At 47.2% G+C, this 71,137-nt stretch overlaps 4 protein-coding genes and 1 long non-coding RNA gene across 5 annotated transcripts; 3 read left to right on the top strand and 2 right to left on the bottom strand.

Moving 5' to 3' along the window:
• Positions 1-6,597: 6,597 nt before the first annotated feature.
• LOC123151121 (beta-1,2-xylosyltransferase RCN11) lies at positions 6,598-12,244 on the bottom strand. The gene is made up of 3 exons (XM_044570889.1): positions 11,438-12,244; positions 9,024-9,173; positions 6,598-7,741 (listed from the first exon to the last, which is right to left on the bottom strand). Exons 1-3 carry the CDS (start codon positions 12,095-12,097, stop codon positions 7,019-7,021), a joined length of 1,533 nt encoding a protein of 510 aa, XP_044426824.1. The 5' UTR covers positions 12,098-12,244; the 3' UTR covers positions 6,598-7,018.
• Positions 11,909-13,203, top strand: LOC123151124 (uncharacterized). The gene is made up of 3 exons (XR_006475508.1): positions 11,909-12,198; positions 12,302-12,552; positions 12,783-13,203. It is a non-coding gene; the product is annotated as an uncharacterized lncRNA (long non-coding RNA).
• Positions 13,204-14,932: 1,729 nt separating this feature from the next.
• Positions 14,933-16,346, top strand: LOC123151122 (uncharacterized). The gene is made up of 3 exons (XM_044570890.1): positions 14,933-15,585; positions 15,668-15,741; positions 15,835-16,346. Exons 1-3 carry the CDS (start codon positions 15,239-15,241, stop codon positions 16,254-16,256), a joined length of 843 nt encoding a protein of 280 aa, XP_044426825.1. The 5' UTR covers positions 14,933-15,238; the 3' UTR covers positions 16,257-16,346.
• Positions 16,347-17,085: 739 nt separating this feature from the next.
• On the top strand, positions 17,086-17,954 carry LOC123151123 (uncharacterized). Its single transcript, XM_044570891.1, has 2 exons — positions 17,086-17,216; positions 17,296-17,954. Exons 1-2 carry the CDS (start codon positions 17,135-17,137, stop codon positions 17,625-17,627), a joined length of 414 nt encoding a protein of 137 aa, XP_044426826.1. The 5' UTR covers positions 17,086-17,134; the 3' UTR covers positions 17,628-17,954.
• Positions 17,955-65,559: 47,605 nt separating this feature from the next.
• On the bottom strand, positions 65,560-68,287 carry LOC123151129 (tonoplast dicarboxylate transporter). Its single transcript, XM_044570896.1, has 6 exons — positions 67,589-68,287; positions 67,009-67,507; positions 66,768-66,811; positions 66,534-66,629; positions 65,927-66,437; positions 65,560-65,821 (listed from the first exon to the last, which is right to left on the bottom strand). Exons 1-6 carry the CDS (start codon positions 68,036-68,038, stop codon positions 65,784-65,786), a joined length of 1,638 nt encoding a protein of 545 aa, XP_044426831.1. The 5' UTR covers positions 68,039-68,287; the 3' UTR covers positions 65,560-65,783.
• Positions 68,288-71,137: the final 2,850 nt, after the last annotated feature.

Below are 71,137 nucleotides of genomic sequence, written 5' to 3' on the forward strand. Positions count from 1 at the left end.
AGGAGGGAGTCTAGCTACTACTACGATGGACCCATAGGTCCTGATGGAACTGCTCACACATCATCATGGAGGAACCAAGGTTGATTAAGAAGACTCTGACAATGGCTTCCCCTCCGGCGGAGCTCCGGAAAATGCTTTCAGATGGAATCTTCTCAAAACAGAAACTTGCGTCTGCGATAAAATTCTTCTTAAAATACGTTGGAGGGTTTTGGTATTTATAGGAAATTATGGCGGTGAAATCAGGTCAAGGCGATGCGGGGGGCCCACACGGCCAGGTGGCACCCCCTAGGCCGCTTAGGGTGCCCGTGTGGGCCCCTAGAAGCTCCTCTTGATGTCTGAGATTTGTGTGTTTCTTTTTGCCCAAAAAACATTAAATTCGCAAGTTATTTTGACCTCCCTAGATACTGATTTCTTGCGAAACAAAAACAAGCAGAAAACTGGAAGTGACATTAATCGGATAATCCATAAAAACAATATAAATAGCTATAATATATATATGTGATAGTATAATAGTTTGAAACAATAAAAAAATATAAATATGTTTGAGATGAATCACTAACCCGGAATTATTGGAGAAATAATTCTCTGGTCTATTGAACACTTCCAAACTTTGAACTGTCAAAACATGTCTCAAAAGTCTTATTAAAAACACAACACATGGAAATGCAGAGATAAATACAAGCGGAGTTTCTGGACGACAAAGGGTGGCTCTTTCTACAGGAATGGAACTTACTCGAAAGTACCATTACCAAGGTATCCTGACACTAGGAAATGATTGGAATTCTTACATTGAGAAAACTGGGTTTCCTACTTAGAGTTAGCTCACTCTATATGGGCTCGGTAGTACCGGGTAGGAAAACACGATGGTACCATGGCTTACAAAAATCATAAGGGTGGAGTTAATAAAGTGGATTCCTTTGAGGACTTGACTTGGAAGTCAAACCAAACTACCTTTGTTTGTGCCCCTCTTGATAGTATGGTTATCCAACCTATAAATTTAGGGAAATGATAATTGACCGCTAGCTCAGTGGTAGGGGCACGATCTTGTGTTCCAGGCCAGTCGGGTTCAATCCCCACGGGGAGCAAATATTTCAATCATGTTTCTCGCCACTTCTATAAAAATATGCCGAGGGGTACTTGCTCCTTCGTCTTTAAAAAAATAGGGAAGTGTATTTAGATGGAGTCAATATTTTTGTCGTCCTAGCAAACATGTTGGTTGTCGTTTGATCTCCTGGCATGAATCGCGGGGCAAGGTTGTTATCATGTCAGTTTGCTGAATCGTTCGCTCTAACCAACTGCCAGGGTGAACATACCCTCCTTGATTCTCCCCTATCACCCTCTCTCGGCCTCACCCACTCGTTCAAGTTTATAGAAAGAAATTTGGCAGAGGTGCATGAGGGGTGGCTCAAACTCACGACCTTCTGAAGGAAGGACGGGCGGACGGACCACTTGAACTGGAAGCGAGTTGTGAATATATGTGGTTAAACTTGCTATATTTTTTAAAGCTAAAATGTTTTGAATTCATTGAAAATTTCAGGAGAAAAGGTCTAGAAATTCCAAAAAAAATCCATCTTTGAAAGAACAAAAATCCCTAATTTTTGCTATGTGCCCATTACAAATCCCAAAAGTCACCATGTTTTTTAGAGAACACAATTTTTTAACCTTGCCATGTGCGATTTTATAATTTTTGCCATGTGCCCGTTACAAATCCCAAAGTTGCCATGTTTTTATAGGAGAAATTTTATAAACTTGCCATGTTAAAGTTTATTATATGTAGCTTGGCAATTATATTATTTATACCATTGCAATTTTATTAATTAGACAATGGTAGTTTTTGTAGGTAGCATGATAATTTCATTATTTAGACCATGTCATTTTTTTAATTAGTCCATGGGCAAATTTACTAATTATACCATGGTAGTTCTATTTGTAGGTACCATGGCAATTTAATTATTTATACCATGGTAGTTTTTTGTAGCTAGCATGTCAGTTTCATTATTTAGACCATGACAATTTTTCAGTTAGACCATGGCATTTTATTAATTAGACCATGGCATTTTACTGTAGGTAACATGTCAATTTAACTTTTTAGATCATGACATTTTTATTCTATAGACCGTGGGATTTCTCTTTGTCTTGCAACTTCTTTGATTTTTTTTAAATTTAAAACATAGCGGGGCTTTTAACTATAGCATGGCAACTTTTAGAAAGTAGAGCATGGCAAATGTAAATATACATTTCTCTGCCTTTTCTGTATAATTTTTTAATGGTGATTTGTTTTGCAAAAACCAATTAACTAGAACTTTTGTTTGACATAATGATTAAAGCAGGGAGGCCCATCAAGTAGCTTGTCAGGCCATTGGGATCGTGCTGGGTGGTTTGTTCTAGCGAACTAAATCTTTCTTTAGAATGATCCTTCGTATCGAACAAACCGTTCGTCCCAGGCATCCCTAGATCTGACAATACATGGATATCAGCGCCCTAAATTTACAATCTAAAAGCTTGAGGTAGAAGCCATCTTGAAAAGTAGGACATGCGGTCAACTGATATCCACACTAAACATAAGAACTAGTTTCGTGAAATAAACTTAATAAAGTGACAGTCCTTTCAATTGGTTTGCCATTAATCACCAAAACCAAATAGGGATACATGAGAGATGAACTTTCAGCCGGTTACACCTTGCCGCTGCCACACCCCCTATATATTTTCTGTTATACTCTATGTAAGGGACATGGAGTATCTGCTCCTGAGCTCATATGCTCTCGGATGAACAGAAAAATCAAAAAAAATAGTAAATACTTTTTTGTAAAATTCTGATTTTTTGGCAAACTTTGACAAATGTTTTATATGGTTGCAAACTTTTATCATGAAATAACATTCGTGGAAGTCTTGGCAAAAAAAACAAAATCGATACTCCTAAAATACTAGTTTTAAAAACATTTGGGACTGGTGACTTTTTTTATTTGCCACGACTTCCACAAATGTTATTTAAGTATACAAAAAAAATTCAATGTTTACCAAAAAAATCAGAATTCTTTGAATTAGTTTATTATTTTTTTATTTTGCTGTTCATCTGGGTGCATGTGAGCTCCAGATCAGAATAGCACTTTCTAGTAAGCTCCTTTTGCCAATACTATATGTAAGATCCTTTTGCCAATGGAAGGGGAAATTTACCAATTAATACTCTGCGGCATGCACGGTGCTCACTGTTCATTACCATATTGCTCAAGGGAGGACGAATGCATCACCCATTACTCATGGCTGCTTCCGGAGGGCAATGAAAGCCGCCGGCCGGCCTTTTGTAATCTAGGGAACACACACACATCGATCACAGTGTATTCGTGCGTCGATTCTTTTGGGGAGATTCGAAGTTGCGTGTATTAGGCAAGGCACATGGATGCAACACGTAACTATAGCAGCTAGCACACGTACGTAAGCCTTTGCACTGCTGCGCGTTTAGGAAAACTACTGCATGCATGCATGCATGCAATATGCCGGCCGTCGATCGCATGCATGACTCGCAGTGCATTATTACCGGTGGTACGTACTGCTACTAGTTGCCTTCTCTCCAGAGGTGCCCCGGCCAAACCAAACTCGAACCAAATACTACACGCATGGATGGATGCATGCCTCACATATGCAGCCACGCAGGATACAAATGCTCTCCAGTGCAGCCTTTGGTTTTACATGTCTCTCCCCCTCTCTCTCTCTCTCCCTCGACATGATCATAACTTGGCTTTCAGTGTCATATATGCATGCACATGCGGCGCGACGCGATGTGCATTCACTCGATCATGGACACATACATACCTGAAGAAAGAAACACAATGAAGCTAGGAATTGTTCATCAAACAGAGTAGCTTTCAGCAGCTAGCTAGCTAGCTAGTAAGCCGCATTCAAGGCGGGGACTATGCGTGTACATGCGGTGTCCATTTCGGCACAGGAGGAGGCCGGCGTCGATGAGGGTCGGCATGTTCAGATTAAGCAGCGGGGCGACCGAGCTGTTCGCTTGTACAGTAGAGAATGGTGGTCTTGACCAACCGCCCACTGTTCCAATTCATTAGCCAGTCGGGGCGGTGCTACTGTTCCGGTAGTACAAAAACTGGAGTAATAATCAATCGGCATAGATCCTAATACGCCGCCCCAGACTGCATACGTGGTAGTACCACTCAGTCCTTGTAACTTAATTTGTAGTCATCGGCGTCATGCATGCAACTTTTTCTTTCTGAAAAACCCCATATGATATACCACATAGATGAATCTTTTATACCTTTTTATTATTTTTAATATACTTCATTAATAATTATTAGATACCCCAAAATGAGTTTCATGAAAAAATTTATGTGTATATTAAGAATAATAAAGAGGTATAATTAATACGTATATGAGGTATATTGAGGATGGAAGTACATACTTTCAAGAGTACAGAAGAGGAGTCCTATATATTGACCCAATAGTAATAGAGTTGCGAATTGAGCATAACTCGGATGGTTAGATTCCTTCTGGTGGAACCAGCCCATCGGGGTTCAAGTTTTTCGTTCAGTGGGAGGACATGTTCTCCTCGACTAAGAGGAGACGCCTGTGATGAGTTAATCAATCTCAACATATTATGTCGGCTCAGTATCTTGAAGATGCTTATAGGGTAGGATGTGCGTATCTATGTTCATAGGGATGAATGTATGCTTGTGTATGTGAGCATTTGTGATTGTAATGTGTTTACAAAAACTAGATTGTTAATAGTAAGACTTAATAATATTGTATTCGTGAGATCTAGCCACACCCTTACAAAAATCCTAGAGTTGCCCCCGTAATTTGCATATTTTGTCTTTCTTCTCCGCAAAGGAAAGATTAACCTGCACATTTTGTAGGACAGATAAATATGGTAATTCCATTCTCATAGTACGTACTCCGAAAACGTTGCAAGCTAAAAGGGATATGCACTGACACTCACTGTTGGTAGAGTGGGCACGGGACATAAGCTGGGCCGTGGTGGCGCGATCAACAGAGGATCCGGCCGGAGGGCAGACAGAGCGGGTTCAAGGTATAATCATAAACTGCGCACAGTGAGCCCATTTAATTGGAATAGTAGCCAGAGAACAAGGGGCTGGTGGCGTGATGCACACATAGTGTTGTGGTTGCACGGAAGGGGCAGACTGGATCGACGGCATTCAAGTCCGGCCACGGCCATCCATCAGAGACGCCGAAAAGTAGTATTAGTAGGGGCACTATACACTATACACTGTAGTACGACCTGCACAAACGATTAAAGCCACGCATCCAAAACATTCCTCTCGTCGAGTCTTTATATCTTTCAAGAACTTCTCAGCCAACACCCCACGCATTGTTGCTCTCCCTCTCGTTGATTACTTCGGAATCGGTTCGTCGATCGTTTAATCAAGCGAGTGATTGCATTTCCATTTGAATTCATGCATGTACGTATGTAACCGTATTTCATTTCTAGATAGACTTGGCAGGGCCGGCATAGTTGACTGTCCCCATCGATCGATCTCACGGTCGGGTGTACCACATAAGCCTGTTGTGATGTGAGCTTTCTGCCGTGTTTCACCCAGTGCGGGAGTTAATGGCCGTCGATCACTTGATGGCCATGTCGTTCGACCCGACGACGATATCGCGCGGCTAGTGGTTATATATGTATGTCTTCGAGGTAGGTAAATATTGTGATGTCCATGATGAGATCGACCACCCGTTCACGCGAGCACATAGGATCGCGTGGGCAAGCAGCAAGCAAACTCGCGTATCTGGACCCGTATGACCAGCCATACACTGTTTGCTCACCACATGCGCTAGTAATCATCGCCGTGCACATGTTCATGCATGTTCCTCAAGAGATAAATATACTGAGAATGATATATTTCAAACAGGTTGCTTGTAGGGATAAGGTGTGCGTGTGTGCGTTCATATGAATGAGTGTATGCGCATGTATATGAGCGCTTGCTTCTGTACTGTGTTCCAAAAAAAAAAAAACAGGGTCACTGATTTTATAGCTGGCCATATAGTTCCACACGGCTTTTTCCTCAAGACGCCGGGTCCAGACGGAAAACAGGAAGAAACCCAATGCGACCCCTCCCAGACCCAAGCCCAATAGACGTGGGAGCAGAGCCATGATTCCGGCCAGGGTTTCGAGCTAATCTCGGCCGGCAACACGGCACGGCATGTGCCCCCTTCTCACTCATACGAGACACATGCCCACGGTGCCCACAGCCCAAACGCACAGCAACGCAGGCCCTTCTTCCAACCTTCCCTCCGGAAAATTCAAGACGCCGCTAGCTCCGCCAGTAGGTGAGGGCGATAAATGCCGGAGCACAGATGCTTCGATTTAACACGTCGAAGCAGCGCCTACGCCGGGCAGGCAGCAATGATACCGTCCAGGAAGACAATGGCTACTAGTATCATCAACAGTGCGGGCTGCAGCAGCAGCAGCAGACAAAAGGAACAAGGTACGCAAGTACACGGGCGAGCGCGTTATGACTGAGCCGGCACCGTCGATCCCACCTTCCAAAATGATACACCGCCGCTGCCAACGCGTCCGTTGGCAGAAATAATGGGCACATCATACACCGTGCACAAGAATAAATGTTCATCAGGAACTGGGCAGCGGGAGGCGGCACTCGACACTCGCATTGCAACACAAAAACTTTCCAAGCCCAAACGATAAAATTACAATTACAGTTCGATCCATCCCCAGGACCGCGGCGAACACGTCGAGAACGGAATGGACAGTGTCAATTGGGTTTCTTCGTGTCATCAGTAGCTTGTCAGCGGAAAATCGGTTTACATCTGGCAGCCGAAAATTCCTCTGCGAAGAACTGGGGCTGTGTGGCTCCTAGACCACGGGCGTGACTGAATGAATGACCAGTAGAGTGCGCTCTCCAACTGTAACTGCAAGCATGGGCGTGGCTAGTGCGACCAGTGTATATGAACTAAACAGAATTATCCACTCAACAATGCTCGTGGCGGTTTTCACGGCGAATACCTCAACGCCAAGAATCACTCTGTTTCAGCATCCGAGACCTTTCAGTATATTCCCCAACTCACTGGTAACATCTGGGATACTTGCATATGATCCAGGGAGATTTATGGCATGATATTCTAACGACTTCCAGCGTGAGATCAAGCCAAAATGTGGGCGTCTATAGAAGCTGCTGATTATCTCAAGAACTTTTGTGTCTGGCGTGGCTGAAACCAGGTGTGTCAGACCAGCCCCATGAGCCCCTATTATGACTGAAGCTTCCAGGATAGCCTGGAGTTGCTCCTTCATGCTCATGTGCGCAAAAAGACCATTCACGACAGTTATTTTGCACTTCTGACCTTTTGCCCACTTCTCAACTGCATCGAATGCCTCCTGCTCATTGCTTAGCCTAGATTCAACCTTTCCACTGTGACGTGGGTGGGCCAAGTAGTCTTCTCTCCGAACAAAGAGAATCTTGAGTCCGTTTGATGTTTTTTTAGGCGGCACGATCCCATCCTCCAGAAGATCAAAAGAAGCTATAATCATCTCCCCAAATTCAGACAACCGTGCAGTTTTCTGGTGGTCTGGTTTATTTCTAAGGGACTGAGCAGAGGCTCCTTCACAGCTGAAGCTTTCACTAAGCCCCTTAAATAGAGCAGTCTCATAGCCCAATGGTGAAAGAACTGCATGCCGGAAACAAACAGGGCCAGAGAAGCTCTTGGCATAGGTCACATTCGAAAAAAGTGATTCCCATGTTTGCTCCAGTGGTGCCTGCGGGATATCAGGTCATATCTGTTACAAACAAGAATATACATGGGGAAATCAACTGAATCATTTTGGACAAGAATGATTTCACTCCTTAATTAGCAGATAAATACACTAGAAACTCACAAAGTATGCAAGCAGTTGATATCTCGATATCAATACTGTTGACGTATAAATGCATAGCCCACCTTTCCCCATCAGTTGGAGCTTTTGGGTGAACTGGCTGGTGCGTGCAGTTCTACATGATATCAGAGCCAAGCGGTCTTGAGTTCAAGACCCGGCTGGTGCAATTTAAAAATAAAAAATTGCGGCCCACTTTCGGTCCACGTTTAGGCCTGAGGGGGCCACACGTGAGGGGGAGTGTTCACGTATAAATGCATAGCCCACTGGCTGGTGCGTGCAGTTCTACAAATACAATGGCATAATTGAGCAGATGGCTGCTCATGTTCTTGTGTTGAATGGGAAACATAAGTTAGTTTTGGTAGGAAGGAAATGATACTGTAAATATAATGACAACACTGCTGCACATCTTATAAACAGAACTACCATCATTCTTCACCATCCCACCCTATCTTCAAATGTTCTGATAAGGAGTTACAAACAGCACACACCCACATCGACTATCAAAAGTATGACACTGTTCTAACTATTCCATGAACAGGTGGTGACATGGTGAGATGATTGATGAGACATGCCACAGAATGGTTAGCCCTGGTTGACTGATTTTGGTAAGCTTAACTCATTAGAGTCAAAAAACTCAAACTCTGCCAAGTGTTCCATTCTTTCTTCAAATTTTACTGCATGCAGTGCTTAATTTTAGTAGTTACCATAAACCGCACTTTAAGCTGCATATAATAATTCTGAACAAAGAGAATAACATGATAGAGCAATTGAAAATGCAAGCTCAGGCAGACATGGAAGCATAGAGCTGTATGAATGGCATAACTTTGGATCAGGTGTCAGGACAGAGTTCTCAGGAAATTTGTATCTATAGGAGATGTAGAACAGAAATACTAAGAGAAAGGGAAAGGATTTGGAAGAGTTTTAGATTGCAATGATCTCGTAACAGGGGCAGCAGATACGGTCCCAGATACCAAACGAGCAAAGATATCTATGTGAAGAATATGAACACACTAACAAACTACAGATCAGGCACATAACTCTCAAGTTGATATTTTACCACCCAAACTACTGTCCAAACATACTAATTAATCATGACGAATGCAACATATCTCATGTAATGTACCAAGAGTCATAAGCATAGAATGTTTCTAAGTACAGTACATACCTTGCAATGCCCATCCACGAAAACAACATTAGGACGATCAGGTAAATTCGTGACTCTGGAACTAACATATGCACTGTACCAGTCTGTGATTGTGTGGAAAAGGTTTGCATACTCAAATCGTGTGACCAGAAGTGTCGGTTCTTCAATCCACTGCACCAAGTGTTACAACACAGTCACTAAGCAACTAGAGAAATTAGGAAGAATTCAAGAATTTATTCAAAATAATACAATCGAATAAGTACTGCCATATAATAGTCACAATCATGAAATAAGTTAAATATCTGCTTGTCAAGAAGTCCATGTGCTTCTTCATGAAGAGTATAACACAAAGAGAGACACTACATTGGTACAGTTTAATACCATGGAAATTGGCACCACTAGTTTTTTTAACCATTCCTTGATATTAAAGTGCGCCGACATGCATCACTGGTATATTAGCATAACTGAAGCACAAATTGTGCTGCACCCAGTTTTACACCAAGAAAATTGCAATAAACTGAAACTGAACCAAATAGCGAAGAGAATAACCACGATATTTATATATGCTAATAGTAGAACTAGGCTCTTACGAAGTACCCATTCAACCTGAGAATAGAAAGGAAAAGGTAAACTCCACACACTGATTAGAAATACTAACACATGTAACAGTTTGATTGCTCAGTGATAACATCTCGGATTACTCCCTCCAATTTACTTTTTGGCACATAGGCTTACAACTCCATGAAAGATAGGAATTTGAAACTGCTGATTGCAGCTTCCCAGACTATATGTTTGTTATGTTTGTATAACCCCAAGGTTCAACCTCTTACTTACCATGACAAAAATAAATGGCATTTTAAAGACAAAATGCAATAACTGAAAATTTGTTAGCTGCAACTGTAATGTGTCATTATTTGTTTAAATGTGAATGAGTGTAAGTCCATATACAGCCTGCTATGATTCACTACTTTCATATCGTCATTCATTCCTATCTAATATGTGGCATGTACAGAGAGACACAGATGGCAGGCTGGAGCCAGGATGATCCTGCGTGATCATAAAGGTACGGTCATCTTTGCTGCCATACGCATGTTGTTTAACTGTGTTGATGCCCTGGAAGCGGAGGCGGCAGCGATGGATGAAGGGCTCCGGCTTGCTCTCCACTGGACAAACTCACCTCTGGTAGTGGAGATGGACTGCGCTGAGTTGTTGCAAATGATTCAATCAAGAGACGTTGATAGATCACGGTACGTGCACCATATAAGAGAGATCAGAAGGATTCTGACTCAAGAAAGGAACATTAGTCTAGCTAAGATCAGCCGACATGCAAATGAAGCGAGTCACACCCTCGCTTGTATGGGTCGTTCGCAGCAGCGAACTGCATGTTGGCTTCGAAACTTCCCTGATGAGATAGCTAGCATAGTCAATTCTGAATGTAATCATCTTGCTTGATTAATGAAAGTTCCTTTCCCGCAAAAAAATTTGCTTGAGGAAGTAAACTTTGGCATCCATGCACATGTGTAAGCCAAATAATCCAAATTTGCTGAAGACTAGTTTGTATGCAGTTACCAAATAGGGGCACTACACGCATCACGAAATATCGCAATTCAATATGAGTGACCTATTTGAACTACCACACAACATAGTCGCTTTAACCCAATTGGTGGTTTCTTGAATTATCTTTAATTCATGTAAAGTCCTTTTTGAGCTTCCCACAAATTATTCGTTCTATTTCACACACAGTCTGCATCTAGCACAGATAGCAATTTCCTTTATTTGTATGTTTCTTCTTATTACTGGCATGTATGCAGTAATTATGGGATTACCTTTTTTATTTCATATCTAGTACTAATTATTCTTACCATTTAAGGGATCTGATTTACATTTAATGTAAAAATGAGTTCGCATCATACAGGGGAGAGAATACTCACCACTCGTGATATTTGATACTCCTACTGAATTTGCAGCATTTAAGATTTAGGATTCCAAATAAGATTTGTTGTCAGAGGTTGTTTTAGAAAAGTTGCTGGCAGTTACTGTGGAGGGACTATGGCTTAGATCCTTTTCTTTTATGCACAATTTAGCCACCATCCACCACTCACCCCATAAGCACGAGTGGAGTGAAAAGGGGTGGATATTATGTGAGCCAGAGTAAGATTGCAAAGCCTTTTTTGCAGATAGGAATATCCAGCTATCCTCTAATTCCTCACAATTTACCCTTTGTTTAGGAAACTGATAAATAAAGGAAATTAATACTAGTAGCAAAGAGAGCTAATCCAGCAGATTCAATTAATGACGTACTCTTCAATTTTGTGAGATTACTTTCTATATAGGAAGATAGATTGTGCAATAATTCACTTCCAATCAATCACCAAACACACCTTATATCAGTTATAGGTTGCTGAAACAAAGTCAGTTATCACGGCAAGGAATACCTGGGAGCAGTGGAGCTCACCGGGCGGCACGACACGCGCGGAGTCGAGCAGCGCTCTCATGGTGTGCGTCCCGATCCCGTTGGTGGGCACGTGGGCGTCGAGGAACCCCGGCTCGACCAAGGGCCCCCTCCTCCCCGCCGCCGCCCCCTCCACCACCAGCGCGCCGGATTCGTACCTGGGCAGCTCCTCCTCCTCCTTGCGGCCCATCACCTGGTCGATCGGCTCGCCGCCGCGCGACATCGCGATGAGCGCCGGGTCGAGCCGCACCCGCGCGCCCTCGCAGATCGAGCTGCCCAGCGTCTCGCTGTGGTGGCACCGGAACCACCCGCCGCCCCCACGCCCCTCCGGGAGGACTTCCACGAGATGGGAGAAGCCGTTCCCGAAGTAGGCCTCGCAGGAGCGCGGCGGCAGCGATGGGTCGGCGGTCCAGGGGAGGAAAGACGGGAGGCGCGGCCACGGCTTCTGGTAAGACGGCTCTCGGACTCTCTCATGGGTCTGAGCTTCGGGCTTGGCGGGGTTCGGGGGAGGATGGTTGGACTGGAGGAGGAGGTAGAGCGCGAAGGAGACGGCGTGGACGGCGAACACGACGACGAGGATGCACGGGACGAGGCGGCGGAGCCTCTGGCCGTGGCTTTGGTGGTGATTGCGCCCGGCCATCATCGCCGGCCGCCGGAGTGTCCTCCGCGCCGTCGGGGTTCCGTAGATCCGGGGCCTGTGTGTACTCGGAGACGATGGGGGGGAAGAGGAAGCCGTTACGCGTGGTGGGTAGCATCAGACGGTTGCTCGCGTGGTTGGTCATTCTCTGGACGGCCTCGATCCGCTGACACATTCTGCTTTTGCCTTTTGGGTCTATGCCTTTACCAGTCGCAGGTGAGCTGTCGCCGGAGACATCGCATCGCCATAGCGGTGGGCTGACCGGCGACGGCGTGCCTTCTTGCCAATCGAGGCTGCGCGACCAGCCGGTCTTGGATACTGCGGAGTGCCGTCGGTGCACGGCGTACCTGGCCAGTGTGCGAGTTGGGTCGCCTGCTGTGGATGCCGCCTAGCCGTCGCCATGTGATCAATCAAGCCCAGCGTCGCTGGACAAGTATGCAAGTGTCAATTCCACTGCTCCGGTACGTTCCTCCAAGAATTTTCATTGGGAAAATAATTTTCATTTGAAGTTCAGTTGTGCAAGAATATAGAGATGAGATCTCAGATTAGTACAGTTAGAATTACGACTTAAATGGAAGAGCTAACTTAAATCTTTGCATGTGTCAGCCAAATACCAGTAATTTTAAGCCACTATTCTTAAAGAGTTTGCATTATTTACGATAATTTATAACTAGGCTAATGATTCCAGCAGGGCGACAAGCCATAGCATATGTCGGTCTGGCGTGTATCATCGGATTCGTGTTGATCCGTCGCTTCGCACTGCGCCATGTCGCTCCCGTCGTCGGGGCCCACCACACCGCCCGCTCTCCTCAGTCTACCTTATCCCTCAATGTGTTTCCATGGCTCCTCTGCCTCGCTCTGCGCCACACACCACAACCCTCCAACCCCTCCCCCCAACGTCTCATCGGAGTTGGCCTCCGACAACCCGGAGTCAATCTCCCCTGCGCGTGCTGTTGTGGTTCTAAGTCTGACAGTAGTGTAGGGGGGTAAGTATGAAGAGGCAAGATCTTAGCTATGGAGAAGTTGTAAGCACGCAAGGTTTACGAGTTCAGGCCCTTCTCGGAGGAAGTAATAGCCCTACGTCTCAGAGCCCGGAGGCGGTCGACTGGATTATGCGTGTATGAATTACAAGGGTGTGAACCCTTGTCTCGGAGGAGGGGGGTGGCTTATATAGAGTGCGCCAGGACCCCAGCCATCCCACGTTACAAAGGGTTCAACGTACATTAAGGCAGGGCGTTACTAGTAACGCTAGTAAGAAAGTGCTATGATGACCATAAAAGCTACTTAATAACCGACCGTTAGCATGCGGAGTGCCTTTAGGTCTCCTGACTGTCGAGTGGCTTGGTCTTGGTCGAGTGGTTGCTTCTTGGTCGAGTATCTTCGAGTCTGTCGAGTGGAACACCTCCAAGTCGATTGAAAGATGATTTCTTCTGGAGATGTCCTTGGGTAGGTCAGTTTGGACAGGTCCATGCCCCTACCCTAGGTACATAGCTTCATCATTAGCCCCCGAATGGATCGTGGTTTGAGTGGGAAAGGGATTGAGCACTTCTCTGACTCATTTTTCATGCCGTGAGCATTTCTTGTTTCGGATCAATGAACCTGAGCGATGGCAGCGACTTCCTTTCCATTTGCCTCGATTCATTCTTAGGTTTTTGTCGAGTGAGTTTCTTTATTTGAAAGGCTCCGAGTGACGGTGCGGAGGAGATCTTTGGTCTGACAAGTTGTTCCGCTGCCCGCAGATTTCGTGGGATCTGAATTTTGGGAAGCGCGCGGGACGGGGGAGGCCGCAGTAATCGGATGGGATAGAGCGGAGCCGCCTCGATCCCCGCACCACCTTTTTCGCCATGTATCGCGCACGCGATTGTTACGGGATTTGACAGAACCGCCCGGGCCTACCAGTCAGCCACTCGGAAGCGGCCTCATATAAGGCGTTGGACCGGGGTCTCCCGAACAGTGCGTCCCCATTATCTCTTCTCCTCTTCACGCTTCTCTGCTGCGCTCGCTCTCGCCCTCGCGCCACCGTTCCGTACGCGTCTCGCCGGCGACGATGGGGAAGGAGAAGATGACGGCTCTGGAGCGGGCAAAGAAGGCGACGGCGAGGTCGGAGGGGAAGGCGACCAGTCGGGGCGGATCCTCCTCGCGAACCGGCCTGCCAAAGGGCTGGATCCAGGGTGACTGGATCCACTCGAAGCTCACCCAAGAAGACCTCGACGACCTGGCCGAAGGAGGGCTGATCCCCTATGACTCGACGCGGCTTCCGGGGAAGGAATCCGAGCCGCAACCCCGGGAGGGTGAGCGCGTTCTTCTTGCCACCCACGTCGACCGTGGATTTTCCTTGCCTCCTCACCCTTTCTTTCGAGGATTTCTGAACTTCTTTGGGGCACAACTCCACCATTTTACTCCCAACACAATCGTTTATCTCGCCGCTTTCATTTCTTTGTGTGAGAATTTCCTGGGTTGCCGGCCTCACTGGGGTCTTTTCAAGCATATTTTCACTTGTCGCTCCCAGACAGTGAAAAAGGCTAATCCGAGTGACGAGAGGACTCAAGTGATCCAGATGTGTGGGGGTCTTGGTATCCAGATGAGAGGGAAAAGCTCCTTTCCGGCCATGATTCTTCCCGACTCAGTTCGCGGATGGCAGTCGACCTGGTTTTACTGTAAAGACCAGTCGATGCCAGGGCAGTCGACTGGCCTCCCTCCCTTTACCATGGACCAAGTGAGGAAACCATCCCCTTTGAAGGTGCTCCCGGAGGAGAAAGCGCAGGTGAGGATGCTGGTTGAGCGAGTGGTCCAGCTTATCCGTGACGGGGTCACTGGCATGGATCTCCTGGAGGTCTTCCTTCAGCGGCGCATCCAGCCTCTTCAAGCTCGAGACCATCCGATGTGGATGTATTCGGGTCTTGAAGACTCCACTCGGATTCACCCGGAGGAGGTCGATGATGACACACTGGAGAAGTGGCTGTCGGGCATGACCAGAAACAAGGACAACCCCAGGGGAGCCAGGAGAGTTCCTCCATTTGACCAGTCTCATGTACCAGAGAAGGTCCGATTCTGAGTTTTTGTTTGTAATCTGAATCCACTCGCGCGGCTACCTATGCTGAGTCGACTCACTTTGTTCTCCCTGCTTTCTTTTAGGCCATTATTGAAATGTATTCAATGCCCAACGGAGAACAGGAGCAGGACCCGGAAGGAGAGGCGAGCGGCGGCGACAGTGGCGAGTGGGAGTCTAGCGGTGGAGGGGACGAAGAAAGCGATGACCCGAGTGACGAAGAAGAAGTCGAGTCGCCTCCTCGCAGGGAGAGGCGGTCCAAACTTGACCAAGAACGGCTGAGCGCTCGTGAAAAGGCGATTGCTCAAGCTGGTCAGTCTTCAAAGCGTCCTCGGACCTCTTCGCCAACTCCGACTGAGAAAGCGCCAAAGAATCCCAAAGTCACAGAGCCGAAGCTTCGGAAGGCGTTGCCGAAGATTAAGATTGACATCCCCGTCGCTTCTGCGTGAGTTCTCTTTTTATCTTCACTCGACGCCCTATGCTGCTTGTTTTTCTCGTTTTAACCGGATGGACTTGGGAACTGGCAGCGCTGCTACTTCCGGGACCTCAGCTTACAGGGACGATGATGAGGTGATGGAGGATGCGGTCACTTCTAATCTGGGTATGATTTCTGCCATTCTATCTTTATTTTGGTCGATTCAACTGCAATGTGTACCATTGGGTGATGTGATTTTGTCGATTGAACTTTGAACAGCCCCTAACGTTATTGACCTCCCTGATGATGATGAAGAGCCCGAGAGGCCTTTAACGAGGAGAAATAGGCAAGTTCCTGCAAGCGAGGTGCCACAATCGACGTTGAGGACGGAGCCAGTCGTTCAGGACGCTGGTGATGCCAATCGGGGTTCTGTTACCTTCGTCGTGCCCTTGTCGAGTGCCTTGCCTTCTTCATCGACTGATCAGGTCCCTGTCGACCCGCCTTCGGTTTTTGCGACCCATCATGTCCCAGAGGACGAAGTGAATGCTGCCAAGGAAGCCATACGCCAGGCGGGCATTATGATGGAGCAGATGAAGACGGTGCGGGATGCCAGCCAGGCCGCCTACGATGCCAGCTCGGCTCTCCAGAGCAACGTCCAGGTTAGTTGGCCGCTGCTTGTTCTGTTAGGACATGCTACCTGAAGACTCTTTCTGAAAATCTTTGCATCTGTACACCCACTGGGTGTGTCGATTGAATTTTTGAACTAGTAGGGGCACGCTGAGTGCACCCACTGGGTGTAGTCCCCGAGACTACGATGGACTGCCGGCAGTCGACTGTAGTCTTTGTAGTTTGTCTCTTCCACTCGGTCTGGTCGAGTGGGATCAGAACCAGTGGGGGCATGTCAAGTGCACCCACTGGGTGTAGTCCCCGAGACCACGGTCGACTGCTGGCAGTCGACTGTGGTCTGAGTTCTATTTTCTCCCCCCCTTTTTTTACTCCCTGCACTCGACTCTGACGGGCCGGTCGAGTGGGATCAGAACCAGTGGGGGCACGCAAAGTGCACCCACTGGGTGTAGTCCTCGAGACTATGGTGGACTGCGGGCAGTCGACCGTAGTCTTAGTACTTATTGTCCTTGTCGTTTTTTACTGTAAAATAAGTTCTCCTCTTTGATTTCAGAAATCTTGTGATCTTGGAGCTCGCTTTGCTGACTTGGAGAGACAGCAGATCCAACTGAACCTTGACTTGGAGCTGGCCAAGACAAAACTGCAAAAAGTCAAGGACGGCGCCACTGGTAAGACGAGTTTGTCGACTGGTCTGTCTTAGGCTTGAGTACCCTTCCACTCTTTCTGAACCAAGCATTGTTTCTTCGCAAAAAAACTGAGAGAAGCTCTGACGAAGAAGGATCAGGATTTGGCTGCTGCTCACAAGGAAGCTGACGACACAACCGCTCTGGCTGAACAGAAGCTAGCTTCGGTCGGCCAGTTGGAAGAAGAGAATACCAGGCTGAAATCTGCTCTGAACGAAGCCAACAAGGAGTGCTCGCGCTGGAAGAAGGAGAACCTCAACCTGGGCGAGAAGATGGAAGGCATCACTCGCAGGAGGGACGATCTGGAGAGCTATCTGAGGAGCCTTGCCAAGAAGTTGTTCATCAAGCTTGAAGGTGCACATTTTGTTTCGACTGATTTTTTTTGTGTCGACTCGGCATATGTAAATTGAATTATTCTTGGATCGTGATGCAGAATTTTGCCATAACTTCAAGGAGGAGACTAGGCGTATCGAACCTGGTTTGGATCCAATCAATTCTCCCGTGAAAGATGAAACTGCCATGAATCTGCTCCGACTGGAATCCCGCATCGACGGTCTCGTGGACTACTTGGCTCGACTGAAGGTCGCCATGTCACGGATTGACCCGTCACTTTGGCCAGAGGCCGCGCTCCAAAATGATCTTGAGTCCCTGATGACTCGTCTTAACAAAATCCCTGACCGAGTGCAGGAGTGGAAGAAGTCTTCTGCTCGGTGTGGTGCTGATGTGGCTCTGTCTTTGGTTCGTGTCCACTGCAAGGAGGTGTGACAAGACAAACTGGCAGCAATCAAGGTTGCCAACACCCAGAAGCATGACTTCCGAACTTTTATGGAGACTTTCATCACTGCAGCCACTCGGATCACCGACGGCATCGACCTGGATGAGTTCGTCGAGCCTGCCAGCCCTCCTCCTGCGGAGTGAACAAACTTTTCTGCCTCACCTTAAATTTGCCTCGGAATGCCGAGTGGTTTTTGTAACTGTTAAACTCTTTCGGGCTGAATGCCTGAGCACTTTGATCTGTGGTCCGAAACCTTTAGGATTTATCTGAACTTGGTTTATCGTTGAATATCTTTATGAATCCCCGTCGAGTGGAAATAGTTCTTCATTCAAGACAACTTTTTTGTATTTGTGGCGTAGCTCCGAAGGAGAAGGTAGCAATCGACCTGCACCTCGTCGTCCTTGCGGATCGGTGATGGAGCGCTTGTTGTATTGGTGGCGAAGCTCCCCAAGGAGGAGGTGGCAATCGACCTTGTTACTGCGGAGCAGGATGGAGTGCACGTTGTATTTGTGGCGAAGCTCCCCAAGGAGGAGGTGGCCTTCGACCTGCACCTTGTTACTGCAGAGCAGGATGGAGTGCACGTTGTATTTGTGGCGAAGCTCTCCAAGGAGGAGGTGGCCGTCGACCTGCACCTTGTTACTGCAGAGTGGGATGTGTTTTGTACTTAAGCGAGTGCCTGACTGCAGCTAAGTCCTCAAGTGAGAGAACTTAGGCAAGTACTGGACTGCAGCTAAGCCCCCGAATGGGAGGACTGCTCTCCACTCGATAGGATTTTTTCAAACTTAGGCGAGTGCCTGACTACAGCTAAGTCCTCAAGTGATAGAACTTAGGCGAGTACTGGACTGCAGCTAAGCCCCCGAGTGGGAGGGCTGCTCTCCACTCGGTAGGATTTTTTCAAACTTAGGCGAGTGCCTGACTGCAGCTAAGTCCTCAAGTGGGAGAATTTAGGCGAGTACTGGACTGCGGCTAAGCCCCCGAGTGGGAGGACTGCTCTCCACTCGGTAGGATTTTTTCAAACTTAGGCGAGTGCCTGACTGCAGCTAAGTCTTCAAGTGAGAGAACTTAGGCGAGTACTGGACTGCAGCTAAGCCCCCAAGTGGGAGGATTGCTCTCCACTCGGTAGGATTTTTAAATACTTAGGCGAGTGCCGGACTGCAGCTAAGTCTCCAAGTGAGAGAACTTAGGCGAGTACTGGACTGCAGCTAAGCCCCCGAGTGGGAGGATTTCTCTCCACTCGGTAGGATTTTTTCAAACTTAGGCGAGTGCCAGACTGCAGCTAAGTCTCTAAGTGAGAGAAATTAGCGAGTACTGGACTGCAGCTAAGCCCCTGAGTGAGAGGGTTGCTCTCCACTCGGTAGGATTTTTTCAAACTTAGGCGAGTGCCGGACTGCAGCTAAGTCTCCAAGTGAGAGAACTTAGGCGAGTACTGGACTGCAGCTAAGCCCCCGAGTGGGAGGATTGCTCTCCACTCGGTAGGATTTTTTCAAACTTAGGCGAGTGCCGGACTGCAGCTAACTCTCTAAGTGAGAGAACTTAGGCGAGCACTGGACTGCAACTAAGCCCCCGAGTGGGAGGGTTGCTCTCCACTCGATAGGATTTTTTCAAACTTAGGCGAGTGCCGGACTGCAGCTAAGTCTCTAAGTGAGAGAACTTAGGCGAGTACTGGACTGCAGCTAAGTCCCCGAGTGGGAGGGTTGCTCTCCACTCGGTAGGATTTTTTAAATACTTAGGCGAAACAGATTCGCAGCTAAGCCCCCGAGTGGGAGGCTGGCTCGCCACTCGGTAGGAAATTATTTTTACAAACTTAGGCGAAGCGGATTCGCAGCTAAGCCACCCACTGGGGAATTTCTCACGCAAACAAAAATAGTAATAATCACTGGGAAAATTATAACGCTCTTGTCTTTGATAAATAAACTACAAGAGTTTTTTCTTATTACATCTCATCCGAGTGAGAATTCAAGTATAAAAGGGGCGGAGGAGCTCCGCATTCCAGGCTCGCGGCTCATCAATCTGGCGATCGACATTGTAGAGGTGGTATGCTCCATTGTGGAGGACTCTGGTGACTATGAAGGGGCCTTCCCAAGTAGGAGCGAGTTTGTGTGGTTTCTGCTGATCCACTCGGAGGACTAAGTCTCCTTCTTGGAAGGCTCGACTCTTCACTTTTCTGGCATGGAATCGACGCAAGTCTTACTGATAGATGGTCGATCGGATAATGGCCATTTCTCTTTCTTCTTCCAGGAGGTCGACTGCGTCCTGCCGGGCTTGTTCTGCTTCATCTTCAGAGTAGAGCTCGACTCGGGGAGCGTTGTGAAGCAGGTCACTTGGCAAGACTGCCTCGGCTCTGTAGACCAGAAAGAATGGTGTTCTTCTGGTCGATCGGTTCGGGGTTGTCCTCAATCCCCAAAGGACTGATGGAAGCTCGTCGACCCATGCACCTGCTGCGTGCTTGAGACCGCGCATCAATCAGGGTTTCAGTCCTTTGAGAATTAGGTCGTTTTCCCTTTCTGCTTGCCCATTCGACTGGGGGTGAGCGACCGAAGCATAGTCGACCCGAGTGCCCTGAGAGGCGCAAAAGGCCCTGAATTTGTCGGAATCGAAGTTTGACCCATTGTCAGTGATGATGCTGTGCGGAACTCCATATCTGAATATCAACTCTCTGATGAAACTGATAGCAGTGCAAGCATCAAGATTCTTGATAGGCTTGGCTTCAATCCATTTGGTGAACTTGTCAACTGCTACCAGCACATGAGTGAAGCCGCTCCTGCCCGTTCTCAGTGGTCCAACCATGTCCAGCCCCCAAACAGCGAAGGGCCATGAGATCCGTGGAACTTTTTGGTTGCGGGGCCTCTTCAGTGAAGGGATCCTCCTGAACTGATGGTGTGTGGATGTGTTCCAAAAACACATTGCTGGGAATGGCTTCTCTTTTGGAACCTATTTTTGCCAGATCATCAGCTGCTTGATTTTTTAGTCGGGGTATGTGATGAAGCTCTAACCCCTTGAATTTCTTCTCCAGCTTTCTCACTGCATTGCAATAACCAGTCATGGATGGACTTCTGACGTCCCATTCCTTCATCACCTGATTAACCACCAAATCTGAGTCGCCATAGACCATGAGGCGACGGACGCTGAGTGAAATGGCCATGCGCAACCCATATAAAAGTGCTTCGTATTCTGCCTCGTTATTGGAGGAATCAAAGTGGATTTGAAGAACATATCTGAGTTTACCTCCTCTGGGGGAGACCAACACCACTCCGGCACCGGAACCATTCAGCATCTTGGAGCCGTCGAAGAAGATGGTCCAATGCTCCGAGTGAACCTGAGTCGGCAGTTGCTGTTCAATCCACTCGGCGACGAAATCTGCGATTGCCTGGGACTTGATAGCTTTCTTTGCCTCAAACTTGATATCTAGAGGAAGGAGTTCAATCGCCCATTTTGCCACTCGACCAGTTGCATCCCTGTTATGCAGGATCTCTGACAATGGAGCGTCGCTGACGACTGTAATGGAATGATCGGAGAAGTAGTGAGCAACTTTCTTTGTGGTCATATAAATCCCATATACAAGCTTCTGATAATGAGGATATCTTTGCTTCGATGGGGTCAAGACTTCAGAAATATAATATACTGGGCGCTGAACTTTGAAGGCTTTTCCTTCTTCTTCCCGCTCGACCGTAAGTACCGTACTGACGACTTGTCCTGTGGCTGCAATGTAAAGCAGCAAAGGCTCCTTGCTGATTGGGGCAGCAAGCACCGACTGGGTGGAGAGCAGAGCTTTGAGCTCTGCAAACGCTGCATCAGCTTCAGGAGTCCACTCGAACTTGTCAGACTTCTTCATCAATCGGTAAAGAGGCAATGCCTTTTCACCGAGACGAGATATGAATCGACTTAGGGCGGCCAAGCAACCAATAAGCTTCTGGACGTCATGCACTCGCAGAGGACTTTTCATTCGGAGTATAGTACCGACTTTTTCTGGATTGGCGTCGATTCCCCGTTCGGAAACGAGAAAACCGAGTAATTTTCCGCCAGGAACTCCGAATGTGTACTTTGATGGATTAAGCTTGATATCATACCTCCCGAGGTTGGCAAAGGTTTCAGCAAGGTCAGTCAGCAGGTCGGAACCCTTCCGTGACTTGACCACAATATCATCCATGTATACTTCCACATTCCGACTGATTTGAGTGAGCAAACACTTCTGAATCATCCTCATGAATGTGGCTCCGGCATTCTTGAGGCCGAACGGCATGGTAACATAACAGAAGCACCCGAATGGAGTGATGAAAGCTGTTTTGATCTCGTCAGGTCCATACAGACGGATCTGATGGTACCCGGAATAGGCGTCTAAGAAAGACAGTCTCTCACATCCCGCAGTCGAGTCAACTATCTGGTCGATGCAGGGGAGAGGAAAATGATCTTTCGGGCAGGCCCGATTGATATGTTTAAAGTCAATGCACATGCGAAGTGACTTGTCCTTCTTGGGGACCATAACAACGTTGGCGAGCCACTCGGAGTGGTAGATTTCTCGGATGAACTCCGCTGCTAAGAGCCGAGCCACCTCCTCGCCAATGGCCTTTCTCTTCTGGACGGCGGACCGTCGGAGATGTTCCTTGACACGTTTTACTTTTGAGTCGACTCTTAGGCGGTGCTCAGCTAGCTCCCTGGGAACACCTGGCATGTCAGAAGGCTTCCATGCGAAAATGTCCCAGTTCTCACGGAGGAACTGGATGAGCGCTTCTTCCTATTTGGAGTCGAGTGTTGTCGAGATATGAGTTGGAGCAGCGCTGGGGTCGGTCGGGTGGATGTGAGCTGCCTTCGTATCGCCAGTCGACTGAAAAGCTGATTCTGTAGTGGGCTTCTTGGCTCGCAACAAATCACTCGGGTCTGCAGTCTTCTGGTATTCCTGCAACTCCACCACTGTCATCTGAGCATCGGCGATCTTCGAACCTTTCTTAAAACATTCTTCCGCTTTCTTCCGATTGCCCGTAATAGTGATCACACCTTTGGGGCCAGGCATCTTCAATTTGAGATACACATAACATGGTCGTGCCATGAAGCGTGCATAAGTCGGCCTGCCCAAAATAGCGTGGTAGGCACTCTGGAAGTCTACAACTTCAAATGTCAACTTTTCTTTGCGGTAATTCTTAGAATCACCGAAAACCACATCAAGAGCAATCTGGCTGAGTGATTCAGCCTTCTTCCCAGGAATGACTCCATGGAAACTTATGTTGCTGGCACTGAGTCTGGACATCAGAATGCCCATCCCCTTCAATGTCTCAGCATATAGTATGTTCAAACCACTGCCGCCATCCATCAAGACTTTGGTCAGTCGAGTGCCTTCAACAACTGGGTCGACCACCAAAGGGCTTGGCTCCCAGGGGTGGCGATGTGCGTTGGGTGATCGGATCGGTCGAATGTTATGGCAGTCTGAGACCACTTCAGATAACTAGGTGTCACCGGAGCGACCATATTCGCCTCTCGGTTGATAACTTTCAGTTGACTTTTGCTTTCAACATCAGCAAAAATCATCAGAGTGGAATTGACCTAAGGGTATCCGTCATCACTATCTTCCTTGTCTTCAACTTTGTCCGACTCCTTTTCCTTATCTTTGGGCTGCTTGCCCTGGAACTGCTAGATCAAGAGTTGACACTGTCGAGTGGTATGTTTCGGGTAAATGAAATTACCCTCTTCATCTTTCTTGGTGTGGACGAGACATGGCAAATCCAACACATCATTTCCGTCCCGGTCTTTAACTTTCTTGGGGTTCCAGGGTCCTTTAGGTTTCCCTTTAAACTTTCCTTGGGTTACAGCTAAGGCTTCCCCAGGAGTAGCTGGCTCGGCTTTCCGCTTCTGTTTCCAATTGGGATTTCCTCCGGTTTCTTGGGCGACTGATTTGAGCTTGCCACTCCTGAGTCGATCCTCATCTTCACCATTAGCGTACTTGGTGGCAATCTCCATCATTTGGTTCAGAGACATATCTCCGGTCCGACCGAATTTCAGATTCAGTTCTCTGTACTTGACGCCTTCTTTGAAGGCACAGACTGCTTGGTGGTCAGGCACATTCTCTACCGTGTGATGCAATGTAGCGCCCCGAGACCGATGTGCCACGTGTCTTCTTGTTATTGCTGTTGTTGCGTTGTCATTGCTTGCGTGTCATGCATTGCATCATGTCATCATGCCATCATCTCATAAATCTTTTGCAACTCAACTAAATAAATCGCTTGGATCTTCGGTCCATTTAAATCGAGGGAATTCACATGGTGATTCTCTTTATAACATATCCTCCTAATATTTGGGGAGCTATTATAAATATTCCATCAATTTGGAATTACCACAAACACACTTGCAAAATATCCCAATGCCTTTGTCCCATGCATCATCTCCTTTTCTTTTCCTTCTAGTTCTTTCTTCTGCAAGTGCCACTTTCCCCTTCTTAATTAATGTTCATTCTTTTCCTATAGACCATGCCTTCAACCTCTCTATCAAATTTCATCATATTTGGAATTGTTTTGGTTAGGGTTTAAAATGGTTCAAGTTTGAATTGAATTCAAACTTGAATTATTTTACTTCCTTTAAAAATCTCCAAACCAATTTTGTTAAATAGAGCACATTTTCAGGATCATGAGTACATTTTTATATTTCTCTAGCTCCTATCCTTTTTCCCCTGCTCTTTCTTTTTGTATTTCTGTTTGAAGAAATAGAAAAGAAAAGAAAGCAGCAGTGAGGAGTCTAGCAAAGCCCAATCGATCCAGCCCTTTTGACCATCCTTCCCCGCAGCTGGGCCGGCCTCCCAGGCCCACCAAAGCCCCTCTCCAAACCCTAGCAATCCATCCGATCGATCCACTCCCCATCTCCCTCCCGCAGCGCCGCCTCCCTGCTGTCGTTTTTTTCCCTCTGCCCGATCCCATCTCCCTCGATCTCTCTTTCTCGCTCGCAACAGCAGCTCTCCTCGATCCTCCCCGCCGCCATGCGCCCTCGCCGCCGCGGGCCACCATCGCCGCTGCTTCCTGCGTTGAGGAGCCGCCGCGCCAAGTCCCTGTGTCCGCGGCTCCTACCCCGAGCGCCGCCCCATGGAGCCACGGCCCCCCTGATCCGGTGAGCCCTAGCTCCGCCACCACAGGAGGTCGACCCGACGCCCAATCCCCTCGTCGGCCTCCTCTGCTTTGCCGTCCTCGACCATCGGTGCTTCCGCGAGCCGCCCCATGGCCCCTGCGTTCCTTGCCCCGCTGCCGCACCGTCTTCTTCACCTCCTGCCGCGAGCTCTGCCTCCTCGCCATGGCCCCTCGCAAGCTCCCTCCGTCAAGCCCCGCTGCCTCCTGCTCTACTCCCTCGTCCTGCCACCAGCCGGGTTGGACGCCCATCTGCCGGATCCGTTCGTCTCGTGGACGCCCTCTTCATCTCCGGTGTATCTCGCTTCGCTGCAAGTCCCTGCCGCCGGCCTCTGTTTTCCCTGCTCGTCGCCTGAGCATCAGCACCCGCTCGCTTGCCCGTGCGTGAGTGCTCACGTGGGCCACTTCGACCGTCGACCTCCTCAAGTTCAGGACCAAGACCCGAGACCTGAGACCCGTGGCCTCCACTGTTAATTTTCGTGGACGTCAAGTACCTCTTCCGGTGATCCGAACATCTACGAGCCGTGTACCACTACAGCCGGTGTGTTTTTCGTCAAGTCCGACTACGACACAAACGGCTACACAATGACTCCAAAGAACATGGAAACGCCAAGTTCCTCTCCGAACGTGTACGGCTATCAACGAGTACCTCTACCATCGCCGTGTACCACTACTTCCACTACATCGTGAGAACGTCTACTTCCCTCTACGAACTTGATCCGCTTAAAAAATGCACGCTTCGAAGGTATAACCCCGAGACGACCTTCCGAGAACGAATGTGTGTAGTATGAGATGCCCGTGTTTGCACCATGTCCGAGTTGTTCCTTGCGCGTTCCTCTTTTACCTTGCCACTGACATGTGGGAACCCCGTAATCGGGAGCACCCCACCATCCTTGCATGACACGCTCCCGTCACTTCCTTTTGCACCGGTATCCCCGTGGGCTACCGTAGAACCGATATGTTGTCGTGGCATCATTTTCGGATTCGTCGTCGTGGCACCCTTTTCCTTTCCACCATGATGTCAAATGCTTCATAATAATGCTCTTGTCAAGTTTTAATAAAAATGGCATAAAACTTGCTCATGTCATTCGCATCATGATAATAACATTTAAATGTTAAAAAAATTGTTGTTGCACCAAATTGCTATATGCATATGGGGATTTTCCGGAAATGTTGTTTGTTATTTCCGGCCTCATTTAAACTTGCCTAAATAGTTAGTTTACTTATGCTTCACCTCTTGCCATGTTTAATAACATTTAATATTGTTGGGTACATAATCAAGAGTGAACTAAATAACTTGAATGTGGTGTTTCGTCAATATGCAACTCGTTGCATATCGAGCTCCACTTAATTTGTAGCATTGTTTGTTGCACTTTGCCATGCCATGAATCTTTAAACCGGACATGCATCATACTTGTTTGCGCATCGTGCCATGCTTATGTGATGGTTGTTTACTATGTTGTGTGCTTCTTTTCCGGTGTTTGCTTCTTCGGGTTGGTTCCGATAACGTCGCGTTGTGAGGACCCGTTCGTCTATGTTCCGTTTGTCTTCTTCATGGACTCGTTCTTCTTCCTTGCGGGTTTTCAGGCAAGATGATCATACCCTCGAAATCACTACTATCTTTGCTATGCTAGATGCTCGCTCTTTTGCTATGCCCATGCTATGATACCTACCACTTGCTTGTCATGCCTCCCAGTTTGTTGAAACAAGCCTCTAACCCACCTTGTCCTAGCAAACCGTTGATTGGCTACGTTACCGCTTTGCTCAGCCCCTCTTATAGTGTTGTTAGTTGCAGGTGAAGATTGAAGTTTGTTCCTTGTTGGAACATGGAGATACCGTTCCTTGTTGGAACATGCTTACTTGTTGGGATATCACTATATATCTTATTTATTTAATGCATCTATATACTTGGTAAAGGGTGGAAGGCTCGGCCTTATGCCTGGTGTTTTGTTCCACTCTTGCCGCCCTAGATTCCGTCATATCGGTGTTATGTTCCCGGATTTTGCGTTCCTTACGCGGTTGGGCTATTATGGGAACCCCTTGACAGTTCGCCTTAAGTAAAGCTTTTCCAGCAATGCCCAACATTGGTTTTACCATTTGCCACCTAGCCTTTTTTTCCCTTGGGGGTCGCGCGCTCAAGGGTCATCATTATTTTACCTCCCCGGGCCAGTGCTCCTCTGAGTGTTGGTCCAACTGAGCAATGTCCGAGGCTACTAGGGGCAACTCTGGGCTGGCTTACCCGACGTCTTGCTCATCCGGTGTGCCCTGAGAACGAGATATGTGCAGCTCCTATCGGGATTTGTCGGCACATCTGGGTGGTGTTGCTGGTTTAGTTTTACCCTGTCAAAATGTCTTGTTGTACCGGGATACCGAGTCTGATCGGAATGTCTCGGGAGGAGGTCTATTCCTTCGTTGACCGTGAGAGTTTGTCATAGGCTAAGTTGGGACACCCCTGCAGGGATTTGAACTTTCGAAAGCCGTGCCCGCGGTTATGGGCAGATGGGAATTTGTTAATGTCCGGTTGTAGAAAACCTGAAGTTGACCTTAATTAAAATGAATCAACCGCGTGTGTAACCGTGATGGTCTCTTTCCGGCGGGGTCCGGGAAGTGAACACGGTTGTTGGAGTTATGCTTGACGTAGGTTGCTATAGGATCACTTCTTGATCATAAATTTCTCGACCGTGCTTTGCCTTCTCTTCTCGCTCTCATTTGCGTATGTTAGTCACCATATATGCTAGTCGCTTGCTGCAGCTCCACCTCATACCTTTACCTTACCCATAAGCTTAAATAGTCTTGATCGCGAGGGTGCGAGATTGCTGAGTCCCTGTGGCTCACAGATACTTCCAAAACCAACTTGCAGGTGCCGATGAGTCTGTGCAGATGACGCAACCAAGCTCAGGAGGAGCTTGATGAAGATCTTGTCCTTTGTGTTGTTTCGTTCTAGTTGATCAGTAGTGGAGCCCAGTTGGGGTCGATCGGGGGCCTTTGTCGCATTTGGGGTTCTTCTTTTATTTTGGTTCCGTAGTCGGACCTTGATTGTATCTGGTTGATGTAATGCTTTATTCCTGTATTTGTGTGAAGTGGCGATTGTAAGCCAACTATGTATCTCTTTTCCCTTATTGTATTACATGGGTTGTTTGCGAAGATTACCTCACTTGCGACATTGCTTTCAATGCGGTTATGCCTCTAAGTCGTGCTTCGACACGTGGGAGATATAACCGCATCGAGGGCGTTACATGCAACGTGATCCATCTCTGGATGTAATCCCTCAAGGTTTCATTCAGCTTCTGCATGCAAGACCGCAGTTCCGTCAGCCCTGCCGGTCGCTTGCATGTTCCTTCAAATGTGGTGACAAACACTCGGGCGAGATCTTCCCAAGTGTAAATGCTGCTGGGTGCTAACTGGTTCAGCCATGCTCTAGCCAAGCCCTCCAACATGAGAGGTAGGTGCTTCATGGCCACTTCATCATTGCCATCGCCAATCTGGACGGCCACTCGGTAGTCTTCAAGCCAAGTATCGGGCTTGGACTCGCCAGTGAACTTGCTGACTCCAGTCGCCAACCTGAAGTTGGGAGGAATCACAGCGGCCCTGATGGCTCTACTAAAGCACTCTGGCCCCGAAACATGTGCTCTGCTGCTGGCAGGAGCATCTCTGTCGTGACCTTCCCGGTGAGCTCTGTTCCTGTCGACCAAACCTTGAACGAGAATGGATCTCGCATCAAAGCCTGGCTCCCTGGAGTCGACTGGAATCCTTCGCCCAACACTACGAGGACGCCTGTCATCTTGTTGTCGAGGCGCATACGACCCGCTCCTCGGGGGAGGGGTGGGTACTCGACGTCGATCATCACGATCGAATCGGTGATCCTATTGCTCACGGTTCCCATACTGATTACGCCGGTCCCCACGTCCCTCATGCCTCGGGGGCGATCTTGGGCGATGAGCCGACTGGACTGTGTCCGCGGCAACGGATCTGCTGTGAATCCTGTTCCGTGACTGAGAAACAGTGGAATTCTGGTCTCCTACTGCCCGGAGTAACGCTCTGATCTGCAGCAAGCCTCTGCCAGCCTCCGACTGGGAAGGCTGAATCGACTCTGCTATACGGGCTGCAGCTGCTAAATTTTGAATCAGAGTTCGATATACCTGCGGGGGCAGGAAGAGCTAACGTCGACTGGATTCGGGAACCCGTTGTCGCGCACGCTCGTCGAGTGCTCGCTAGAGGTTCTCCAGCCGAGTGCGCTCGACCAAGTTTGCCAGGCGCGCGTCCTCCAAGGCACGAGCCTCGGGGGTTTCTCCAACGATAGGAGTGTGCAGTGCATCCATGTTCCGGTGGCGAAGTTCTTCTCTCTGCAGCAACGTGAGAGGCTCGGGAAGATATTCCTCATGGGGACGCGACGGGTCGCCTCCACCCGCGCCTCCGTCGGTGCGGGGAAAACCGGGAGGACTGGGTGGTCCATCGACCATCAGAACCTCTGCCGTCGGATCGCTGCTATCACACTCGGATGCGATCTCTGCGGAGCCAGTCGACAGGTCGAACAGGACGTAGAGGGATTCGTCGGGCTCGATCGCCGCGACTTGAGGGGTGGCCGACTGGCGTGCCACCGTGTGTCTCACCCACCGCTGAAGTCTCGACCGACCAAAGCGCTTGCGCCGGCGGGAAACAGGGAGGGAGGACAACACAGGAGCCGACCGGTAAGGGGTCGACGGTTGCCGCAGGAGAACGCCGCGGACGCACGCGCTAAAGTGCGTTGCCCCACGGACAGGGAGTGCGTCCATGTCGAGCGGAGCCTCCTGAAGCCAAGCGGAGTCGTCGGCAATGAACGTGAGCGCGCCGAGACGGATCTCGCGGCCCTCCACCAAAACTCCGCCAAAAACCATGATGATTCGGGTCGGAAAAAGATCGCAACTCCTCCAACAAAACGCTAAAACACCTTCCCCACGGTGGGCGCCAACTGTCGTGGTTCTAAGTCTGACAGTAGTGTAGGGGGTAAGTATGGAGAGGCAAGATCTTAGCTATGGAGAAGTTGTAAGCACGTAAGGTTTACGAGTTCAGGCCCTTCTCGGAGGAAGTAATAGCCCTACGTCTCGAAGCCCGGAGGCGGTCAACTGGATTATGCGTGTATGAATTACAGGGGTGCGAACCCTTGTCTCGGAGGAGGGGGTGGCTTATATAGAGTGCGCCAGGACCCCAGCCAGCCCACGTTACAAAGGGTTCAACGTACATTAAGGCAGGGCGTTACTGGTAACGCTAGTAATAAAGTGCTATGATGACCATAAAAGCTACTTAATAACCGACCGTTAGCATGCGGAGTGCCTTTAGGTCTCTGACTGTCGAGTGGCTTAGTCTTGGTCGAGTGGTTGCTTCTTGATCGAGTATCTTCGAGTCTGTCGAGTGGAACACGTCCAAGTCGATTGAAAGATGATTTCTTTTGGAGATGTCCTTGGGTAGGTTAGTTTGGACAGGTCCATGCCCCTACCCTAGGTACGTAGCTTCATCACGTGCCGCCTGGCGCGGGAGGCACTCGTCCCCGTTGCAAGGTATTTAGAGGGCTACTGCAAGCCGAGTTCAAGTGCTCCTACCAGCTCCTCCCCATCACAGTTGTGGCGGCGATGGCAAGAGGCGGTGTCCTGAATTGCATCCGGGGTGGTGCTACGAGCAACAAATGCCAACACCACGACCCGACGGGGTGCAGCAACCAACCGCATTGGGAGAGTTGCGACTGGTGGTGCACGACGCTGCGACCGCCCGCACGGTGAGCTACCACCGGCAGGGAGAGAAGCTACAACCTAGGACGTGTTTGGTAGCCTGCATGAGGCCTGGCCTGGCTCGCGCGGGACAGAAACGGGCCGATTGGTTGCCTGCTTTCACTGTTCGGCCCGCATGGTATGAACCTTAAAGCACTCCTAGGCCTGGCTCCCTGGGAACGCACGAATCGACAGTTTCTCTAGGGCTAGGCCCGAGCGGTGCACGTGGGCGGCGGCAGCTGCATGCACGTGACCAAACTCGAGAAGCCGCGTTGCTTCTCGAAGCGCCGGCAAATATTAGCCTCACCGCCCCTTACCGCTCCCTCTCCCCACTCTCCCAACTCTCACCGGCGGCGGCGGATCGGAGCAGAGCAAGAAGACCACCGGACTCCATCACCGGCAAGCGGATCATCAGTTGGCCCACGGCAATGGCGGTAAGCACTTCTATCTGTTCGACATGCAGAACTCTTTCCCGTTCGATTCGGCGATAGATTCGATCCACGGCGGAGGGGTATGGGGAATAGAGGTAGATAAGCATAGGGGTAGTTCATACCAGTTCATACGAGTTCATAGTACTTCAAACTAGTTCATGCAAGATCAGAATAGAGGTAGATGCGGATGCAGAAGGGGGATTGGGGGTACACAACGGACACCGGCTCACCGTGGCGGCCGTCACCGGCGTGCGGAGCGGTGGGTTGAGCCGTTGGCCTTCATCTTCTTCTTCATCATCGTGCGGGCCGGTGGGTCGTCGTCGTCGTCCTCGGCGGAGTCGAGGTCGATCTGCCAGGTACGACGGCCTGGCTCCGGCACCCTCGCTGGCATCTGCATCGCTTCTTCCTCCTCCTTAGGCTCCCCACCGATGACCGCCGACGACGCGATAGCCGTCTCCCAGTACACTGCGGCACGACAGTCATTAGGAGCCCAATAGTTCTTGTACTTGCACCACTTCTTCCTTTGTTTAGCGTCGTTGGAGACGGCCTGTTTCATGGCCCAACGAATGATGTCAACTGCCATCGCGTCCTTTGCTAGGTCAGGAATCAGCGTCTTCAGCTCTTCTACAGTGGCCTTCATGAGCACTGCATTAGATTCCTTCTGCATGTCAGGCATGGAGCCGAAGTTCGAGCACACCTCCATGGTGTTCTCGAACTTGTGTGGTCACCAGCCGACCACCCAAGGAAGAAGGCCCTCCAGCCAATACCCCAAGGGAAGGGGTTGGCGTTGGAGCTGGAGTTAGAGCTCATGGCGATGGGGAGGCGGAAGGTTGACAGTGAGAGAGGAGAGGGGGTGGGTAAGTAGTGTTGGGCAGGGTGAGTAAATATAGGGGCGATGGAGAGGAGGAGAAGAGTGACAGTCATGCCGTTTTAACAACATGCTCTTCAATAAGCCATGAACTCTGTGTTGTGCCCAACTCCATGAATTGTGTGCAGATCGAGGAGAGCAATGAGGTGCTCCCGGCCATTGACAACAAGGGCAAGAAGCCCCTTCACCCAATGCCCGACGAGGTTGTGCTGCCGCCCACCACCGAGGAAGACTTGAAGATGCCTGGGGGTGGCAACGACGAGGGCATGGAGGAGCCCCCTAGTAACAAGCGCTGCAACTATGGCCACTACCATCAGGAGGATGGCCCGACTCACTTCTGCAAGGTCATCCTTGCACCGAAGCTTGAGTGAATCCCCATGCCCCTGGACTTCACCAAGCACTTCGTCGTGGTGCCGACGGAGTTCAAGCTCAGAAACAACACCAGCTGCTCCTGGAAAGTGACGGTGAAGCTGATGAATGGCAGGGTGACCCTGGATCAGGGTTGGGCCACCTACGCGGCCGTTCATCACATCAAGATCGGCTACATGGTGACGTTCAAGCTCCTCACTCCCGACACCCTCAAGGTCATCATCTTTGACGACGATTGCATTGAGGTCGTCAACAAGTGCGGGAAGCACGACGAAGCCTTCGCCGCCAAGGAGTAGGGTTGGGGCCTCCCTAAGTACTATCGAGTCTGCTTTGAACTGTTTATGTTTATGGTTTATGCGTAGAACCATTATGAAGTGTGGTACTGCTTATCTGCAATATGCCCTTAAGTAGTTGATCCTCTGTTTATACTCTGCTCTGCTTATGATGTGTGCTACATGGTTGTGCTGAAGTGTGCTGGTAACCTCACCAACTAGCCAAAGAGGTTACCACACACTAGGCGTTGCATACAACCAAACACCATGCCTTGGGTTTGTCCACTAACAGCAGACATCCAAACACCAGGCAGTGTGATTCTGCCCATGCAGGCAAGAGGGCATGCAGGCAACCAAACAACATGTAGATGGTGCATTTGAGGCTGCATTTGCATAGCCAGGCTGAGTTGAGAAGGCTATGCAATGCAGCTACTGTTGGCTACGGCAACCAAACACGCCCCTAGTGCCCAACATGAACCTGCACCGGAAGCTGTAAACCCGTTTCCCACTAGAATCGGCATCGTGAATTCTGGAACGGGGGGTGGGGGTACCCGACGTGCTGGAACAGGTGGTACGTGTTGCTTTGGCTGCCTGCACTGAAAACTGCAACCTCGTGTCCAACTTGCTGGAACCAATGCTGGAGAATGTCCCACATGTTGGAACTGGTGCCTGATGTGCTAGAATGGGCGCCCGACAATGCTGGAACCGGTATTTCAGCATGCTGGAAACGGGCGTCACGACAAGTTGGAACTAACGCCACATCATGCTAGAATCGGCCAACGGCGAAGTTGCTACCGTGATGGCATGGTGCTGGAACCAGCACAATGACATGTTGCGGACGGAGATGCTCGGTGCTGGAACCAACACGATGGCATGCTGGAACCAAAGTCTCATGATGCTGCAACCGACACGACGGCAAGCTACAACTGACACCACGGTTTGCTAGAACCGCGACAACGGGGGTGCTATGATGGCAGTCAACGCGTGTTGGAATCGTCACGGCTAGGGCCATACGACGACGGCTACCGGAGTGCACCACGCCTGTCGGGATGTTATGATGGCGGTCACTGTGTGTTGGAAATGTCGCTGCTTGGTGCTGGAACCGGTGGCACGCGGTGCTTGGCAACCTGCACCAAAAACTGCAAGCCCGTGTCCAACTTGCTAGAACCAGCGCCGAAGAATGCTGGGAACAGGGATATCCGACGTGCTGGAACCGGTGCCTGATGTGCTAGAATGGGTACCCGACAATGCAGGAACCGGCGTTTTAGCATGCTGGAACAAGCATTGCGATATGTCAGAACTAACGCCACATCATGCTGGAATTGGCCAACGGCGAAGCTACTACCGTGATGGCCTGGTGCTGGAACCAGCACAACGACATGATGCGGCCGGACATGCCTGGTACTGGAACTAGCACGGTGGCAAGCTGGAACCAAAGTCTCCCGATGCTGCAACCGGCACGACGGCAAGCTACGACCGACACCTCGGTTTGCTGGAACTGCGGCGACGGGGGTGCTACGATGGCAGTCACCGCGCGTTGGAATCGTGGCAGCCATGGTCATACGACGACGGCTACCGGAGTGCACCATGGCGGTCGGGATGCTATGATGGCGGTCACTGTTGTGTGTTGGAAATGCGGCTGCCTGGTGCTACAACGGCGGGGAACATGGTACATTGCACGATGCAATCGCGGGGTGGCCTCGGCTGTGACGGTGGGGAATGCATGCTAGCTACGACGGCACGCCAAGCTCATAAGCCAATCGTTTCAGCCACAATAACTCTTTGCTCGCCTTTGTTACTGCAATGAGTTTGCTTCAGTTCTATTCAATACCACACACATTTACAACCGGATTTTCCATGACACACTCTCGCTGCATAGGTAACCAAGTAATCTGAAGTTCCTTCTGTCAACATCTTCATCCATGTCATTATCTGAAAAGGCAAATAACTTAAGCTCACTACCACCAAAGCAAAGATTCATATTAGTGTTTCCCCGCAGAAATCTCAAAATCGACTTCACAACTTCCCAATGAGGTCTTCCTTGATTAGACATAAATCTACTCACAGTACTAACCGCATGAGCAAATGTTAGGCCTTGTGCACACCATAGCATACATCAAACTCCCAACCGTTGAAGCATAAGGAACATTCTACATTTCCTTTTGATTCTCGTTAGTGGAAGGACACTGCTTGGTGCTCAACTTGAAATGAGCTGCTAATGGACAACTCAGAACTTTTGCATTGTCCATCCTGAACTTGAGAAGTGCCTTCTCGATATACTTCACTTGAGATAAGTACACCTTGCTGGAATTTCTTACTCTCCCAATTCTCATCATGAGAATGTTGTTTGTTGTACCTAAGTCTTTCATAGCAAAACGTTTGCTCAACTCCTTCAACTTAGCAATACTAGGGATATTTTTGCCAACAATTAGGATATCATCAACATAGAGCAACAATATGATAAAATCATCGCCCGAGAACCCCTAAATAAACACAAAATGGTCTGAGATACACTTCTTGTAGCTTTGCTCCCTATGACAGTTTAAATGGTCCAAGCTACACATCTTGTAGCCTTGCTCCCCTATGACAGTTTCAAACTTCATCTACCATTGTCTTTGCTTGTTTCAGGTCATAAAGACTTTTTTTCAGCTTGCACACATAGTCATCTTTGCCTTCCACAAGAAACCCTTAGTCTGCTCCATGTAGATTTCTTCCTCGAATTCACAATGAAGGAATGTCATCTTCACATCCATTTGCTCAACTCCAAGTTGAAACTTGTTGCCTTGCCAAGGATTACTCTAATGGATGTCATATTCACAACCAGAGAAAAGATCTCATCATAGTCAATGTGTTTTCTTTGTTGTGTCTTCTTGGGGCACTCCTGTTCTAAACCTAGAGTCTTTGGCATGCTCCATGACGTGGGCAGTGGGTTGTGTCCTCAAAAGTTTGCTTCTTGCGGTCGTTGCATTCACCGCGTCTCTCTCCTATGTGCAGGTTCCGTGTCTGTGCTTTCTCTTGAGGGTGTAGCTCCACCTTGCCAATAGTGCGGTGCCCTTCGATCCAGGTGAGAGGATAGGGGTCCCCTTCAGAGGTGGAGGCGTCTAGCACCTCATCTTCTCTTTGCCAATAGGGAGCATTCTAAGGCGGGGTCCTTTCTGTTGGAAATATGCCCTAGAGGCAATAATAAATTGATTATTATTATATTTCCTTGTTCATGACAATCGTTTATTATCCATGCTAGAATTGTATTGATAGGAAACTCAGATACATGTGTGGATACATAGACAACACCATGTCCCTAGTAAGCCTCTAGTTGACTAGCTCGTTAATCAATAGATGGTTACGGTTTCCTGACCATGGACATTGGATGTCGTTGATAACGGGATCACATCATTAGGAGAATGATGTGATGGACAAGACCCAATCCTAAGCCTAGCACAAGATCATGTAGTTCGTATGCTAAAGCTTTTCTAATGTCAAGTATCATTTCCTTAGACCATGAGATTGTGCAACTCCCGGATGCCGTAGGAGTGCTTTGGGTGTGCCAAACGTCACAACATAACTGGGTGGCTATAAAGGTACACTACGGGTATCTCTGAAAGTGTCTGTTGGGTTGGCACGAATCGAGATTGGGATTTTGTCACTCCGTGTAAACGGAGAGGTATCTCTGGGCCCACTCGGTAGGACATCATCATAATGTGCACAATGTGACCAAGGGGTTGATCACGGGATGATGTGTTACGGAACGAGTAAAGAGACTTGCCGGTAACGAGATTGAACAAGGTATCGGTATACCGACGATCGAATCTCGGGCAAGTACCATACCGCTAGACAAAGGGAATTGTATACGGGATCGATTGAGTCCTTGACATCGTGGTTCATCCGATGAGATCATCGTGGAACATGTGGGAGCCAACATGGGTATCCAGATCCCGCTGTTGGTTATTGACCGAAGAACATCTCGGTCATGACTACATGTCTCCCGAACCCGTAGGGTCTACACACTTAAGGTTCGATGACGCTAGGGTTATAAAGGAAGTTTGTATGTGGTTACCGAATGTTGTTCGGAGTCCCGGATGAGATCCCGGACGTCACGAGGAGTTCCGGAATGGTCCGGAGGTAAAGATTTATATATAGGAAGTCCTGTTTCGGCCATCGGGACAAGTTTCGGGGTCATCGGTATTGTACCGGGACCACTGGAAGGGTCCCGGGGGCCCACCGGGTGGGGCCACCTGCCCCGGGGGGCCACATGGGCTGTAGGGGGTGCGCCTTGGCCTACATGGGCCAAGGGCACCAGCCCCTAGAGGCCCATGCGCCAAGATATAGGAAAAAGGGGAGAGTCCTAAAAGGGGAAGGCACCTCCGAGGTGCCTTGGGGAGGATGGACTCCTCCCCCCTCTTAGCCGCACCCCTTCCTTGGAGGAAGGGGCAAGGCTGCGCCTCCCCCCTCTCCCCTGCCCCTATATATAGTGGAGGGGAGGGAGGGCATCCATACCTGAGCCCTTGGCGCCTCCCTCCCTCCCGTGACACCTCCTCCTCTCCCGTAGGTGCTTGGTGAAGCCCTGCAGGATTGCCACGCTCCTCCATCACCACCACGCCGTTGTGCTGCTGCTGGATGGAGTCTTCCTCAACCTCTCCCTCTCTCCTTGCTGGATCAAGGCGTGGGAGACATCGTCGAGCTGTACGTGTGTTGAACGCGGAGGTGCCGTCCGTTCGGCACTAGGATCATCGGTGATCTGAATCACGACGAGTACGACTCCATCAACCCCGTTCACTTGAACGCTTCCGCTTAGCGATCTACAAGGGTATGTAGATGCACTCTCCTTTCTACTCGTTGCTGGTCTCTCCATAGATAGATCTTGGTGATACGTAGGAAATTTTTTGAATTTCTGCTACGTTCCCTAACAGTGGCATCATGAGCTAGGTCTATTGCGTAGATTCTTTGCACGAGTAGAACACAAAGTAGTTGTGGGCGTCGATATTGTTCAATACGCTTGCTGTTACTAGTCTTATCTTGATTCAGCGGCATCGTGGGATGAAGCGGCCCGGACCAACCTTACACGTACGCTTACGTGAGACCGGTTCCACCGACAAACATGCACTAGTTGCATAAGGTGGCTGGCGGGTGTCTGTCTCTCCCACTTTAGTCGGATCGGATTCGATGAAAAGGGTCCTTATGAAGGGTAAATAGCAATTGGCATATCACGTTGTGGTTCATGCGTAGGTAAGAAACGTTCTTGCTAGAAACCCATAGCAGCCACGTAAAACATGCAAACAACAATTAGAGGACGTCTAACTTGTTTTTGCAGGGTATGCTATGTGATGTGATATGGCCAAAAAGGATGTGATGAATCATATATGTGATGTATGAGATTGATCATGTTCTTGTAATAGGAATCACGACTTGCATGTCGATGAGTATGACAACCGGCAGGAGCCATAGGAGTTGTCTTTATTTATTTGTGACCCGCGTGTCAACTTAAACGTCATGTAATTACTTTACTTTATTGCTAACCGCTAGCCATAGTAGTAGAAGTAATAGTTGGCGAGGCAACTTCATGAAGACACGATGATGGAGATCATGATGATGGAGATCATGGTGTCATGCCGGTGACGATGATGATCATGGAGCCCCGAAGATGGAGATCAAAAGGAGCAAAGTGATGATGGCCATATCATGTCACTATTTGATTGCATGTGATGTTTATCATGTTTATACATCTTATTTGCTTAGAACGACGGTAGTAAATAAGATGATCCCTTACAACAATTTCAAGAAGTGTTCTCCCCTAACTGTGCACCGTTGCGACAGTTCGCTGTTTCAAAACATCACGTGATGATCGGGTGTTTTATTCAGACGTTCAAATACAACGGGTGTTGACGAGCCTAGCATGTACAGACATGGCCTCGGAACACACGCGAAACACTTAGGGTTAACTTGACGAGCCTAGCATGTACAGACATGGCCTCGGAACACAGAGACCGAAAGGTCGAGCATGAGTCGTATAGAAGATACGATCAACATGAAGATGTTCACCGATGATGACTAGTCCGTCTCACGTGATGATCGGACACGGCCTAGTTTGACTCGGATCATGTAATCACTTAGATGACTAGAGGGATGTCTATCTGAGTGGGAGTTCATAAGATGAACTTAATTATCCTGAACATAGTCAAAAGGATTTTGCAAATTATGTCGTAGCTCACGCTATAGTTCTATTGTTTAGATATGTTCCTAGAGAAAAATTAGTTGAAAGTTGATAGTAGCAATTATGCGGACTAGGTCCGTAAACTGAGGATTGTCCTCATTGCTTCATAGAAGGCTTATGTCCTTAATGCACCGCTCAGTGTGCTGAACCTCGAACGTTGTCTGTGGTTGTTGCGAACATCTGACATACACGTTTTGATAACTACGTGATAGTTCAGTTAAACGGTTTAGAGTTGAGGCACCAAAGACGTTTTTGAAACATCGCGAAACATATGAGATGTTTTGAGGGCTGAAATTGGGATTTCAGGCTCGTGCCCATGTCAAGAGGTATAAGACCTCCGATGACTTTCTTAACCTGCAAACTAAGGAGAAAAGCTCAATTGTTGAGCTTGTGCTCAGATTGTCTGAGTACAACAATCATTTGAATCGAGTGGGAGTTGATCTTCCAGATAATTCTCCAAAGTCATTGCCACCAAGCTGTTAGAGCTTCGTGATGAACTATAACATATCAGGGATAGATATGATGATCCTTGAGGTATTCGCGATGTTTGACACCGCGAAAGTAGAAATCAAGAAGGAGCATCAATTGTTGATGGTTGGTGAAACCACTAGTTTCAAGAAGGGCAAGGGCAAGAAGGGATACTTCATGAAACGGCAAATCAGCTGCTGCTCTAGTGAAGAAACCCAAGGTAAAACCCAAACCCGAGACTAAGTGCTTCTGTAATAAGGGGAACAACCACTAGAGCAGAATTACCCTAGATACTTGGTAGATAAGAAGGCTGGCAAGGTCGATAGAAGTATATTGGATATACATTGTGTTAATGTGTACTTTGCTAGTACTCCTAGTAGCACCAGGGTATTAGATACCGGTTCGGTTGCTAAGTGTTAGTAACTCGAAACAAAAGGCTACGGAATAAACGGAGACTAGCTAAAAGTGAGCTGACGATATATGTTGGAAGTGTTTCCAAGTTTGATGTAATCAAACATCGCACGCTCCCTCTACCATCAAGATTAGCATTAAACCTGAATGGTTGATTGAATCTCGATCGTAGTGATACACATTTTCATGCCAAAAGATAGTAATGATAGTACCACTTACTGGTGGCACTGCCATGTAAGTCATATTGGTTTAAAACGCATGAAGAAGCTCCATGTTGATGGATCTTTGGACTCACTCATTTTTGAAAAGTTTGAGACATGCGAACCATGTCTATTGGTGTATACGCATGAAGAAACTCCATGCAGATGGATCATTTGGACTCACTTGATTTTGGATCACTTGAGATATGCAAATCATACCACATAGGCAAGATGACTGAAAAGCCTCGGTTTCAGTAAAATGGAACAAGATAGCAACTTGTTGGAAGCAACACATTTTGATGTGTGCAGTCCAATGAGTGCTGAGGCATACAGTGAATATCATTATGTTCTTACTTCACAGATGATTCGAGTAAATGTTGAGTATATTTACTTGATGAGACACAAGTCTGAATTATTGAATGGTTCAAGTAATTTCAGAGTGAAGTAGCAGATCATTGTGACAAGAGGATAAAATGTCTATGATATGATCATAGAGATGAATATCTGAGTTACGGGTTTTGGCACACAATTAAGACATTGTGGAAATTGTTTCGCAATTAATACCGCTTGGAACACCATAATATGATGGTGTGTCCGAACATCATAGTTGCACCCTATTGGATATGGTGCGTACCATGATGTCTCTTATCGAACTGCCATGATAGTTTATGGGTTAGGCATTAAAGACAACCACATTCACTTTAAATAGGGCACCACGTAATTCCGATGAGATGACACCGTATGAATTATGGTTTAGAGAAACCTAAGTTGTCGTTTCTTAAATGTTTGGGGCTGCGATGCTTATGTGAAAAAGTTTCAGGATTGATAAGCTCGAACCCAAAGTGGATAAAATGCATCTTCATAGGACACCCAAAACAGTTGGGTATACCTCCTATCTCAGATCTGAAAGCAATAAGGGATTGTTTCTTGAATCGGGTCCTTTTTCGAGGAAAGGTTTCTCTCGAAAGAATTGAGTGGGAGGATGGTGGAGACTTGATGAGGTTATTGAACCATCACTTCAACCAGTGTGTAGCAGGGCACAGGAAGTTGTTCCTGTGGCACCTACACCAATTGAAGTAGAAGCTTATGATAGTGATCATGAAACTTCGGATCAAGTCACTCCCAAACCTCGTAGGGTGACAAGGATACGTACTACTTCAGAGTGGTACAGTAATCCTGTCTTGGAAGTCATGTTGCTAGACAACAATGAACCTACGAGCTATGGAGAAGCGATGGTGGGCCCGGATTCCGATAAATGGCTCGAGGCCATGTAATCCGAGAGAGGATCCATATATGAAAACAAAGTGTAGACTTTGGAAGAACTACTTGATGGTCGTAAGGCTGTTAGCTACATATGGATTTTGAAAGGAAGACAGACAATGATGGTAAGTGTCACCATTGAGAAAGCTCGACTTGTCGTTAAGATGTTTTTCGACAAGTTCAAGGAGTTGACTACGATGAGACTTTCTCACTCGTAGCGATGCTAAGAGTCTGTTGGAATTATATTAGCAATTACTGCATTATTTATGAAATCTTGCAGATAGGATGTCAAAACATAGTTTCCTCGACGATTCTTGAGGAAAGGTTGTATGTGATACAACCGGAAGGTTTTGTCTATCCTGAAATATGCTAATAAGTATGCAAAGCTCCAGCAATCCTTCTGAGGACTGGAGTGAGCATCTCGGAGTTGGAATGTATGCTTTGATGATGATCAAAGATTTTGGGTGTATACAAAGTTTATGAGAAACTTGTATTTCCAAAGAAGTGAGTGGGAGCACTATAGAATTTCTGATGAGTATATGTTGTTGACATATTAATGATCAGAAATGACGTAGAATTTCTGGAAAGCATATAGGGTTATTTGGAAAGTGTTTTCAATGGAAAACCTGGATTAAGCTACTTGAACATTGAGCATCAAGATCTATAAGGATAGATCAAAACGCTTAATAGTACTTTCAAATGAGCACATGCCTTGACATGATCTTGAAGGTGTTCAAGATGGACCAGTCAAAGAAGGAGTTCTTGCTTGAGTTGTAAGGTATGAAGTTAAGACTTAAAGCTCGACCATGGCAGAATAGAGAGAAAGGAACGAAGGTCGTCCCCTATGCTTAAGACATAGGCTCTACAGTATGCTATGCTGTGTACCGCACCTGAAGTGTGCTTTACCATGAGTCAGTCAAGGGGTACGAGAGTGATCCAAGAATGGATCACAGGACAGCGGTCAAAGTTATCCTTAGTAACTAGTGGACTAAGGAATTTTCTCAATTATGGAGGTGGTAAAAGAGTTCGTCGTAAAGGGTTACGTCGATGCAAGCTTAACACCTATCCGGATAGCTTTGAGTAGAGATACCGGATACGTATAATGGAGCAACAATTTATAATAGCTCCAAGTAGAACAGTTATTTGGAATAGCTCCAAATAGAACGTGGTAGCTGCATCTAGGAGATGACATAGAGATTTGTAAAGCACACACGGATCTGAAAGATTCAGACCCGTTGACTAAAACCTCTCTCACAAGCAACATGATCAAACCCAGAACTCTTTGGGTGTTAGTCACATGGGGATGTGACCTTGAGTGTTAATCACATATCGATGTGAACTAGATTATTGACTCTAGTGCAAGTGGGAGACTGTTGGAAATATGCCCTAGAGGCAATAATAAATTGATTATTATTATATTTCCTTGTTCATGATAATCGTTTATTATCCATGCTAGAATTGTATTGATAGGAAACTCAGATACATGTGTGGATACATAGACAACACCATGTCCCTAGTAAGCCTCTAGTTGACTAGCTCGTTAATCAATAGATGGTTACGGTTTCCTGACCATGGACATTGGATGTCGTTGATAACGGGATCACATCATTAGGAGAATGATGTGATGGACAAGACCCAATCCTAAGCCTAGCACAAGATCATGTAGTTCGTATGCTAAAGCTTTTTAATGTCAAGTATCATTTCCTTAGACCATGAGATTGTGCAACTCCCGGATATCGTAGGAGTGCTTTGGGTGTACCAAACGTCACAACGTAACTGGGTGGCTATAAAGGTACACTACGGGTATCTCTGAAAGTGTCTGTTGGGTTGGCACGAATCGAGATTGGGATTTTGTCACTCCGTGTAAACGGAGAGGTATCTCTGGGCCCACTCGGTAGGACATCATCATAATGTGCACAATGTGACCAAGGGGTTGATCACGGGATGATGTGTTACGGAACGAGTAAAGAGACTTGCCGGTAACGAGATTGAACAAGGTATCGGTATACCGACGATCGAATCTCGGGCAAGTACCATACCGCTAGACAAAGGGAATTGTATACGGGATCGATTGAGTCCTTGACATCGTGGTTCATCCGATGAGATCATCGTGGAACATGTGGGAGCCAACATGGGTATCCAGATCCCGCTGTTGGTTATTGACCGAAGAACATCTCGGTCATGTCTGCATGTCTCCCGAACCCGTAGGGTCTACACACTTAAGGTTCGATGACGCTAGGGTTATAAAGGAAGTTTGTATGTGGTTACCGAATGTTGTTCGGAGTCCCGGATGAGATCCCGGACGTCACGAGGAGTTCCGGAATGGTCCGGAGGTAAAGATTTATATATAGGAAGTCCTATTTCGGCCATCGGGACAAGTTTCGGGGTCATCGGTATTGTACCGGGACCACCGGAAGGGTCCCGGGGGCCCACCGGGTGGGGCCACCTGCCCCGGGGGGCCACATGGGCTGTAGGGGGTGCGCCTTGGCCTACATGGGCCAATGGCACCAGCCCCTAGAGGCCCATGCGCCAAGATATAGAAAAAAGGGGAGAGTCCTAAAGGGGGAAGGCACCTCCGAGGTGCCTTGGGGAGGATGGACTCCTCCCCCCCTCTTAGCCGCACCCCTTCCTTGGAGGAAGGGGCAAGGCTGCGCCTCCCCCCTCCCCCCTGCCCCTATATATAGTGGAGGGGAGGGAGGGCATCCAGACCTGAGCCCTTGGCGCCTCCCTCCCTCCCGTGACACCTCCTCCTCTCCCGTAGGTGCTTGGTGAAGCCCTGCAGGATTGCCACGCTCCTCCATCACCACCACGCCGTTGTGCTGCTGCTGGATGGAGTCTTCCTCAACCTCTCCCTCTCTCCTTGCTGGATCAAGGCGTGGGAGACATCGTCGAGCTGTACGTGTGTTGAACGCGGAGGTGCCGTCCGTTCGGCACTAGGATCATCGGTGATCTGAATCACGACGAGTACGACTCCATCAACCCCGTTCACTTGAACGCTTCCGCTTAGCGATCTACAAGGGTATGTAGATGCACTCTCCTTTCTACTCGTTGCTGGTCTCTCCATAGATAGATCTTGGTGATACGTAGGAAAATTTTGAATTTCTGCTACGTTCCCCAACAGTGGCATCATGAGCTAGGTCTATGCGTAGTTACTATGCACGAGTAGAACACAAAGTAGTTGTGGGCGTCGATATTGTTCAATATGCTTGCCGTTACTAGTCTTATCTTAATTCGGCGGCATCGTGGGATGAAGCGGCCCGGACCAACCTTACACGTACGCTTACGTGAGACCGGTTCCACCGACAAACATGCACTAGTTGCATAAGGTGGCTGGCGGGTGTCTGTCTCTCCCACTTTAGTCGGATCGGATTCGATGAAAAGGGTCCTTATGAAGGGTAAATAGCAATTGGCATATCACGTTGTGGTTCATGCGTAGGTAAGAAACGTTCTTGCTAGAAACCCATAGCAGCCACGTAAAACATGCAAACAACAATTAGAGGACGTCTAACTTGTTTTTGCAGGGTATGCTATGTGATGTGATATGGCCAAAGGATGTGATGAATGATATATGTGATGTATGAGATTGATCATGTTCTTGTAATAGGAATCACGACTTGCATGTCGATGAGTATGACAACCGGCAGGAGCCATAGGAGTTGTCTTTATTTATTTGTGACCTGCGTGTCAACTTAAACGTCATGTAATTACTTTACTTTATTGCTAACCGTTAGCCATATTAGTAGAAGTAATAGTTGGCGAGGCAACTTCATGAAGACACGATGATGGAGATCATGATGATGGAGATCATGGTGTCATGCCGGTGACGATGATGATCATGGAGCCCCGAAGATGGAGATCAAAAGGAGCAAAGTGATGATGGCCATATCATGTCACTATTTGATTGCATGTGATGTTTATCATGTTTATACATCTTATTTGCTTAGAACGACGGTAGTAAATAAGATGATCCCTTACAACAATTTCAAGAAGTGTTCTCCCCTAACTGTGCACCGTTGCGACAGTTCGCTGTTTCAAAACATCACGTGATGATCGGGTGTTTTATTCAGACGTTCAAATACAACGGGTGTTGACGAGCCTAGCATGTACAGACATGGCCTCGGAACACACGCGAAACACTTAGGGTTAACTTGACGAGCCTAGCATGTACAGACATGGCCTCGGAACACAGAGACCGAAAGGTCGAGCATGAGTCGTATAGAAGATACGATCAACATGAAGATGTTCACCGATGATGACTAGTCCGTCTCACGTGATGATCGGACACGGCCTAGTTTGACTCGGATCATGTAATCACTTAGATGACTAGAGGGATGTCTATCTGAGTGGGAGTTCATAAGATGAACTTAATTATCCTGAACATAGTCAAAAGGATTTTGCAAATTATGTCGTAGCTCACGCTATAGTTCTATTGTTTAGATATGTTCCTAGAGAAAAATTAGTTGAAAGTTGATAGTAGCAATTATGCGGACTAGGTCCGTAAACTGAGGATTGTCCTCATTGCTTCATAGAAGGCTTATGTCCTTAATGCACCGCTCAGTGTGCTGAACCTCGAACGTTGTCTGTGGTTGTTGCGAACATCTGACATACACGTTTTGATAACTACGTGATAGTTCAGTTAAACGGTTTAGAGTTGAGGCACCAAAGACGTTTTTGAAACATCGCGAAACATATGAGATGTTTTGAGGGCTGAAATTGGGATTTCAGGCTCGTGCCCATGTCAAGAGGTATAAGACCTCCGATGACTTTCTTAACCTGCAAACTAAGGAGAAAAGCTCAATTGTTGAGCTTGTGCTCAGATTGTCTGAGTACAACAATCATTTGAATCGAGTGGGAGTTGATCTTCCAGATAATTCTCCAAAGTCATTGCCACCAAGCTGTTAGAGCTTCGTGATGAACTATAACATATCAGGGATAGATATGATGATCCTTGAGGTATTCGCGATGTTTGACACCGCGAAAGTAGAAATCAAGAAGGAGCATCAATTGTTGATGGTTGGTGAAACCACTAGTTTCAAGAAGGGCAAGGGCAAGAAGGGATACTTCATGAAACGGCAAATCAGCTGCTGCTCTAGTGAAGAAACCCAAGGTAAAACCCAAACCCGAGACTAAGTGCTTCTGTAATAAGGGGAACAACCACTAGAGCAGAATTACCCTAGATACTTGGTAGATAAGAAGGCTGGCAAGGTCGATAGAAGTATATTGGATATACATTGTGTTAATGTGTACTTTGCTAGTACTCCTAGTAGCACCAGGGTATTAGATACCGGTTCGGTTGCTAAGTGTTAGTAACTCGAAACAAAAGGCTACGGAATAAACGGAGACTAGCTAAAGGTGAGCTGACGATATGTGTTGGAAGTTTTTTCCAAGCTTGATATGATCAAGCATCGCACGCTCCTTCTACCAAAGAGATTGGTGTTAAACCTAAATAATTGTTATTTGGTGTTTGCGTTGAGCATAGACATGATTGGATTACGTCTATCGCAATACGGTTATTCATTTAAGGAGAATAATGGTTACTCTGTTTACTTGAATAATACCTTCAATGGTCTTACACCTAAAATGAATGGTTTATTAAATCTCGATCGTAGTGATACACATGTTCATGCCAAAAGATAGTAATGATAGTACCACCTACTTGTGGCACTGCCACGTAAGTCATATCGGTATAAAACGCATGAAGAAGCTCCATATTGATGGATCTTTGGGCTCACTCGTTTTTGAAAAGTTTGAGACATGCGAACCATGTCTATTGGTGTATATGCATGAAGAAACTCCATGCAAATGGACCGTTTTGACTCACTTGATTTTGAATCACTTGGGACATGCAAATCATACCACATGGGCAAGATGACTGAAAAGCCTTGTTTTCAGTAAGATGGAACAAGATAGCAACTTGTTGGAAGTAACACATTTTGATGTGTGCAGTCCAATGAGTGCTGAGGCATGCAGTGAATATCGTTATGTTCTTACTTCACAGATGATTCGAGTAGATGTTGAGTATATTTACTTGATGAATCACGAGTCTGAATTATTGAAAGGTTCAAGTAATTTCAGTGTGAAGTTGAAAGATCATCGTGACAAGAGGATAAAAGATCTATGATATGATCATAGAGATGAATATCTGAATCACGAGTTTGGCACAGAATTAAGACATTGTGGAAATTGTTTCACAACTGATACAGCCTGGAACACCATAGTGTGATGGTGTGTCCAAACGTCATAGTTGCACCCTATTGGATATGGTGCATACCATGATGTCTCTTATCGAGTTACCACTATCGTTCATGGGTTAGGCATTAGAGACAACCACATTCACTTTAAATAGGGCACCACGTAATTCCGTTGAGACGACACCGTTTGGAGAAACCTAAGTTGTCGTTTGTTAGAAGTTTGGGGCTGCGATGCTTATGTGGAAAGGTTTCAAGCTGATAAGCTCGAACCCAAAGCGGATAAATGCATCTTCATAGGACACCCAAAACAGTTGGGTATACCTCCTGTCTCAGATTCGAAAGCAATAAGGGATTGTTTCTAGAATCGGGTCCTTTCTCGAGGAAAAGTTTCTCTCGAAAGAATTGAGTGGGAGGATGGTGGAGACTTGATGAGGTTATTGAACCGTCACTTCAACAAGTGTGTAGCAGGGCACAGGAAGTTGTTCCTGTGGCACCTACACCAATTGAAGTGGAAGCTTATGATAGTGATCATGAAGTTTCGGATCAAGTCACTACCGAACCTCGTAGGGTGACAAGGATACGTACTACTTCAGAGTGGTACAGTAATCCTGTCTTGAAGGTCATGTTGCTAGACAACAATGAACCTACGAGCTATGGAGAAGCGATGGTGGGCCCAAATTCCGACAAATGGTTAGAAGCCATAAAATCCGAGATAGGATCCATGTATGAAAACAAAGTGTAGACTTTGGCAGAACAACTCGATGGTCGTAAGGCTGTTGAGTGCAGATGGATTTTAAAAGGAAGACAGACAATGATGGTAAGTGTCACCATTGAGAAAGCTCGACTTGTCGTTAAGATGTTTTTCGACAAGTTCAAGGAGTTGACTACGATGAGACTTTCTCACTCGTAGCGATGCTAAGAGTCTGTTGGAATTATATTAGCAATTACTGCATTATTTATGAAATCTTGCAGATAAGATGTCAAAACATTGTTTCCTCAACGATTCTTGAGGAAAGGTTGTATGTGATACAACCGGAAGGTTTTGTCTATCCTGAAATATGCTAATAAGTAAGCAAAGCTCCAGCAATCCTTCTGAGGACTGGAGTGAGCATCTCGGAGTTGGAATGTATGCTTTGATGATGATCAAAGATTTTGGGTGTATAGAAAGTTTATGAGAAACTTGTATTTCCAAAGAAGTGAGTGGGAGCACTATAGAATTTCTGATGAGTATATGTTGTTGACATATTAATGATCGGAAATGACGTAGAATTTCTGGAAAGCATAAAGGGTTATTTGGAAAGTATTTTTCAATGGAAAAGCCTGGATTAAGCTGCTTGAGCATTGAGCATCAAGATCTATAAGGATAGATTAAAACACTTAATGGTACTTTCAAATGAGCACATACCTTGACATGATCTTGAAGGTGTTCAAGATAGATCAGTCAAAGAAGGAGTTCTTGCCTGAGTTGTAAGGTATGAAGTTAAGACTTAAAGCTCGACCATGGCAGAATAGAGAGAAAGGAACGAAGGTCGTCCCCTATGCTTAAGACATAGGCTCTACAGTATGCTATGCTGTGTACCGCACCTGAAGTGTGCTTTACCATGAGTCAGTCAAGGGGTACAAGAGTGATCCAAGAATGGATCACAGGACAGCGGTCAAAGTTATCCTTAGTAACTAGTGGACTAAGGAATTTTCTCAATTATGGAGGTGGTAAAAGAGTTCGTCGTAAAGGGTTACGTCGATGCAAGCTTAACACCTATCCGGATAGCTCTGAGTAGAGATACCGGATACGTATAATGGAGCAACAATTTAGAATAGCTCCAAGTAGAATAGTTATTTGGAATAGCTCCAAATAGAACGTGGTAGCTGCATCTAGGAGATGACATAGAGATTTTGAAAGCACACACGGATCTGAAAGGTTCAGACCCGTTGACTATAACCTCTCTCACAAGCATAACATGATCAAACCCAGAACTCATCGAGTGTTAATCACATGGTAAATGTGAACTAGATTATTGACTCTAGTAAACTCTTTGGGTGTTAGTCACATGGGGATGTGACCTTGAGTGTTAATCACATATCGATGTGAACTAGATTATTGACTCTAGTGCAAGTGGGAGACTGTTGGAAATATGCCCTAGAGGCAATAATAAATTGATTATTATTATATTTCCTTGTTCATGATAATCGTTCATTATCCATGCTAGAATTGTATTGATAGGAAACTCAGATACATGTGTGGATACATAGACAACACCATGTCCCTAGTAAGCCTCTAGTTGACTAGCTCGTTAATCAATAGATGGTTACGGTTTCCTGACCATGGACATTGGATGTCGTTGATAACGGGATCACATCATTAGGAGAATGATGTGATGGACAAGACCCAATCCTAAGCCTAGCACAAGATCATGTAGTTCGTATGCTAAAGCTTTTCTAATGTCAAGTATCATTTCCTTAGACCATGAGATTGTGCAACTCCCGGATGCCGTAGGAGTGCTTTGGGTGTGCCAAACGTCACAACGTAACTGGGTGGCTATAAAGGTACACTACGGGTATCTCTGAAAGTGTCTGTTGGGTTGGCACGAATCGAGATTGGGATTTTGTCACTCCGTGTAAACGGAGAGGTATCTCTGGGCCCACTCGGTAGGACATCATCATAATGTGCACAATGTGACCAAGGGGTTGATCACGGGATGATGTGTTACGGAACGAGTAAAGAGACTTGCCGGTAACGAGATTGAACAAGGTATCGGTATACCGACGATCGAATCTCGGGCAAGTACCATACCGCTAGACAAAGGGAATTGTATACGGGGTCGATTGAGTCCTTGACATCGTGGTTCATCCGATGAGATCATCATGGAACATGTGGGAGCCAACATGGGTATCCAGATCCCGCTGTTGGTTATTGACCGAAGAACATCTCGGTCATGTTTGCATGTCTCCCGAACCCGTAGGGTCTACACACTTAAGGTTCGATGACGCTAGGGTTATAAAGGAAGTTTGTATGTGGTTACCGAATGTTGTTCGGAGTCCCGGATGAGATCCCGGACGTCACGAGGAGTTCCGGAATGGTCCGGAGGTCAAGATTTATATATAGGAAGTCCTGTTTCAGCCATCGGGACAAGTTTCGGGGTCATCGGTATTGTACCGGGACCACCGGAAGGGTCCCGGGGGCCCACCGGGTGGGGCCACCTGCCCCGGGGGGCCACATGGGCTGTAGGGGGTGCGCCTTGGCCTACATGGGCCAAGGGCACCAGCCCCTAGAGGCCCATGCGCCAAGATATAGAAAAAAGGGGAGAGTCCTAAAGGGGGAAGGCACCTCCGAGGTGCCTTGGGGAGGATGGACTCCTCCCCCCCTCTTAGCCGCACCCCTTCCTTGGAGGAAGGGGCAAGGCTGCGCCTCCCCCCTCCCCCCTGCCCCTATATATAGTGGAGGGGAGGGAGGGCATCCAGACCTGAGCCCTTGGCGCCTCCCTCCCTCCCGTGACACCTCCTCCTCTCCCGTAGGTGCTTGGTGAAGCCCTGCAGGATTGCCACGCTCCTCCATCACCACCACGCCGTTGTGCTGCTGCTGGATGGAGTCTTCCTCAACCTCTCCCTCTCTCCTTGCTGGATCAAGGCGTGGGAGACATCGTCGAGCTGTACGTGTGTTGAACGCGGAGGTGCCGTCCGTTCGGCACTAGGATCATCGGTGATCTGAATCACGACGAGTACGACTCCATCAACCCCGTTCACTTGAACGCTTCCGCTTAGCGATCTACAAGGGTATGTAGATGCACTCTCCTTTCTATTCGTTGCTGGTCTCTCCATAGATAGATCTTGGTGATACGTAGGAAATTTTTTGAATTTCTGCTACGTTCCCTAACAGTGGCATCATGAGCTAGGTCTATTGCGTAGATTCTTTGCACGAGTAGAACACAAAGTAGTTGTGGGCGTCGATATTGTTCAATATGCTTGCCGTTACTAGTCTTATCTTGATTCGGCGGCATCATGGGATGAAGCGGCCCGGACCAACCTTACACGTACGCTTACGTGAGACCGGTTCCACCGACAAACATGCACTAGTTGCATAAGGTGGCTGGCGGGTGTCTGTCTCTCCCACTTTAGTCGGATCGGATTCGATGAAAAGGGTCCTTATGAAGGGTAAATAGCAATTGGCATATCACGTTGTGGTTCATGCGTAGGTAAGAAACGTTCTTGCTAGAAACCCATAGCAGCCACGTAAAACATGCAAACAACAATTAGAGGACGTCTAACTTGTTTTTGCAGGGTATGCTATGTGATGTGATATGGCCAAAAAGGATGTGATGAATCATATATGTGATGTATGAGATTGATCATGTTCTTGTAATAGGAATCACGACTTGCATGTCGATGAGTATGACAACCGGCAGGAGCCATAGGAGTTGTCTTTATTTATTTGTGACCTGCGTGTCAACTTAAACGTCATGTAATTACTTTACTTTATTGCTAACCGCTAGCCATAGTAGTAGAAGTAATAGTTGGCGAGGCAACTTCATGAAGACACGATGATGGAGATCATGATGATGGAGATCATGGTGTCATGCCGGTGACGATGATGATCATGGAGCCCCGAAGATGGAGATCAAAAGGAGCAAAGTGATGATGGCCATATCATGTCACTATTTGATTGCATGTGATGTTTATCATGTTTATACATCTTATTTGCTTAGAACGACGGTAGTAAATAAGATGATCCCTTACAACAATTTCAAGAAGTGTTCTCCCCTAACTGTGCACCGTTGCGACAGTTCGCTGTTTCAAAACATCACGTGATGATCGGGTGTTTTATTCAGACGTTCAAATACAACGGGTGTTGACGAGCCTAGCATGTACAGACATGGCCTCGGAACACACGCGAAACACTTAGGGTTAACTTGACGAGCCTAGCATGTACAGACATGGCCTCGGAACACAGAGACCGAAAGGTCGAGCATGAGTCGTATAGAAGATACGATCAACATGAAGATGTTCACCGATGATGACTAGTCCGTCTCACGTGATGATCGGACACGGCCTAGTTTGACTCGGATCATGTAATCACTTAGATGACTAGAGGGATGTCTATCTGAGTGGGAGTTCATAAGATGAACTTAATTATCCTGAACATAGTCAAAAGGATTTTGCAAATTATGTCGTAGCTCACGCTATAGTTCTATTGTTTAGATATGTTCCTAGAGAAAAATTAGTTGAAAGTTGATAGTAGCAATTATGCGGACTAGGTCCGTAAACTGAGGATTGTCCTCATTGCTTCATAGAAGGCTTATGTCCTTAATGCACCGCTCAGTGTGCTGAACCTCGAACGTTGTCTGTGGTTGTTGCGAACATCTGACATACACGTTTTGATAACTACGTGATAGTTCAGTTAAACGGTTTAGAGTTGAGGCACCAAAGACGTTTTTGAAACATCGCGAAACATATGAGATGTTTTGAGGGCTGAAATTGGGATTTCAGGCTCGTGCCCATGTCAAGAGGTATAAGACCTCCGATGACTTTCTTAACCTGCAAACTAAGGAGAAAAGCTCAATTGTTGAGCTTGTGCTCAGATTGTCTGAGTACAACAATCATTTGAATCGAGTGGGAGTTGATCTTCCAGATAAGACAGTGATGGTTCTCCAAAGTCATTGCCACCAAGCTGTTAGAGCTTCGTGATGAACTATAACATATCAGGGATAGATATGATGATCCTTGAGGTATTCGCGATGTTTGACACCGCGAAAGTAGAAATCAAGAAGGAGCATCAATTGTTGATGGTTGGTGAAACCACTAGTTTCAAGAAGGGCAAGGGCAAGAAGGGATACTTCATGAAACGTCAAATCAGCTGCTGCTCTAGTGAAGAAACCCAAGGTAAAACCCAAACCCGAGACTAAGTGCTTCTGTAATAAGGGGAACAACCACTAGAGCAGAATTACCCTAGATACTTGGTAGATAAGAAGGCTGGCAAGGTCGATAGAAGTATATTGGATATACATTGTGTTAATGTGTACTTTGCTAGTACTCCTAGTAGCACCAGGGTATTAGATACCGGTTCGGTTGCTAAGTGTTAGTAACTCGAAACAAAAGGCTACGGAATAAACGGAGACTAGCTAAAGGTGAGCTGACGATATGTGTTGGAAGTTTTTCCAAGCTTGATATGATCAAGCATCGCACGCTCCCTCTACCAAAGAGATTGGTGTTAAACCTAAATAATTGTTATTTGGTGTTTGCGTTGAGCATAGACATGATTGGATTACGTCTATCGCAATACGGTTATTCATTTAAGGAGAATAATGGTTACTCTGTTTATTTGAATAATACCTTCAATGGTCTTACACCTAAAATGAATGGTTTATTAAATCTCGATCGTAGTGATACACATGTTCATGCCAAAAGATAGTAATGATAGTACCACCTACTTGTGGCACTGCCACGTAAGTCATATCGGTATAAAACGCATGAAGAAGCTCCATATTGATGGATCTTTGGGCTCACTCGTTTTTGAAAAGTTTGTGACATGCGAACCATGTCTATTGGTGTATATGCATGAAGAAACTCCATGCAAATGGACCGTTTTGACTCACTTGATTTTGAATCACTTGGGACATGCAAATCATACCACATGGGCAAGATGACTGAAAAGCCTCGTTTTCAGTAAGATGGAACAAGATAGCAACTTGTTGGAAGTAACACATTTTGATGTGTGCAGTCCAATGAGTGCTGAGGCATGCAGTGAATATCGTTATGTTCTTACTTCACAGATAATTCGAGTAGATGTTGAGTATATTTACTTGATGAATCACGAGTCTGAATTATTGAAAGGTTCAAGTAATTTCAGTGTGAAGTTGAAAGATCATCGTGACAAGAGGATAAAAGATCTATGATATGATCATAGAGATGAATATCTGAATCACGAGTTTGGCACAGAATTAAGACATTGTGGAAATTGTTTCACAACTGATACAGCCTGGAACACCATAGTGTGATGGTGTGTCCAAACGTCATAGTTGCACCCTATTGGATATGGTGCATACCATGATGTCTCTTATCGAGTTACCACTATCGTTCATGGGTTAGGCATTAGAGACAACCACATTCACTTTAAATAGGGCACCACGTAATTCCGTTGAGACGACACCGTTTGGAGAAACCTAAGTTGTCGTTTGTTAGAAGTTTGGGGCTGCGATGCTTATGTGGAAAGGTTTCAAGCTGATAAGCTCGAACCCAAAGCGGATAAATGCATCTTCATAGGACACCCAAAACAGTTGGGTATACCTCCTGTCTCAGATTCGAAAGCAATAAGGGATTGTTTCTAGAATCGGGTCCTTTCTCGAGGAAAAGTTTCTCTCGAAAGAATTGAGTGGGAGGATGGTGGAGACTTGATGAGGTTATTGAACCGTCACTTCAACAAGTGTGTAGCAGGGCACAGGAAGTTGTTCCTGTGGCACCTACACCAATTGAAGTGGAAGCTTATGATAGTGATCATGAAGTTTCGGATCAAGTCACTACCGAACCTCGTAGGGTGACAAGGATACGTACTACTTCAGAGTGGTACAGTAATCCTGTCTTGAAGGTCATGTTGCTAGACAACAATGAACCTACGAGCTATGGAGAAGCGATGGTGGGCCCAAATTCCGACAAATGGTTAGAAGCCATAAAATCCGAGATAGGATCCATGTATGAAAACAAAGTGTAGACTTTGGCAGAACAACTCGATGGTCGTAAGGCTGTTGAGTGCAGATGGATTTTAAAAGGAAGACAGACAATGATGGTAAGTGTCACCATTGAGAAAGCTCGACTTGTCGTTAAGATGTTTTTCGACAAGTTCAAGGAGTTGACTACGATGAGACTTTCTCACTCGTAGCGATGCTAAGAGTCTGTTGGAATTATATTAGCAATTACTGCATTATTTATGAAATCTTGCAGATAAGATGTCAAAACATTGTTTCCTCAACGATTCTTGAGGAAAGGTTGTATGTGATACAACCGGAAGGTTTTGTCTATCCTGAAATATGCTAATAAGTAAGCAAAGCTCCAGCAATCCTTCTGAGGACTGGAGTGAGCATCTCGGAGTTGGAATGTATGCTTTGATGATGATCAAAGATTTTGGGTGTATAGAAAGTTTATGAGAAACTTGTATTTCCAAAGAAGTGAGTGGGAGCACTATAGAATTTCTGATGAGTATATGTTGTTGACATATTAATGATCGGAAATGACGTAGAATTTCTGGAAAGCATAAAGGGTTATTTGGAAAGTATTTTTCAATGGAAAAGCCTGGATTAAGCTGCTTGAGCATTGAGCATCAAGATCTATAAGGATAGATTAAAACACTTAATGGTACTTTCAAATGAGCACATACCTTGACATGATCTTGAAGGTGTTCAAGATAGATCAGTCAAAGAAGGAGTTCTTGCCTGAGTTGTAAGGTATGAAGTTAAGACTTAAAGCTCGACCATGGCAGAATAGAGAGAAAGGAACGAAGGTCGTCCCCTATGCTTAAGACATAGGCTCTACAGTATGCTATGCTGTGTACCGCACCTGAAGTGTGCTTTACCATGAGTCAGTCAAGGGGTACAAGAGTGATCCAAGAATGGATCACAGGACAGCGGTCAAAGTTATCCTTAGTAACTAGTGGACTAAGGAATTTTCTCAATTATGGAGGTGGTAAAAGAGTTCGTCGTAAAGGGTTACGTCGATGCAAGCTTAACACCTATCCGGATAGCTCTGAGTAGAGATACCGGATACGTATAATGGAGCAACAATTTAGAATAGCTCCAAGTAGAATAGTTATTTGGAATAGCTCCAAATAGAACGTGGTAGCTGCATCTAGGAGATGACATAGAGATTTTGAAAGCACACACGGATCTGAAAGGTTCAGACCCGTTGACTATAACCTCTCTCACAAGCATAACATGATCAAACCCAGAACTCATCGAGTGTTAATCACATGGTAAATGTGAACTAGATTATTGACTCTAGTAAACTCTTTGGGTGTTAGTCACATGGGGATGTGACCTTGAGTGTTAATCACATATCGATGTGAACTAGATTATTGACTCTAGTGCAAGTGGGAGACTGTTGGAAATATGCCCTAGAGGCAATAATAAATTGATTATTATTATATTTCCTTGTTCATGATAATCGTTCATTATCCATGCTAGAATTGTATTGATAGGAAACTCAGATACATGTGTGGATACATAGACAACACCATGTCCCTAGTAAGCCTCTAGTTGACTAGCTCGTTAATCAATAGATGGTTACGGTTTCCTGACCATGGACATTGGATGTCGTTGATAACGGGATCACATCATTAGGAGAATGATGTGATGGACAAGACCCAATCCTAAGCCTAGCACAAGATCATGTAGTTCGTATGCTAAAGCTTTTCTAATGTCAAGTATCATTTCCTTAGACCATGAGATTGTGCAACTCCCGGATGCCGTAGGAGTGCTTTGGGTGTGCCAAACGTCGCAACGTAACTGGGTGGCTATAAAGGTACACTACGGGTATCTCTGAAAGTGTCTGTTGGGTTGGCACGAATCGAGATTGGGATTTTGTCACTCCGTGTAAACGGAGAGGTATCTCTGGGCCCACTCGGTAGGACATCATCATAATGTGCACAATGTGACCAAGGGGTTGATCACGGGATGATGTGTTACGGAACGAGTAAAGAGACTTGCCGGTAACGAGATTGAACAAGGTATCGGTATACCGACGATCGAATCTCGGGCAAGTACCATACCGCTAGACAAAGGGAATTGTATACGGGATCGATTGAGTCCTTGACATCGTGGTTCATCCGATGAGATCATCGTGGAACATGTGGGAGCCAACATGGGTATCCAGATCCCGCTGTTGGTTATTGACCGAAGAACATCTCGGTCATGTCTGCATGTCTCCCGAACCCGTAGGGTCTACACACTTAAGGTTCGATGACGCTAGGGTTATAAAGGAAGTTTTTATGTGGTTACCGAATGTTGTTCGGAGTCCCGGATGAGATCCCGGACGTCACGAGGAGTTCCGGAATGGTCCGGAGGTAAAGATTTATATATAGGAAGTCCTGTTTCGGCCATCGGGACAAGTTTCGGGGTCATCGGTATTGTACCGGGACCACCGGAAGGGTCCCGGGGGCCCACCGGGTGGGGCCACCTGCCCCGGGGGGCCACATGGGCTGTAGGGGGTGCACCTTGGCCTACATGGGCCAAGGGCACCAGCCCCTAGAGGCCCATGCGCCAAGATATAGAAAAAAGGGGAGAGTCCTAAAGGGGGAAGGCACCTCCGAGGTGCCTTGGGGAGGATGGACTCCTCCCCCCTCTTAGCCGCACCCCTTCCTTGGAGGAAGGGGCAAGGCTGCGCCTCCCCCCTCCCACCTGCCCCTATATATAGTGGAGGGGAGGGAGGGCATCCAGACCTGAGCCCTTGGCGCCTCCCTCCCTCCCGTGACACCTCCTCCTCTCCCGTAGGTGCTTGGCGAAGCCCTGCAGGATTGCCACGCTCCTCCATCACCACCATGCCGTTGTGCTGCTGCTGGATAGAGTCTTCCTCAACCTCTCCCTCTCTCCTTGCTGGATCAAGGCGTGGGAGACATCGTCGAGCTGTACGGGTGTTGAACGCGGAGGTGCCGTCCGTTCGGCACTAGGATCATCGGTGATCTGAATCACGACGAGTACGACTCCATCAACCCCGTTCACTTGAACGCTTCCGCTTAGCGATCTACAAGGGTATGTAGATGCACTCTCCTTTCTACTCGTTGCTGGTCTCTCCATAGATAGATCTTGGTGATACGTAGGAAATTTTTTGAATTTCTGCTACGTTCCCTAACACTTTCTGACGGCACGGCTCCCCTCAAGACTTCTACTAGGCCATCAAGTTGTAGTCCTTTTCTTATCTTTTTGTAGCTACTTAGCTTTTCTTCACCTCTGTTTATAAGCCGTTTGGGGTTGCATCGCCATGTTCCTTTTCTTTCTATGTTTGAATGTTTTGGCTCGTTGAATTCCTGGCTGCTTGATGTCTTTCTTAATTCAAAGTCAGGTCGCCTCGAGCCATCGCTATAGAAAAAGCACGCCACACCCCACAAGTACACCAAGAATCCGAAAGGGCTTGATGTCACCGACTACAATATCTGGATCACACTATAATTTATAATCGGGGGTATACCAAGTCACGATAGAACTTGCTTCGTCACGTGGAAAACCTTGTAAAGATTTCCACATTTCTGCTTCAATACCTCTCCATGCATGCTTATAGAATAAGGAATATTTGGGTCTTTCATCCGCTGGGCACCCCTCTGTGACGACCCGACACCGACGCTCCAGAAGCCTTCCAGTTGTTTCGTTGTCGCCATGTGTTTTATTTGTTTGTTGCATTCATCATCGCATCATTCGCATTGCATCGGCACTCTATTGCCGTCATTGTTTTCAAAACTTGCATCCGCTTTTAGTTGTCGCTTCTTCCTTGTCTCTGTTGACCTCCTCTTAGATCAACTGGACCGCTCTCTTCTCTCTCTTCTGTGAGCCCATCAAATCCCCTTGTCTTTGTGGCCTTTTGTCAGACCCCTTAGGGCGCATCCGAAAACTGTTGTCGGGCTACCCTCCTTCCATCTCTTCCCACTTTGTGGACCCCTACAGCCCACCTAGCCCACATACACTACCCTTCGTCCTGAACTGTCCGATCTCGATCGAACAGTCCAATCGACACCTAAAACCCCCTCCCTTTACCCCCTTCCCTATTTAAGCAGCTCCTCCTCCATATGTGGAAACCTAGCCTCCCTAACCCGATTCCCCTACCAGCCGCCACTCGGTCTCCATCCACCTCGGGATCCCCCTTCTCGTTTTCTTCCTCCACCCAATCCCGAAGGCGCCAGCTCTCTCCAAAATCCTCCTCCTGTCGCCTCCGTCGGCCACCCAAGCAGCAGGGCAGCGCGCAGTCGCTCAGCGCTCGATCCAGATGGGATCGAGGCAACCACCTATGCCCTCCTTGTCTCCTCCCCGATCCGTCCTGGTCCTCGCCTGTCGTCACGCCACCGACGTCCAAGCCACCGGAGCGCAGCCGCCCTTCTGCCGTCGTCGAGCGCCACCGCAGCAGCAGCTCCAGGTCGGCCCCTTCACCCCATGCCCTTGTTTCTTCTCCCTTCCCTTTGTTTTCTCTCTCTCCCTCTCATCTCCCTCTCATCTCCCTGTTTCCTCTCTCTCACAGGGAACACATGGGCACATGGAGCTCCATGGCTGCCCGATGCTCAAGCCACCACCGGGAACCGCTCGTCCGCCTCGGGTCCTCCCAGATCAGGACCGTCTCGGCCTTCCCCGCACCTCCTGATGCCCAGCGCCGCTCGCCTCAGTCCGCCAAGCTTCTGCGCCACCGCGCCTTCTTCCTCTGCTTCTGCATCGAGCACGAGGGAGACGCAACAGAGCTCCCATTTTCCCCGTTGACCGCATCGAGCGCCGGTGCGCCGCCCTCGTCGTCGCGTCGTTCCTCTGCTTCTAGCGTAGACCGCAGCGCCAAGTCCCACTCGATTCAGCCTGCCCCATTGACCGAGCCCATGCCTCCACGCTCGCTTCGTCCAACCGCGCACGCATTGACCGCATCGTCAACCCGCCCGAGCGGGTCAACCTCCTTTCCAGCCGCACGGCAGGGCCCAGCTCCCTTCGCCCTTCCGGTCCGCCTCTTCCACAACCCGGGCCAAGCCCATGGTGAGCATCAGATCCAGCGCCCCCCTGCGCACTGTTGGGCTAGCCTGCAGATTCGGCCCATTGCTGTTTTTTTGGCGTGCTGCGAATTTCCTATTATCTAGAGAATTACAGATTTGCAGAAAAACCCTCATACTTCATGCATTTAATATCTCACGAACCGTGCATCGGATTAAAATGTTTTAAATATGTAAAATGCTTAGAATTTCATCTAGTTTCATAATATGCCACTTCCATTCATGTTTAAAATGTTTAACATGTTGTTTGCATTTAATTTGCATAATGACATGCTAATATGATTTATTTCATAACTAAATAACCGTAGCTCCGAATTTAATAATATTTATATGTAAATGGGGTGGAAGATGTCTACATTAACATGGTGCACTTACTTTGCATGTTTAATAACTCTAAAATATGATTTAGGGCAGAACAGTACCAAATCCAAAATATGCATATAAGGTTTTTCCAGACTTGTTGTTTGTTGTTCCGGCCCCATTTAAACTTGCCTAGATAGGTAGTTTTATTATGCTTCATCTCTTGCCATGTTTAAAAACATTTAATATTATTGGGTACATAAACGAGAGCGAACTAAATAATTCGAATGTGGTGTTTCATCAATATGCAACTCGTTGCATATTGAGCTCCACTTAATTTGTAGTATTGTTTGTTGCACTTTGCCATGCCATGACTCATTAAACCGGACATGCATCATACTTGGTTGTGCATCATGCCATATTTATGTGATGGTTGTTTACCATGATGTTTGCTTCTTTCCGGTTGCCCTTCTCCTTGATAGTTCCGGTTACGTTGCGATTGTGAGGATCCGTTCGACTATGTTGGTTCGTCTACTTCATGGATTCGATCTTCTTTCTAGCGGGATTTCAGGCAAGATGACCGTCACCTTGGATCTCACTACTATCTTTGCTATGCTAGTGGTCTCGATGCTATCGCTACGTCGCGTTACCTACCGCTTGTTTATCAAGCCTTCCAAATTGCCATGACAGCCTATAACCTTTTTCACCATCCTAGCAAACCGTTGTTTGGCTATGTTACCGCTCTGCTCAGCCCCTCTTATAGTTTTGCTAGTTGCAGGTGCAGTTGTAGGTTGTTCCATGTTGGGACATGGATATCATGGGATATCACAATATGTCTTATTTAATTAATGCATCTATATACTTGGTAAAGGGTGGAAGGCTTGGCCTTTTGCCTGGTGTTTTCTTCCACTCTTGCCGCCCTAGTTTCTGTCATACCGATGTTATGTTCCTTGATTTTGCGTCCCTAACACGATGAGGGTTTATGGGCTCCTCTTGACAGTTCACTTTGAATAAAACTCTTCCAGCAAGGCCCAACATTGGTTTTACCTTTTGCGTAATAACAACTAAAACTTGCATAGGGACCCGCCAGCACCCGAGGTCTCTTAATCAACCCCCCGGGCCAGTGCTCCTCATGAGTGTTGGTCCACCTACCTAGCAGTCGGCGGTGCCACCACGGGGCAACTCGATGGTATTTTGGCTACCGTCCACTTCGCATAGATAGTGTTGTCTTGAGAACGAGATACGCGCGGCTCCTATCGGGGTATCGACGCACCGGGTGGTCTTGCTGGACTTGTTTTACCATTATCGAAATGTCTTGTGCACCGGGATTCCGAGTTTGATCGGAGGGTCCCACGATGGAGGATTGTCTCCGCGGATCGTGAGCTTGTCATGGGCTAAGTTGGGACACCCCTGCAAGGTTTTAATTTTCGAGAGCCGTGCCCACGGTTATGTGATAGATGGGAATTTGTTAATATCCGGTTGTAGTGGACTTGAACTAAACTCAACTAAAATACACCAACCGCGTGCGTAACCGTGACTGTCTCTTTTCGAGTGAGTTCGAGAAGAGAACACAGTTGAGTTATGCTTGAACGTAAGTAGTTCAGGATCACTTCTTGATCATTACTAGTGCGACCGTTGGTGTAGTTTCTCATCTTACTATTGTACTCGTAATTTAGCCACCATACAATGCTTAGCCGCTTGCTGCAACCTCACCACTTATCCTTTTCATACCCTTTAAGCTTTGTTAGTCTCGATACCCATGGTAATGGGATTGCTGAGTCCTCGTGGCTCACAGATTACTACAACAACAGTTGCAAGTACAGGTAATGCGATGACATGACACGAGTGCGATGATTGATTGCTTTTGGAGTTCTTCTTGTTCTTCTTCTTCTTCTTCTTCTATCAAGGGATAGGTTCCGGGTCGGGAGACCTAGGATTACCAGGGTGGATATTGTTCTTCTTTTTCGTTTGATTTCATCCGTAGTCGGATCCTGCTCTTCTGTATGATGATTGCTATGTATTGATGAACTATTGTATTCATGTTGTACCATGTGGTGAGTGTAAGCCTGTATCTTGTATTCTCATCTATTCAGTACATGGTATATTGTAATGATATCCACCTTGCTATGCGCTCGAAATGTGATTGTGCCGCGATCAAGAGTTCATCATGTGATTGGAATAGAATCGCATCTTGGACGCTACACCCTCATAAGCTTGGCCTCCGCAATTTATCATACAATCTCTCTTTCATAAGATGTCGCCCGGTCGACCGGCTAATATTGTTGTGAAGGTGTACCTGGCTGAGAGAAGCAATCGGATATCCTTACTCTACAAGCATGCATGCGAGAGATATTGAAGCATAAAAGAGGTAACACTTGCAAGGTTCCCCACTTGAGGAAGCAAGTTCTAGCACAACCGAGTATAAACTCGATTAGATTACAGTGTGATCCAGATGCCCTTCTGGATGCTTGATACCGAGTCCCTTCCGGATGCTTGATGTACTTGTCGGATGTGGCGTACTTGCATGCTTTCATCAATAATATTAGTGAACTTTCCGTACCTCCCTAAATCCAAGTTCACAAAACTATATTTGCAAATATTAAGAGAGCTTCCTTTATGTTTAGTTTAGTTTTGTAGGAAAGAAATTCAGTTCACAACACTAGTCTTCAGAAACTCGTCGGCCCCGTAGTCGACTCATTTGAATATGATGAACCAACAGATACAACATAGTTTGCATTGATAGGATGGTCTGACAAGTGACATATTAATTTACTTACTTATATCCATAAATATATAGCTTAATTTACTTCTCCAGAAACTAATGGTGTTGGTTTGCTGATTTCCAACAGTTCTGAATTCTCAAGATTGCAGGGTGCATTCTTTGAACTTCAACTTTTTGTTAGGATGTAATGCATATAATCAATCTCTTTGTGCAAATTACAGTGGTCTAGAATCCAGAGTGTAATTGTTTGAGTAGAAACTCTCTGCATATCATGTTAACACGTGCTATGCAAGTCACTATTCCACTTAAATATCTATGGTAAAACCAGTGTTGTAACATTGCTGGTACCTAAAGGATACTCCCACCGTTCCAAAATACTCCCTCCGTCCCAAAATTCTTGTTTTAGATTTATCTAGATACAGATGAATCTGTATCTAGACAAATCTAAGACAAGAATTTTGGGACGGAGGGAGTACTTGTCGTGATTTAGTTCAAATTTCAACTAAAACCACGACAACTATTTCGAAACGGCGGGAGTACTAACGTAGGAGCAGATGTTAACTGATCCAACGATATAGAACACCTTTGTACTCTTCTTTCTTCATCTGCTCTTTTGTAGAGATAGCACGCTGACTAGACTTTCCTGGGAATCATCACATATTTCCCCAAGGGTGTCACAGATCTCTAAGCGTAGAGCGTTTCATCCAAGAGATTTTGAATCAAGACTGCATATGTGGAGGTTAGAATCAGCAAAACAAGTGTGGATCCCAACAAAAACTGACTTTTCAGTCGAACAGAGCACTAGCAACAACAACCATGTAGGCCATATCAGGAAAAAATAAACACCAACCATGTAACAGGCTGTAACTTATTTTGCAGCTTCTGCAAATCCAATGATTGAGTTGTTTGTAGTGGCTCTAGCCTCCAGATGTCAAAATCTAGAATTTCCATTATTAGAACCATATGAGAGGGACACAAATTGTTGGGATATCCTCCTCATGTGGGCTGTGAGGAGATGACCATTTGAGGCCTTTTAGGCAGCCCAAAGAGATGCATGAGCCCACTACCCATTAGGGTTATGACCTAGGGTCATTTTGGACTTTGCACATGAGTGGATGGGGATGCTTTACCCTCCATCCAGCAGCCACCACCAAGAGTGAAAATCAGTTCATCCTCCAAGAGAGAAGAAGAGAGAAAACCAATAGAGCAAGGGAGGAAGAGGAAGATTGAAGGAAGAAGCAAGGGAGCTCCTCCCCAAGGTTGTGATGGTCCAGATCCACTACCTTGCCTCCTTCAAGCTTCGCTTCCACCATCTTTGGTGAGATTGTTCCAATCTCTAGTTCTTGAGCCCCAAATCTTGTTGTGTTCATCCAAGATTCAGAAATCTTGATGTATGAGATCCTCTAGTGTTGTCTAGAGAAGAACTTGTAGTATCCCACATTTGATAATAGTGGAAGAGGATTTGGGTGGCTTCAGCCCGTGGTTTTTCCCCTCAAGTTAAGGGGTTTTCCACGTAAAAATCTGGTGTCTCTTTGTTGATGCTTGATGTTGTCCAGAAACTTACTCCTACCACAAGACACTAGGCTGAGGAGTGTCTTGCCTGCCGAGTAACATTTTCTGCCTCCATATATGCTGCTGCATATGTCTCCTTCCGTGCTAAGCAACGATCCTTGAATTAGTACATGATGTGGTGCTGAGATTACTTGTTTCCGCTGCAGTTTTCAGTTAACCACAAGTGCATTTGTGTGCTAATTCCCAACACAAATATAGTACTCCCTCCTTTCCTAAATATAAGTCTTTTTAGACATTTCAAATGGACTATAACATACGGATGTATGTAGACATATTTTAGAGTATAGATTCATTCATTTTGTTCCGTATGTAGTCACTTGTTGGAATGTCTAAAAAGACTTATATTTAGGAATGGAGGGAGTATAAAACAAACCAGTAATAGTTGATGGTACTTACAACAGGTTAGATTGACAACGTCAGGTTTATCATCTTTCCTGAATCACCACATATTCTGGTTGATATTCAACATCTCTGAAGCATCTGATTACATATTCTGTGAAGAACAACCTGCTACTCCAAGTGGAGTGGATAAGGCCTGTCTGTTCTTAACTCAAATGATGGATAAGTATAATTTCGCCCCTAATGATTGTGTTCCCTGGCGCTTCCAAATCCAACAGGCGTTTACTTTGGAGAAGAGGTTCCAGTCTTCAGATGTCAAAATCTAGAATGTGTATCAGTGGCACCATATGAGATGGACAGCTGTTTATAAAATGAACCACTAAATAGTTGAGTGCACTTATCACCACCAGTAGGTTGACAACGTTCTTTCTTGAACCACCTATATATATTCAATTTGAGATCCAAATATCTCTGAAGCATCTCATTACAAATTCTGTGAAGAACAATCAGTTTGGCGCGTGGAGTGGATAAGGCCAGTCTATTGAGTATATTTCCCCTTCTAGGCTCCAGCGCAACACCAAATGGCAGCCATAGTTCAAAAGAAGAAGTGGCAGCCATTGTTTTGAAAGCAAAATGTCTTGGTTGAATATGGCACTGTCTGAATACTTCATGTATTGCTGCCACTGTTACTATCAGCTTAGCTTTCGGATTTCTTCCGTTCTCTGAATTATTGGAGCTTACCTGATAGACACAGTTGCCCATACAAAAATATGATCACATTGGACATATTTCGAATACATATATTTATACAGACACACCTTGTACAAAACCGTTTGCTTAATCCTATACAAAGTTACAAACCATATCCCGAACCAGCAGCAAGGTGCAGTCATGAGTCATGACATGCTGAAACTGATGTTCAACCTCAATATCCTGCCAGACCATGGTTGAAAGGTTCCACAACTTGCATCCATGATCCATGTCCCTAGCTAGGACTTTTATCCATGCCAAAAATCACTGACCCTGCATGATCAAATTAACAGTAGAAAAATGTAAGAGAGGGCAATAAGGCATCACTTGGTTACCGATGGATGGCATGGTGCTTGTGCAGGAGGCGCTGTTAATTACCTAGTGTTGGTAGCAAGACCGTCAGAGCTGCAACTCCGACGACCTTGAGGGGCAGCCCAGTGGCCACCAGATCCTTGATGGTGATGTGGCCGGTGCTGAAGCCGACGACATTCGACGGCGACCCGATGGGAAACAAGTACGACAGCTGGGCCCCGACCGCGCCGGAGATCATAAGCAGCGCCGGGTGCACCTCGATGGACTTGGCCAGTTCAGCGAACAGAGGCAGCACCAGCGTGGTGGTCGAGTCGTCGGACATGAACTCGGTGATGACCCCGCTGAAAACGCAGGCCACGGGCACGATCACCAGCGTCGGCGCGCCCTCGAGGAACCTGAGGCCGTCCGAGAGGATGCCGGTCAGGCCGCTGGTCCTGAAGCCGTCGGCGATGGCGAAGCCCGCGCCGAGGAGGAGCACGATGTTCCACTGGATCTTCCTGCACTTGTTCCAGTCCATGAGCTTCTCACCCCCGTTCTTCCCGCTCGGGATTATGAACAGCAACGTGGCCATCATGATCTGCGTCGCAAGCGATTTGTTTGCTCCTCCATGAGATCAGGTGATACATACTGTGTATAGTAGCTCAGCAACTTTATGATTATCTTGTGCTCTTACCGTGACTGTTCCATCCCCAACTTGATCGTGGAAGAGAACTCCCCACCCAGGAATGTCATCTGTCAGGTTCCTGGTCATCCATAGCACAATTAGACCCTGCAAAGGTTATCCATTTCGATGAGTTAATGACTTGTGACCAAGTAGCAGGTCCACATTGTGTGGCAGAAAGCACACTCTTCTTTGCTAGTTAAAACTTCTATTGGCATAGAATAGCTGATTGGTAGTAGAATTTACCCCAAACACAGCCAAGACCATCTTCTCCGCGAAAGCCATTGGACCTGTCATAGAAGAGGCTAACCCCATCAGACAACTAAGCATCGCCCTGGACAATGTATTTGTGTTTTGAGCTAAAACTACTGGAACTGAAACTTGGACAAACAACTAGAGAGAGGATATGCCTTTTATAAAGGGACAATGAAAGAAGACGAGGCGAGAGAATAAAAAATGGCTACTGAAGACAAGAAAGGAAAGGTACCTAACAAGCTGAGCTCCCTTCTGAGGTGGGTTCCGTCGAGGTAGGCAGAGAGCGCCTTTCCGGTGTTGTTGGAGCAGTACATGAAGCAGAGGGTGACCCAGAGCGCCAAGAACATGAGCAGCGCCATCGGGAGGCCGAAGCTCATCCACGAGCTGAAGGTGATGGGCTCCTTCTCCGGGAAGTAGGCCGACCACATCCCCACCAGGATGATGTTCACTCCGGTGCCCGTCAGCGTGGCCATCCCGCCCACCGCCGACGCGTACACCACGCCCAGCACCACCGCCTTGGAGAAGCGCCGCACCTCCTGCTCCTCCTCCCCCTCCCCCTGGCCGGCGCCTCCGCCCCGCGGGAACCGCTGCAGGATCCCCGTCGCCACAGGCATCATCATCACCGTGCACGCCGTGTTGTGGATCCACATGCTGACGAACGCCGTCGTGCCGGTGATCCCCAGCAGCAGCAGCGACGGCCGCACCGGGTCCCCGCAGAACCGCAGCGTGATCTGCGCAATGCGTGCTGATCAGTTCAGGCGTCAAGAATTCTACTCCTAGCTGAGTGCGTGTCGGAAAAGTTGGTTATTAACATTGAGAGCGAGGCGGCGGTGGATGTGGTAGCGCTCGATGGCGAGGGCGAGGATGAAGCTGCCGAGGACGAGGGCGATGACGTCGTCCATGTACGCCTTGGCGACGGCGTCGGCGGAGGAGATGCCCAAGGCCGGGAACAGGAAGAGCGGCGCCATGGACGCCACGGCGAGGGGCACGGCGTCCGTCGCCCACCACAGGAACACCCACGCCAGCACGCCCAGCATGTTCCGCGGCGCCGCGCCGTGCGCGCCGCCGAGGTCCACGAGCGCGCATATGGCCGCGCACGCCACGGGCCCCGACGCGATCGCAGGGTACTTGTGCGCGAGCAGAGCCCTCAGGCGCGACGACGCCGTGGTCGCGGCGTCGTCGTCGCGGTGCACCGGCAGCAGCAGGGGCGTCCCCGCGTCCTCCGACGAGCTCCCGCCGAAGCTGCGAGCTGGCTTCTCCATCGCCCTCGCCGTCGTTTTACTGAGGCGTGTGCGTGTCGTCTGCGGTGTGGCCTTATAGCAGGCAGGGCCAAGCTTGAAATGGCGTGACAAGTGGCCAGGATAAATCCCCCGTGGATGATTAGGCGACCGGATTAGTTCCGGGCATGGCGAGAACGGTGGGGTCGATCGTTCAGGTGGCCACGGCAGCGTGGAGAAGCTGGTGGCGCGACGGCCAGGAAATCGGGAGGTGATGATACTGTCGACCGCTGAATGGCACAAATATTTTTGGCAGTGAAGTGAGCACCCCATACGCGCCACAGGCACCCGACCCGACGAGGTTGATAGGGCATGGTCACGACATCATCATCGACGATCTCGATCTGGATCCACCTCCCAAATGGTGGGTGGGCGTCAATTCATGCAACCAATCAGTGTACCCCCTCCAAAGAGGGGGGGGATAACTATGCATGTACTGGCCTGACATTTGTGTTACCAGGACGTGTTACGGGACTACCTATCACTGCTCAAACCACGTGTCCGAACGAGCAAATTAGGCCTACAACGGAGTACAAGCTCGGCTGGGCCCAAGTCACTCGCTGAAAGGGATGTCGTATCACCGCGTGACCACCCACAAATTCAGAGCAAAACACGTCACTGGCTATTATTCGTGTGTGTCGTGTTAGATTGATTAGTCCGAGACGCACAATCGATCCAGATCCATGGATAACAAGCAATCACACTAGCACGAGTATCACACCGAGATTCTAGGTTCATCGTGACTATAAGCGCTTCTCTCATGTATAGTTGATGATAAGTCCGTCCAGACCGTCAGACAATGCTTCTCTCATGTATTCAACTCAAACCTATCCAAGTACTGTAAGGATTCTCTATCCCATGGTGCTAGCAGCAGAAACACGGCCTTGTGGAAGGGTTTCAAGGACTGCATCTCCCTCCATTATTTCTTCTCATTGCTCGATTGGTTCCGGTGCTCTTGATTCCTTTTGGCATGATCAGTGGTTAGATGTTGAAGGTTAAGGCCTGTGCTCCCATGTTATATTCGTTTGCTAGAAATCAGTACCGTTCCATCCAATTCCAGTTCTCCCAAGGCGTTTGGGATGTGCAACTGCACCCAAACCTCTCCCAAACGACAGTTGATGAACTTCCGGTCTTGAATCAGCTCATTGCGGCCATGGCTCCCGTCAGCTCACATAAAGATGCACGCACCCCCTCTGTTACCTGTAATAAGGTCAACACAAGCTATTTCTAACGACTGCTCACCTTTCGTGGTGTGAATTGTGCCTTTGAGCTTTGGATCTGGAATTCCTTAATACCTTTGAAGCACAGGGTTTTTCTTTGGTTGGCCTTCTGGGGATGCCTCAATACAAAAGAGAATATGGCCAGGAAAAGCTGGTCGGTGGTTGCCCCAAATGCTGACTGTGATATTTGCCCGACCTCTGAATCTATTGACCATTTGGTTCTGAGTCTATTGACCATTTGGTGCTTCGTTGTCGTACAACCCCTGCTCTTTGGAACAAGGTGTTCCTCACTCCTTTGGCATGCTTATCGCCTGACATCATGTATTTTGTGGAGCATGTTGTTCACCAGCTTGCTTTCAAGCGTAAATGGAACATTACTTTTTTTTTGCTTGCGCCATCACGCCGTGGCATGCACAGAATGATAGTGTTTTCAATTCTAAATGTTGGATGGAGTCTTACATCAGGTCTTATGCCGCGAACATGATCCGTCTTTGGAGCAACATGGCTAGAAAGTAGCAAGACAAGGATGACCTGTAAACTTGGATTCACTTGATTGATGGCTAATTCTTGTATAGGTCTGCTGTAACCTAATTTCCGTTCCCCTTCCTCCTGTTCCTTTTCTTTCCTCCCTAGGCTGCTTGTGGCCTTGCACCTTGGTGCATCTTACAAGCTTCATGTAATTGACACATTGTCTCCAGGCTTTCGCCTGTTTTGAAATACTAGTTGGCCGATTGCGTCAAATGGCGCAGAGATCCGCTAAAGCCATATTTTCAATGAAAATAGTTTCATTTTGCGAGGACATATTCGATATTGATAGTAGAAAGCCCATGTGTTAAGTCATACTATATTGATAATATGTTTACCACGCCGAGAAATCCGAGTTTGAAAAAACAAATCATATTTCTATAACATGCATAGACCAGCTAAGGAAGCATTTTTAGTTGAAAAATATGGTTATCGCGCTGAGAAATCTGAGTTTGAAAAAAAAAATCATGTTTGCATAATATGTATGCACCAGTTAAGGATGTATATTTTAGTAGTGTTTGCACTAAACTTTTATTTTCCATGTGCACGAAAAAAACTCTCTGTGTTGTGCATATGGAGGCATAGGTATTTGAAAGGCCCATATGTTACCTAGCCCGGTCCAGGAGCAATTCTTTGTGTGGGCCGTCCGGAGACCTAGCCTGGTCCAGGAACAATTCTTCGTGTGGCCCGTCCGGATTAGAATATGAAGTGGCAATGCCTGCATCCATCGTGCCTATGTATTTCTTTTCTTTCTCGGTTCCTTCTTTGGGCAGGAGAAGCATACTCAACTGGTGATATTTCTCCTTTCCTATTATTTTAGATTTCTAGGCATGCATGGTAACACAAATGGCCCATTACGCCATATAGCACAATGTTCATTTCAAACACGAAGTGTTTTGAAAATTAAATTAAGTTTTAGCACGGAGGAATAGTCCAGACTTGAAACAACGGATGCAACCACTTTATCAAATCAAACTATTTAGCAACCATTTATGATTATGATGTCAAATGGCACGATGTGTCGATTTAGACTAAGAGTTATTTGAAACGTGTTTCATTTGTTCATTACAAAGAGTTAGATACAATTTCACTACACATAAGAATTTTCAAGCTCAGTTTAGAAGCTATTTTCAAACATACAAACCACAAGTCGGCGATGAATTTTTTTGGTTTAGGTGTGGATGTCAAATGCTCACGATGAAAAAAGAAGGCATGATTTAGTTTCCTTTAGGGGCAGACGATGTATATACACATTTTAGTTTGGTAGGAGAAAGCCCTATTTAAATTAAATCTATGTTTAGTTGGTTTCTAATTTTCCTTAGGAGAAAAAAATGGTGTT

Source organism: Triticum aestivum, chromosome 7A (assembly GCF_018294505.1).
Source record: "Triticum aestivum cultivar Chinese Spring chromosome 7A, IWGSC CS RefSeq v2.1, whole genome shotgun sequence".
NCBI lineage: Eukaryota > Viridiplantae > Streptophyta > Magnoliopsida > Poales > Poaceae > Triticum > Triticum aestivum.

Excerpts from the sequence above, each read along its gene's own strand:
- LOC123151121 (XM_044570889.1), bottom strand. The coding sequence starts at position 12,097 with ATGATGGCCGGGCGCAATCACCACCAAAGCCACGGCCAGAGGCTCCGC. Across the intron at positions 9,174-11,437 it reads GTGAGCTCCACTGCTCCCAG|TGGATTGAAGAACCGACACT; the intron begins GTATTCCTTGCC and ends CACTTGGTGCAG. Across the intron at positions 7,742-9,023 it reads TCGTGGATGGGCATTGCAAG|GCACCACTGGAGCAAACATG; the intron begins GTATGTACTGTA and ends GATATCCCGCAG.
- LOC123151122 (XM_044570890.1), top strand. The coding sequence starts at position 15,239 with ATGTATTCAATGCCCAACGGAGAACAGGAGCAGGACCCGGAAGGAGAG. Across the intron at positions 15,586-15,667 it reads GACATCCCCGTCGCTTCTGC|CGCTGCTACTTCCGGGACCT; the intron begins GTGAGTTCTCTT and ends GGGAACTGGCAG. Across the intron at positions 15,742-15,834 it reads TGCGGTCACTTCTAATCTGG|CCCCTAACGTTATTGACCTC; the intron begins GTATGATTTCTG and ends AACTTTGAACAG.
- LOC123151123 (XM_044570891.1), top strand. The coding sequence starts at position 17,135 with ATGGAAGGCATCACTCGCAGGAGGGACGATCTGGAGAGCTATCTGAGG. Across the intron at positions 17,217-17,295 it reads GTTGTTCATCAAGCTTGAAG|AATTTTGCCATAACTTCAAG; the intron begins GTGCACATTTTG and ends ATCGTGATGCAG.
- LOC123151129 (XM_044570896.1), bottom strand. The coding sequence starts at position 68,038 with ATGGAGAAGCCAGCTCGCAGCTTCGGCGGGAGCTCGTCGGAGGACGCG. Across the intron at positions 66,812-67,008 it reads AAGGGAGCTCAGCTTGTTAG|GTCCAATGGCTTTCGCGGAG; the intron begins GTACCTTTCCTT and ends CTTCTATGACAG. Across the intron at positions 65,822-65,926 it reads GGTCTTGCTACCAACACTAG|GGTCAGTGATTTTTGGCATG; the intron begins GTAATTAACAGC and ends TTGATCATGCAG.